The 72,089-nt window shown below is 44.0% G+C and overlaps 1 protein-coding gene across 3 annotated transcripts; it reads left to right on the plus strand.

The window, feature by feature from the left end:
* Nucleotides 1-11,504: 11,504 nt before the first annotated feature.
* Nucleotides 11,505-30,551, plus strand: LOC123190233 (protein FORGETTER 1). Of its 3 annotated transcripts, none has more exons than XR_006496223.1 (32): nucleotides 11,505-12,174; nucleotides 12,425-12,490; nucleotides 12,614-12,787; nucleotides 12,870-13,000; nucleotides 13,114-13,190; nucleotides 14,820-15,001; nucleotides 15,195-15,272; nucleotides 15,964-16,096; nucleotides 17,207-17,267; nucleotides 17,566-17,647; nucleotides 17,939-18,067; nucleotides 18,296-18,439; nucleotides 18,551-18,653; nucleotides 19,051-19,179; nucleotides 21,043-21,116; nucleotides 21,693-21,862; nucleotides 21,951-22,044; nucleotides 22,770-22,867; nucleotides 22,946-23,081; nucleotides 23,171-23,277; nucleotides 24,079-24,174; nucleotides 24,245-24,332; nucleotides 24,421-24,538; nucleotides 25,970-26,081; nucleotides 26,148-26,271; nucleotides 26,351-26,428; nucleotides 26,584-26,702; nucleotides 27,542-27,595; nucleotides 27,744-27,811; nucleotides 28,646-28,774; nucleotides 29,652-29,763; nucleotides 30,162-30,551. XR_006496223.1 is itself a non-coding variant. In XM_044602842.1 (32 exons), the coding sequence occupies exons 1-32, from the start codon at nucleotides 11,602-11,604 to the stop codon at nucleotides 30,191-30,193; spliced, it is 3,906 nt and encodes a 1,301-aa protein (XP_044458777.1). In that variant the 5' UTR covers nucleotides 11,505-11,601; the 3' UTR covers nucleotides 30,194-30,551. The 3 variants fall into 3 exon arrangements, 2 of the variants coding, with proteins under 2 accessions (XP_044458777.1, XP_044458778.1); XM_044602842.1 differs by having other exon boundaries at nucleotides 27,744-27,846; XM_044602843.1 differs by lacking the exons at nucleotides 29,652-29,763; nucleotides 30,162-30,551 and having other exon boundaries at nucleotides 28,646-28,779.
* The last annotated feature ends 41,538 nt before the right edge of the window (nucleotides 30,552-72,089 follow it).

Here is a 72,089-nt window from a genome sequence, read left to right on the forward strand (position 1 = left end):
TGATCATGTTCTTGTAATAGGATTCACGACTTGCATGTCGATGAGTATGACAACCGGCAGGAGCCATAGGAGTTGTCTTTATTTTTTGTATGACCTGCGTGTCATTGAAGAACGCCATGTAAATTACTTTACTTTATTGCTAAACGCGTTAGCCATAGAAGTAGAAGTAGTCGTTGGCGTGACAACTTCATGAAGACACGATGATGGAGATCATGATGATGGAGATCATGGTGTCATGCCGGTGACAAGATGATCATGGAGCCCCGAAGATGAAGATCAAAGGAGCTATATGATATTGGCCATATCATGTCACTACTCTTATTTGATTGCATGTGATGTTTATCATGTTTATACATCTTATTTGCTTAGAACGACGGTAGTAAATAAGATGATCCCTCATTAAAATTTCAAGAAGTGTTCTCCCCTAACTGTGCACCGTTGCTACAGTTCGTCGTTTCGAAGCACCACGTGATGATCGGGTGTGATAGATTCTTACGTTCACATACAACGGGTGTAAGACAGTTTTACACAGCAAAAACACTTAGGGTTAACTTGACGAGCCTAGCATGTACAGACATGGCCTCGGAACACGGAGACCGAAAGGTCGAGCATGAGTCGTATAGAAGATACGATCAACATGAAGATGTTCACCGATGATGACTAGTCCGTCTCACGTGATGATCGGACACGGCCTAGTTTGACTCGGATCATGTAATCACTTAGATGACTAGAGGGATGTCTATCTGAGTGGGAGTTCATAAGATGAACTTAATTATCCTGAACATAGTCAAAAGACCTTTTGCAAATTATGTCGTAGCTCGCGCTATAGTTCTACTGTTTAGATATGTTCCTAGAGAAAATATAGTTGAAAGTTGATAGTAGCGATTATGCGATCAGTAGAAAGCTTATGTCCTTAATGCACTGCTCAGTGTGCTGAACCCCAAACGTCGTTTGTGGATGTTTCGAACATCGAACATACACGTTTTGATAACTACGTGATAGTTCAGTTAAATGGTTTAAGTAGAGGCACCAAAGACGTTTTCGAAACGTCGCGGAACATATGAGATGTTTCGAGGGCTGAAATTGGGATTTCAAGCTCGTGCCCACGTCAAGAGGTATGAGACCTCCGACAATTTTCTTAGCCTACAAACTAAGGGAGAAAAGCTCAATCGTTGAGCTTGTGCTCAGATTGTCTGAGTGCAACAATCACTTGAATCGAGTGGGAGTTGATCTTCCAAATGAGATAGTGATGTTTCTCCAAAGTCATTGCCACCAAGCTGCTAGAGCTTCGTGATGAACTATAACATATCAGGGATAGATAAGATGATCCTTGAGGTATTCACGATGTTTGACACCGCGAAAGTAGAAATCAAGAAGGAGCATCAATTGTTGATGGTTGGTGAAACCACTAGTTTCAAGAAGGGCAAGGGAACAAAGGGATACTTCATGAAACGGCAATTCAGCTGCTGCTCAAGTGAAGAAACCCAAGGTTGAACCCAAACCCGAGACTAAGTGCTTCTGTAATAAGGGGAACAACCACTGGAGCAGCATTACCCTAGATACTTGGTAGATGAGAAGGCTGGCAAGGTCGATAGAAGTATATTGGATATACATTATGTTAATGTGTACTTTACTAGTACTCCTAGTAGCACCAGGGTATTGGATACCGGTTCGGTTGCTAAGTGTTAGTAACTCGAAATAAAAGCTACGGAATAAGCGGAGACTAGCTAAAGGTGAGCTGACGATATATGTTGGAAGTGTTTCCAAGGTTGATATGATCAAGCATCGCACGCTCCCTCTACCACCGAGATTGGTGTTTGCGTTGAGCATAGACATGATTGGATTATGTCTATCGCAATACGGTTATTCATTTAAAGAGAATAATGGTTACTCTATTTATTTGAATAATACCTTCAATGGTCTTGCACCTAAAGGAATGGTTTATTGAATCTCGGTCGTAGTGATACACATTTTCATGCCAAAAGATATAAGATAGTAATGATAGTACCACTTACTTGTGGCACTGCCACGTAAGTCATATCGGTATAAAACGCATGAAGAAGCTCCATGTTGATGGATCTTTGGACTCACTCATTTTTGAAAAGTTTGAGACATGCGAACCATGTCTATTGGTATATATGCATGAAGAAACTCCATGCAAATGGACCGTTTGAACTCACTTGATTTTGAATCACTTGAGATATGCAAATCATACCACATGGGCAAGATGACTGAAAAGCCTCGGTTTCAGTAAGATGGAACAAGATAGCAACTTGTTGGAAGTAACACATTTTGATGTGTGCAGTCCAATGAGTGCTGAGGCATGCAGTGAATATCGTTATGTTCTTACTTCACAGATGATTCGAGTAGATGTTGATATATTTACTTGATGAAACACAAGTCTGAATTATTGAATGGTTCAAGTAATTTCAGAGTGAAGTAGAAGATCATTGTGACAAGAGGATAAAATGTCTATGATATGATCATAGAGATGAATATCTGAGTTACGAGTTTTGGCACACAATTAAGACATTGTGGAAATTGTTTCGCAATTAATACCGCCTGGAACACCATAGTGTGATGGTGTGTCCGAACATCATAGTTGCACCCTATTGGATATGGTGCATGCCATGATGTCTCTTATCGAATTACCGCAATTGTTCATGGGTTAGGCATTAGAGACGACCACATTCACTTTAAATAGGGCACCACGTAATTCCGTTGAGATGACACCGTAATATGGTTAGAAACCTAAGTTGTCGTTTCTTAAAGTTTGGGGCTGCGACGCTTATGTGAAAAGTTTCAGGATTGATAAGCTCGAACCCAAAGCGGATAAAATGCATCTTCATAGGACACCCAAAACAGTTGGGTATACCTCCTGTCTCAGATCCGAAAGCAATATGAATTGTTTCTAGAATCGGGTCCTTTCTCGAGGAAAGGTTTCTCTCGAAAGAATTGAGTGGGAGGATGGTGGAAACTTGATGAGGTTATTGAACTGTCTCTTCAACTAGTGTGTGGCAGGGCACAGGAAGTTGTTCCTGTGGCACCTACACCAATTGAAGTGGAAGCTTATGATATTGATCATGAAACTTCGGATCAAGTCACTACCAAACCTCGTAGGATGACAAGGACACGTACTACTTCGGAGTGGTACGGTGATCCTGTCTTAAAAGTCATGTTGCTAGACAACAATGAACCTACGAGCTATGGAGAAGCGATGGTGGGCCCAAATTCCGACAACTGGTTAGAAGCCATGAAATCCGAGATAGTATCCATATATCAGAACAAAGCATGGACTTTGATGGACTTGCCCGATGATTGGCAATCCATTGAGATAAATGGATCTTTAAGAAGAAGACGGACGTGGATGGTAATGTCACCGTCCATGAAGCTCGACTTGTGGCGAAAAGTTTTTCACAAGTTCAAGGAGTTGACTACGATGAGATTTTCTCATCCGTAGCGATGCTTAAAGTCCGTCGGATTCATGTTAGCATTAGCTGTATTTATGAAATCTGGCAGATGGATATCAAAACGAGTTTCCTTACCAGTTTTCGTGAGGAAAGGTTGTATATAATACAATCAGAAAGTTTTTGTCGATCCTAAGGATGCTAAAAGGTATGCTAGCTCCAGCGATCCTTCTAAGGACTGGAGTGAGCATCTCGGAGTTGGAATGTATGCTTTGATGATGATCAAAGATTTTGGGTTTGTACAAAGTTTATGAGAAACTTGTATTTCCAAAGAAGTGAGTGGGAGCACTATAGAATTTCTGATGAGTATATGTTGTTGACATATTGATGATCAGAAATGATGTAGAATTTCTAGAAAGCATATAGGGTTATTTGAAAGGTGTTTTTCAATAGAAAACCTGGATTAAGCTACTTGAGCATTAAGCATCAAGATCTATAAGGATAGATCAAAACGCTTAATGGTACTTTCAAATGAGCACATACCTTGACATGATCTTGAAGGTGTTCAAGATGAACCAGTCAAAGAAGGAGTTCTTGCCTGAGTTGTAAGGTACGAAGTTAAGACTTAAAGCTCGACCACGGCAGAATAGAGAGAAAGGACGAAGGTCGTCCCCTATGCTTAGACGTAGGCTCTACAGTATGCTATGTTGTGTACCGCACCGAAAGTGTGCCTTGCCATGAGTCAGTCAAGGGGTACAAGAGTGATCCATGAATGGATCATAGGACAGCGGTCAAAGTTATCCTTAGTAACTAGTGGACTAAGGAATTTTCTCGATTATGGAGGTGGTAAAAGAGTTCGTCGTAAAGGTTACGACGATGCAAGCTTAACACCTATCCGGATAGCTCTGAGTAGAGAGACCGGATACATATAATGGAGCAATAATTTAGAATAGCTCCAAGTAGAACAGTTGTTTGGAATAGCTCCAAATAGAGCGTGGTAGCTGCATCTAGGAGATGACATAGAGATTTGTAAAGCACACACGGATCTGAAAGGTTCAGACCCGTTGACTAAAACCTCTCTCACAAGCAACATGATGAAACATAAAACTCATTGAGTGTCAATCACATAGTGATGTGAACTAGACTACTGACTCTAGTAAACTCTTGGGTATTAGTCACATGGCGATGTGACCTGTGAGTGTTAATCACATGGCGATGTGAACTAGATTATTGACTCTAGTGCAAGTGGGAGACTGTTGGAAATATGCCCTAGAGGCAATAATAAAAGTATTATTATTATATTTCCTTGTTCATGATAATTGTCTTTTATTCATGCTATAACTGTATTATCCGGAAATCGTAATACACGTGTGAATACATAGACCACAATATGTCCCTAGTGAGCCTCTAGTTGACTAGCTCGTTGTGATCAACAGATAGTCATGGTTTCCTGACTATGGACATTGGATGTCGTTGATAACGGGATCACATCATTAGGAGAATGATGTGATGGACAAGACCCAATCCTAAGACTAGCACAAAAGATCGAGTAGTTCATTTGCTAGAGCTTTGCGAATGTCAAGTATCTCTTCCTTTGACCATGAGATCGTATAACTCCTGGATACCGTAGGAGTGCTTTGGGTGTATCAAACGTCACAACGTAACTGGGTGACTATAAAGGTGCACTACAGGTATCTCCGAAAGTATCTATTGTTTTATGCGGATCGAGACTGGGATTTGTCACTCCGTGTAAACGGAGAGGTATCTCTGGGCCCACTCGGTAGGACATCATCATATGCGCAATGTGACCAAGGATTTGATCACGGGATGATGTGTTACGGAACGAGTAAAGTGACTTGCCGATAACGAGATTGAACAAGGTATTGGATACCGACGATCGAATCTCGGGCAAGTAAAATACCGCTAGACAAAGGGAATTGTATACGGGATTGATTAAGTCCTTGACATCGTGGTTCATCCGATGAGATCATCGTGGAACATGTGGGAGCCAACATGGGTATCCAGATCCCGCTGTTGGTTATTGACTGGAGAACGTCTCGGTCATGTCTGCATGTCTCCCGAACCCGTAGGGTCTACACACTTAAGGTTCGATGACGCTAGGGTTATAAAGGAAGCTTGTATGTGGTTACCGAATGTTGTTCGGAGTCCCGGATGAGATCCCGGACGTCACGAGGAGTTCCGGAATGGTCCGGAGGTAAAGATTTATATATAGGAAGTCCTGTTTCGGCCATCGGGACAAGTTTCGGGGTCATCGGTATTGTACCGGGACCACCGGAAGGGTCCCGGGGGCCCACCGGGTGGGGCCACCTGCCCCGGGGGGCCACATGGGCTGTAGGGGGTGCGCCTTGGCCTACATGGGCCAAGGGCACCAGCCCCAAGAGGCCCATGCGCAAGGAAACTTGGAGAGGGAAGAGTCCTAAAGGGGGAAGGCACCTCCGAGGTGCCTTGGGGAGGATGGACTCCTCCCCATCCTTAGCCGCACCCCTTCCTTGGAGGAGGGGGCAAGGCTGCGCCCTCCCCCTCTCCCTTGGCCCTATATATAGTGGGGAAAAGGAGGAGCAATCATACCTAAGGCCTTTGGTTGCCTCCCTCTCCCTCCCGTGACACATCTCCTCTCCCGTAGGTGCTCGGCGAAGCCCTGCAGGATTGCCACGCTCCTCCACCACCACCACGCCGTTGTGCTGCTGTTGGATGGAGTCTTCCTCAACCTCTCCCTCTCTCCTTGCTGGATCAAGGCGTGGGAGACGTCACCGGGCTGTACGTGTGTTGAACGCGGAGGTGCCGTCCGTTCGGCACTTGATCATCGGTGATCTGAATCACGACGAGTACGACTCCATCAACCCCGTTCACTTGAACGCTTCCGCTTAGCGATCTACAAGGGTATGTAGATGCACTCTCCCTTTCTACTCGTTGCTGGTCTCTCCATAGATAGATCTTGGTGTTTCGTAGGAAAATTTTTGAATTTCTGCTACGTTCCCCAACAGTACAGACACATGAGATGATTTACTTTTGCTTATTGAATGCATGCTAATTTGAATACTTATTTATTTTACGATTTGGTTTTGCTTATTGAATGCTCATGTCAATATGAGTCCTATAAGATATTTTGAGTATTCTGGTAGTTGTCTTCGATTGATTTTCAATTAATGTTTCAACTATGAACATAGGAAATGTCTGACAACAAAAAAGATTTCGGTATTTGCAAATACTGCGAAGACGAGCACGACCTGTGCGACGGAATCTTCCTGGATGATGATAGGTGCTTCAGCATCAAGCTGGACGTGAACTTCGAAGTGGATATAGTAAGTCACAACGACAAATCTTTTTTCGTAATTAAGCATGACATCTACTTCATTTGCTTCAACTTATAAATTATTATTTTTTACTATTTTACTAGCGTATCGCCTGCCATACAAGAGTTTTTGTCTTGGATAAGATATGTTTCAGTGGTACTATGGAGGCAAAGAAAGTTTACTTGAAGACAGAGCATGGTTGTATTTTCCACGCAAAATTATACAACGCAGACGACTACACCTATTTTGGATGCAAAACTTGGCGAGCACTATGCAAGACTTATGCATTTGAGCCTGATATGGTTATCACCTTTGATATACGTCCGGAAGATGATATTGAAGGTAATATCGACATCTGGGTCGATGTGCAAACACCTCCAGTTATACCATTATGTCAGTTTCTCAACCATATTTATGTCTTTGATATTGTTTATTCAAAAATAGTTGACAACCAATTTCTATTGTCAGCTTATTTCCGTTCAAGCAAACATGTCCAGCGCTTGGTAGACGGGACCTACTACTATCCCGGGGCTGAACTAAACTGCGAGGAGCTAAGTCATTATGTTCCATGGCTTGAGGATCTTGATACTGTCAAGACAAATTTTCTTCCTGCACTTAGAAATGTTAGTACTAAAAACGTGCGACCAATAGTGTTCGTAATGAACTACAGTCACATCTATTTAGGAAAGATGGTAAATTTTTACTATGTGTCCTCAGTGCATCTTTTGCATACATTATTTTTTAAGCTAAACTTCATTGCTAAGTATGTTACTATACGATGTTCTTCAATAGGGACTCCCGATGAATGTTGTGCCTCATGGGATCAAGACTAAAGATACCATGAGTATTGTTAGCTTACGGTCAAGATATCCTACAATGCATTTTAGTGCATTCAGGATTTCTAATAGCGAGCAATGCTTAATAGTGAAAGACTGGACCAAATTTGTGATGGAGGAGCGCAGAGAAGTACTAGGGGGCAGCAATCAGAAGCGCAGCCCACGATTAGGAGACAGATTCATCTGCATGCTCCAACTTGATGAAGGAGGAGAGCTACACATGTTTTATATTATTTTACCTGAGAGAGAGCAGCAGGAGTGATTAGCTAGCTAGAAATGAGTTTGAAGATGATGATATGCTACACTATGACTATGATGATTAAATAGCTAGTGTTGGCGGTAATGACTATAATGATTATTATTAGCTAGTGTTGGCGGTGATTAGATAGCTACCGCATCTAGTATTGGTGGTGATTAGCTAGCTAGAATGAGTTTGATCGAATGATGATGTGCTACACTATGACTATGATGATTAAATAAATACTGTTGGTGGTAATGACTATGATGATGATTAAATAGCTTGTGCTGGCGGATTAGATTCAAGTGGAGGCAACATGTGATGCACATCGAAAGTACTACTAGTCCAAACTAGATCAAGTTTGGATTAGTAGTATACTTTTAACATGCACCACATATTGCCTCCACTTGAACCTAATCCATCTTCATTTGACACACTGTTATGGACATAATGATATAAACCTCATAATTGATATTGTATCAAAATTTGTATAACGACGTATAAATACACTAAAAATAAAAAATGAAAAAAAAGAATACTAGTAGCGATGGATAGTAAACACGCTGCAACTAGCTAGATTAGCAGCAGCGCGGGAGAGAACAAGCGCTGCCGCTACGTGTCTTAGCAGTACCGCGTGTCGCACGCGCTACTGCTAAGTAATAGCTGTAGCGCCTTATTAGTAGCGCGGCAGCCCGCGCTACTAGTGGGAATTAAACCCGCGCTACTACTAGGGTTTTCCCTAGTAGTGTATACTTGTTGGTTATCACACCGCAAACAGCTCGTATCATTTTTGATGGTTTTCTTACAACACCGTTTGCGATTAATGCATGGCACACAGTTTTATAGAAGGGTTTCTGATTGTAGTGTCGCGTTAGCAGCAACATGCATTAGTGTTTCCTTGTCCTACTAGAGACCATGTTCTGCATTAACTCAAACAAATCCTACCGAAATCATATCATGCATTCAATCAAATCAAGAAATATTACCAAAATCTCAACCGAATCAAAACTTTTCTTGCATTCCACCAAAACCTCAACTAAATCAAACATGTCCTTAGCTTCCCCTAACCATGCTCAAATCAAATCTTACACAAAATATGGTGGGTGTAACATAAATATGTCGGACATGATTGTTGTTGAAACACTAGAATGTGTATGCCCCGTTGCAATGCACGGGCAATTGTATATATAGTCAGGAGTTGGTACGTTCGCCTCACCTCTTCCCCCGGCTCCCTATGTTGAAGTTTCCCCTCTCCACGCCCTCTTGTTTCTTGTAGATTTTTTTGTAATCTCAAGCAATGCTACATACAAAATAAAAATAAAGTAAGTTGAAATAATCTAAACCAAATAGTACTTTACTTTCCTTGTCCTACTCATTCCCTCCCTCAATTCACTTGTTCCCAACCTGTGGTTGGATGGTTAGAGGGAAAGTGGTATCCCGAGCCCACCAGGTTAAGTCTTGGTGCTCACATTATTCCTGAATTTATTTCAGTATTTTCGGCGATGCGTTTTTAGTGGGAGGAGACGTTCCCGTCGATGACGAGGCACCTACGGTGACTTCGTAAATCTCAATATGATATGCCGGTCTAGTCTTTCGAAGGTTCTTATAGGGATAGGGTGTGCGTGTGTGCATTCATAATGGTGAGTGTATGCGCGTATGTATGAGCGCTCGTGTCTGTAATGTGCTAAAAACACTTGTTGTTTTCTCACCCGTGCATATCCCGAATTCGTAGGATCTCGCAGTAATATGGAAACTAATCCTTTTTTCGTTTGGCAAATTTAAACATATACTCCTAGCTTCAGATTCCCCATGTTAAAAGGAAACAAAATATCTGACCAAGTGTCTTGCCTAATCCATCAGTGTATACCATTTGATAGTACTAAATCTTCTTACGATTGCTACCAAGTATGGGCCACTAACATATGTAGTGAGATTGGATTGCGTAGGTGGTGCCAGTGGGTAAAGGTATATATGAGACACGATTGATGTTGAACCCAAATAATTCATCCAATAATCAGTTGATGGCCAATTAATCGCTACTCGTAGAGTGGTCGACCAGAATAGCACCTATTCGTCGCGATAACTCGTCAGGCCGATTAACTGGCCCATCACACCGATATAATCGGTTGCCATACCGATTAATCGCTACTGGCCCATTAACTGATGGGCAAAGAAAGCCCCAAATTTAGGCCTGTGACCCTTCCCAGCCCATCCCGCTCCTCAAAAGTTAGGGTTCGACCCTCCTCGAGCCCCCTCCCGCTCCTCCCATCCCCTCCCGACCTGGCTGGCGGCTGGCCAAGTCCTCATCGACGCTAGCCACTGCACTACACCGCTCCAGCAGCTCCGTTGCTGGTAGCCTGCCTGGTCCCCATCCCCTCCCGATAGCTGCTCCCGATTACATGACTCGGTGGCTACTCAGCATCCCCTCATGGCGGCTGCTTCCCATCTCTTCCTCCATGGCATCACCGGCAAGCAAGGTACTGCCATCTTCTTCCTCCCTCTCAGTGGATAATCCATCTAGAGTATGTATGTCCCGTTGCAACGCAGGACCGGTTAGCTAGTAGAGGGAGTAAAGAGGATGAACGTGCATGTGTGGGTTATAGCGGCCAGGTTTTCCCCTGGTTTTCTCGATGTGCCAAACATGAAATGGAGGCGGACGAAGGTTGAGCGAAACATTATGTCTTTTTTAGGTAGTGTATATATATATATATAGATGTATATAGAAGATAAATTGATTTTCCATGTATGGTAGTGAATCGTCTGGGACTGTTGGAGACAATTTTTGATTGAAATTATTGGGGCCAATTTTTGATTGATGATTGATTTTGTTATTAGGCAATGGATCTGTTGGGAGACACGTAAGTGCATCATAACAAAGAAAGAAAAGAGATATGATTGAATCAGCGCTTTCCAAACTGAATGGGGTTGCGGTCAAAAAGAAAATATTACTTTAATTCAGTGAAGCCGGAAGTAGAACGAAAGATGTATGAACTTCCTTTAATAATTAATAATACAGTTTACATACCCCAAATGCCCAATCTACAAAACCATATACAGTACTCCCTCCATTCCTTTATCAAAGGTGTATATTTTTGGACACGATGACCAAGGCAACAAATTGTAGATACGTCAGTACAAAATTATCCTTGTCAAATTTGATGATTACTGGCAAGTAAACCAGTTATGCTTTGAAAGAAAGAGATACATGCAATAAGGGGGGAGACTTTCCTTCTTTTTCTATAAAGAGAGATATAGAAAATCGGGAGAGAGATACTCCCCGCGTTCCTAAATATTTGTCTTTGTAGACATTTCAAATGAATTACCACATACGGATGTATGTAGACATATTTTAGGTATAGATTCACTCATTTTGTTTCGTATATAGTCATTTGTTAAAATAACTAGACAGACAAATATTTAGGAATGAAGGAAGTACTTTTCTTTTTTCTACAGGGATAAAAAAAGATTACGAGGAATTAGAAGAAATGCATCTTATATTGTGAAATTTTATCAAAAACCTAATAGACCTTATATAAAAAGGAACGGAGAGAGTAGTAGCAAATGCAAAGCACTTCCCGAGCAAATACCAAAAACAAAAATTCAAACCTCGAGCCCTCGAATGTTCGTTTTACTATAGGCCTGTAGCCTGTTGGCTAGGCGCAGACGGACCAACCAACCCACTCCGCTGCCGCTTCGGTTTCGCCCCCTCCCCCTCCCCGTTGCCCCTTCCTCTTCCCGAGAGCGAGGACCGAATTCCACCAGGCACAACCCCGTTCCCCCCTGTCCCCTCCAAACCCTCGCCGCCGATGGCCGGCGGCTCCTCCTCCCCCTCGCCGGCCTCCGCGCTCATCCAGGTGCGCTGCGCGGGCTGCCGCGGCGTCCTCGCCGTCGCCCCCGGCATGACGGAGTTCATCTGCCCCAAGTGCCAGATGGCGCAGCGGCTGCCCCCGCAGCTCATGCCCAATCCCTCCTCCTCCCCGCCCTCCCCGCCCAAATCCTCCGCCGCCCCCGCCCTCCCCGCTCCGCCGCAGCCCCGGAAGCGGGCGTCGCAGGCGTCACAGACGTCGCAGGCGCACGGGGTGGACCCCACGAAGATCCAGCTCCCCTGCGTCCGCTGCCAGGCCGTCCTCAACGTGCCCCACGGCCTAGCCAACTTCCGCTGCCCGCAGTGCGGGGTCGACCTCGCCGTGGACCTCTCCAAGCTCCAGAACTTCCTCACCGCCGCCAGCAACGGCGCGCCCCCAGCGTCAGTCCCTGTGCCCCCGACGTTCCTCCCGGTGTTGCCGCCAGGCACGCCGCAGCTGCCACAGCTGGTTGCTGTCACGACAACAGTCCCTATTGGGCTGCCCACCACAGAGCCACCCGAGGAGATCAATGAGGTATATTGATTGGTGGGTGGTATGGCATGACATCATGCGTCGAGCAGTTTAGCATCACACAATTTATTGATTCATGTCGCATTCTCCATTTGTTCAACATGTGCGCCTGCTAAATAGTGTTCGCGAAATGTCCGTGGCATTTCTCATAAACATTCAGCTGCTCTGGTGGTGTATCCAATGTCTCCATGTCTGCCTCATTGGTGTATAATCGGGCCCGCAAACTTAAACTTACTGGGATTTTTTCAAACAGGTTGCAATTGATGTTGAGCGCGATGAAGATGAAGGTGGTACCGTCGGCGAAACTTTCACTGACTATGTAAGAGTTCCATTTACTTTCATGGCTCAGTCTGCACTTTGTGGAAATGCTTTGCAGTACTTGCAGTTATTACTATTTTTATACCCAATTCCTTTATAATTTCCCGTATTTCCACTTTTCCAGAGGCCTCCCAAACTATCTCTTGGTCTGCCTCATCCGGATCCGGTAGTAGAGACTTCTTCGCTGTCAGCTGTACAGCCTCCTGAACCGACTTATGAGTTGAACATCATGGATGAGTTGGATCAAACTAAGACATTATCTTGCTTACAAATCGAGACAATAGTATATGCTTGTCAGGTTTGTTCACATTCTATGATTTGGCTATTATTTTATTTGTACCATCACACCTCTTGTAAATCCTTGTGTTGTTGTATGACAGCGGCACCTTCATCATCTCCCTACTGGTGATAGAGCAGGTTTTTTTGTTGGTGATGGTGCTGGTGTTGGTAAGGGCCGGACAATTGCTGGATTAATCTGGGAAAATTGGCAACAGGGAAGGCATAAGGCAGTGTAAGATTTTTGGCAATAATTCCCATCCAGTCGATGCTCTGCTGAACTGTTAAGAATTTCTGCCATTATGTCTTCACCACACCTTTAGCTGAATTTCTAGTTGCGATTTCCAGGTGGGTATCGGTTGGTTCTGACTTGAAGTATGATGCTCGAAGAGATTTAGATGATGTTGGTGCAAAATGCGTGCAAGGTATGAAACCTATTAAATTGAATGACATTTCACCTTGAGTCAATGCCATCTGCATTGCACCAACTGTGTGTGACCCCTGCGGATCTACATGATAGCATCTTGAACTGTATATGGATTGACATGTGGATTTAACAACACAACATTTATCTAGAAAATGCTAGCAGGGAGTGATTAAGTGCGACTGTTATTTTAGGTAGAATTTAATAAACGGTATATGTTTCAATCTAGCAATAGATGCATCATAACGGACCATATATTTACTATACCGCACTCCAAATAATCCATAAAGTTAATGCAAAAATGATATATAGTAAATATACATACCCCATTGCAAATAGTTGGCAGGAACTGGGAACCTGTTCCTGAGCCTGTCATCGAAACTGAAACTCTTCTGAGTCTTCTTACTCCCTGTAGCAGTAGCCGTAGCACCGTAGCCCAGTCACCTGTTTCATATCTGCTGCCTGGTCATGACTAATTGAAGTTGCCAATTCGGTCCTATGGCGACTTGACTTGACAATTTGCTACATGGAAATTACTGTGTATCTTCTCAAGAAAATGCAAAAGCTACGCGTCTCTATGCTTTGAAAAAACCGAAGAGCTTAATTGCAAGCCTAGGACCAGGGTACCAGGCCATACGTGCATAAGCAATACACACATGGATTGACTACCATTCTCGGAAAATTAAAGTTGGATTGTCGCATCAGGCCGCGTCCACAATCTTGCCTCTGTTGACTGCGTATATGGGCGCTGGCCAAGGCATTTCGTGCCTTCCAGATGCACCAAGTGGCATGCTGGAAGAGCAACACCATTCCTTTCCAGTGGCTGTGTGGGGGTGATTTTGCATATTTTTAAATTGTCTATATGTGATTGGATGTGGTATGTATGTACATCCCTGTTAAGTATGCATGAATTCATTATGTTCTAAATTTGAAATATTAAGCTCTAAATTTAAAATACTGCACACAGTACGAATGGGTATCTGTGGCACATTGAAATACTACAAGCGAAATTTAAGCAATAAATCCTAGCATCTCGATGATAGAAGTGCATGTATTTGGTATATGTTTTCCTGCTCGGAAATATAAACTACATGAAGCATATAAATTACCTAAACATAATATTTTGTTTGCAAACGATTGGCAGGATCGCAGAAGGATCACGATCATAAGGATCTTATGATCAGGATTAGGAAAACTTATGATCCTAAAAATGACATGTCTCAGAAAGGTCCAGTATAGGGATAATGAGAACCTTGGATAAAAGAGAATATATAACCTTTAGTGCTTTACAATGACTTCTGCCTGAATATTGGCGCTATCCTGTTTAGGTAATTAAGTGTTTTTTGAATACCAAGGATCTCGACAGGCACTGTCCATACATGACTTTTTGTAGGAAGTTGTGAGGAGAATCATGTATTGATAACATTTGATCATACTACTCCTGGCATTTGCGATTTGCATCCTTGAGAGAAATTCTCCACAAAAAGTAGTTTTTGACTTTTTTCTTCCAACTGCTAGGCAGATTGTATTGTGTACTCAGTTTGCGCTTCATATTCTTTGCCAAAAAAAAGTTTGCATTTCATATTTATGGCTGATAATTACAATTGATATTGCTATATTTGTTATGCAGTGCATCCTTTAAATAAGCTACCATATTCTAAGCTAGACTCGAAGGCCATTGGGATAAAGAATGGCGTAATTTTTGTAACTTACAGCAGCTTGATAGCATCATCCGAGAGAGGCCGTTCTCGTTTGCAGCAACTAGTCCAATGGTGTGGACATGAGTTTGATGGTCTCATAGTGTTCGATGAGGTAATTTTCTTGTACATAGGAAATGAGAGTTTTTTTTCTTTTTACTACAGATTTGCTCTAGATATTTATATTTGCAGTAAAAAGAAAGAACTAGCAGAGCCGAATTTTATCTTTTTTTTTCTGCTGCGTTTGTTTTGTAGCCATATCTGTATAGCTGAGTGTATTTTGTGCTCAATTTATCTTTTCCTTGCAGTGCCACAAGGCCAAAAATCTGATTCCTGATGCAGGGAGCCAGCCCACCCGCACTGGTAAAGCAGTTCTTGAGATCCAGGTTTGTTTATGGCCGGAATCATAATCTAGCTGGAAATTAAGTCTTCACTGTTCTCTATGTTTCCAACTTTGTGAATGTTAGAAATATCCTTAATACTAACATTTTTTAATCTAATCTGAACATTAGGGTATTCTTTTGTAATATTTTTAGAAAAATAAGGGCCTTCTGATGGGCTGATTGCCATGATATGATGGATTTCATCAAGTTCTTGGGGTTCATTCAATATAAGAGTATGCAATCTAGCTTAATCTGTTACTGCATACCAAGTATTATTGTTTTCACAGTATGAAAAGAAATACAATTGTTAAGTGTGCATGCGTAACACATCAGAGTTCAGTCAATATAAGAGTATGCAATCTACCTTAATATGTCGCTGCATGCCGTGTTTTTGATTTTCACAGTATGAACAATTTTTTTGATGCGTTTGTGTTAAGTTTTCACCCGCAATTTATATCATGCTAAACGTTTAATGTCTTTCAGAAGTAGCTGACAACATTTACCGTGGGTTATCCTCGTCTTATTTTAATAACTTAAATTTTGCGTAATAAACAAATAGTGAAGGCACGTAATACTGATGGCGTTAATTGAATTTTGCTGCCATCTGATATTGGTACGTCATGTTTTAAAGAATATATATTTGATATACGCATGTTGAATTAAATACTATGACATCATCTATATGACATAACAGGAAAAGTTACCTGAGGCCCGTGTTGTTTACTGCTCAGCAACTGGTGCATCAGAACCACGGAATTTGGGCTATATGGTTCGACTCGGACTCTGGGGGGACGGAACATCATTTCAGGATTTTCCGCAATTTTTAGGTTAACTGATTTATCCTTTTACTTGAATCTTTCATGTAACAATTAGTTGAAAGCATATGCTTAAGTTGACAGCACAATAAGTAATTGTTTTCCTAACTAACTAGATCGGGCAGTGCAGCACAAGCTGCATAACACAACATAGCAACTGCAAGCTTTGAGTTTATTGCTGTGCAAAGTAATATAGTTGAGATCACACAGTAGGATCATCTGACTTCACTGTGCAAAGAATGACTTGGTTGGCCAGAAGTTTTAGAAATAGACTGCTAATATAGTTGTTGGGTAGTATCCAGTGTTCAAGAAAGCGTTTTTAAGCGATGCTTAAGCGCGATTAAGCGCTGAGCGATGGCAAAGCGCTTCGCTTTTGCCCTAAGCGGTAGATTAAGCGTTTTTTATTTAAATTTGACCAAAATTTGGCAATTTTTGTACTTCTTCTGCTGGTCTGCTTGCGCAATAATGGCAATATGCTATTTATCTTATTGCTAGGCTATGTTCAAGAACTATTTCCTTCATATTTTGGCAAAATTCTGTCCACATGATATCTGTTAGGTTATGTCTATTTGAACTGAACTGCATTTTAGTTGTTATTTTGCTTGCTATGCTAACCTGATATGTATTTGCTATTGTGTGAACTGTATTTCAGATGCTACTTCAATTACCCATGTGCCATGCTTCCTATTTTCATGCGTATATCATTCAAAATCTGTCAAATTCTAGCCAATTTCAAAAAACGCTTAAGTGCGATTAAGCTGTGCTTAAGCGCTCATTGCTCTAAGCTGTGGCCTTCTGCTTTGCTTACGCTTTCCGTTTTCTTGAACATTGGTAGTATCTTTGGTTTATTGCTGCTTCGAGTAATTCAAGCTCCACCTTTAATTAATCTAAATCATCATTTCTGGAGTGCACTCTGTGGTTTTCAGTTTTCTTTGCAAGACAGTGAGTGAGTATTTGGGTTTTGCGTTGGATTATGTTAGGCAGTTACTTTGTGTTCCCTTTGGATTCTGCGAGTCATTTTAATGAAGCATTGCATGCCTTATGCTTAGAAGGAACTGCTGTAAAACCCAGTAGAATTTATCAAATGTTGTAGTTCTAAATACTTTATGCAAACATATGCAGGTGCTCTTGAAAAAGGTGGTGTGGGTGCTCTTGAACTTGTTGCCATGGACATGAAAGCTAGGTTAGTGGTCTTTCCAGATCTCATGCACCATGACACGAAGAGCCCATATGAATGGGTACCAATTACCATGTGTCAATTGTGCTGTGTATAAATGGGAAATCAACTACTCCCTCCGTTCCAAAATAGATGACCCAACTTTATACTAACTTTGTACTAAAGTTAGTATAAAGTTGGGTCATCTATTTTGGAATGGAGGGAGTAGAATTCATCTGCTATAATCTGTTTGAACTATTAGCTGATGCATGTTCTTTTAATCAGAATGATATATTGAGTACTCCTTTCATTAAATGTCTTGCAGGGGTATGTATGTTTGTCGTACACTAAGTTATAAGGGGGCAGATTTTGATACTGTGGAGGCTCCTCTTGAGGAAAGAATGACGGTAAAAACCATAAAATATTAGCCTATATTTATTTGTCTTATAGCTTTATTTTTGGTGGTATGGTTGCTTTGCACTTTCATGCCTTCTTCCCGTCAATTTTTGCTTATCCATAAAGTAAAACTCTATAATTTGTATTCCAACTTGTTGTTTGTTTGTGTTTGAGAAAATGTTTATTTGTAATGATATTCATGTGTTACAACAAGTAATTGATTTTTAGGCTCTCTGTCCACTTTTTAACATAAAAGACTATTAGCTTACAATAAAGTTGCTTTATTTTTATCTACAATGCAGAATATGTACGGAAAGGCAGCTGAATTCTGGGCGGACTTGCGCCTTGAGCTCCTGTCAGCAGGTGAAATCTCTGGAGAAGAGAAAGGTGTTTCAAATCAAATATGGCGGCTATATTGGTCCAGTCATCAGGTGTTGCATCCTTACATTTTTTGGAAACTAACTTCATTGAATTTTATTACCTTTGCAATTCTGCATCTTTTACAGTTCCATGACTGCATGGTTTTCTAAAGTCATTTTTTGCTCTTCTATTTTTGTAAAGCTTACAGTATAGCATAAGGAATATCCTAGATAATTGCCTCTCATGCTAAAAAGTACTTACACTGTTACTCATATAAAATGGATGGCTACTTTTTGCAGCGTTTCTTCAGGCATATGTGCATGTCTGCAAAGGTCCCTGCTGTTGTGAAGTTGGCTAAGGAGGCTTTGGCTGAGAACAAATGTGTGGTGATTGGTCTTCAGAGTACTGGAGAGGCTCGAACAGAGGAAGCTGTCACAAAATATGTGCGTTCATGTTTCCTGCTGAACATCTCAAATCTCTCTCTCTCTCTCTCTCTCTCTAGCGTTTGTAGCAACTTACAAAGTGACTGCTTGATTATTTCAAATTTGAAACAGGGTGTTGAAATGGAAGACTTTGTTTCTGGTCCCCGGGAGCTTCTTCTGAAGCTGGTTGAAGAAAATTACCCTTTACCTCCAAAACCTGATACTTTTCAGCAAGGTTTGTGCTAGTTGTTTTAGCATGTTAACCCTAGCCAGGTTTTACCGAGTTCCACATCTTTAGTCCTTGTTGCATGCAAAGTACTGTGTGTGATGCATGAAATATTGTTACCTAGAAGGCGAGAAGTTAGTGCTCACTCTAGTGATATTTCCTTTTACTGGTCAACTATACATTTTCAGTTATATCCATTATCACTCGCATAGTCGCATAAACAGAGTAATGGGTTAGAATGTGACCCTTTCATCTAGGGAACTGGAGCATCCTGTTTAGGGGTATTTCATTATTTCATTTTGCGTCCTCCCTGAATCATTTTCATTTGGTCATATCTTGTTTCAGGTCTTTTGGTTATTCTAGTTGTCTGCTTCTTTACTATTTAATTAAATATAAGCTATTGTAGGTGAAGAAAAAGTCACAGAGATCCAGCGTAAGCGGCATTCTGCACAAGATGTATCTTTTAAAGGGCGAGTTAGGAAAGTAGCAAAGATGGAAGATGTGAGCGATGATGATAGTGGTGACTATTCTCCATGTAAGTTTTTTTGGGGATCACTTGATTATAGTCTCAGCTGCCAGCCATGTAGCAAACCTTTTATTGCTTATTAGTTAGTAGTGCAGTTCCAGGTTGTGTCACTTTCTGTTATAGCATAGCTGCATTGAAACATTAATTTAAATGCCAGCACAAATATGATTTTGACCAGCCTTTCAATGTAAACTGTTTGTGTAACATGTATTCTTGTACTGGATACAGCTGTCAATATACTTGCTGGGAACATCGTGGCAACTTTTGGAAATTAGCAATTCAAGTTTTGTTCATGTGAAAGTACTTTCATTTATGACATCGGACACAGCTGTTAATGTACTCATTGGGAACAACATAATTACTGAAATCACAAAAAATACTTGTATAATCTATATTCTCAAAGACAACGAGGAAATGATTTTTTTATAGCATAGAAAAAAACTCACTTATATCTGTAAAAATTGTGGGACTCTGACTTGATTATACTTTCTCTAGACAGAAGAAAGAAACTAACCGACTTAAAATATCTTGGTGGATAGTGGGTTAGACACTCTGGGCAGCAGCCTATTATTCTCATTGCTCAAAGCTATTACACAAAGTTAGGTTGTGTCTATGATGTCGCCTCGCCCTCAATGCTATCACACAAGGGTCTGCAAAGGCTATGTAAAAGTTATAGGTGCAGCTGTTGCTAACTATTTGAAGATCAGAAATCAAGGTCTACAGGGTAGTGTATGATGGTGCTTAGTGTGTGTAATATGCTCAGGAATGTTTACAGAAATTAAATTTAGTAACTTGAAATAAACATTTGAAAAAGGAAGTAATGAACGGAAAAACTAAAACGTGTGAGGCAGTATGAGTATAACAGTGGAATATATATCCCTATATAGTGTGGGAATAACTTCAAACATGAGCCAGTGGTGGAGAGTTGGCAAATCCTTACGCTACTAACCTTTGGATTGCTCCTCTGTTGCACTAGACTGTGCCACATGGAGTTCAGCCTCCCATAGCCTAGACATTTTTCATTCCTCCTAAAGCCTTCTATTTCCCTCCTTAGTCCTAAGTCCTAACCCCCTAAATGAATCTCCCGGGCCTATCTGAAGTCAAGAACTATCTAAAAGATGCTAAACGGAAGAAGAAAAAAGTGAGAATAACAGCAGGTGCAAGCAATATAAATGATGCATGATACTGACAGCATTACATTTGGTCATTTACTAATCTGTTTCCTCTACGCATCGCCTTTTGGAGGCTAGATAGATGCAAATGTTTTGACATGCGAAGCATGTGCCTTTTACTAGTAATGGATGAAAAGATGAATAATGAGGTCTAAAAGTGCTCGCATAGAACTTGCCCTCTGCCTTTGTGCTGTTTCTCTTTAATCTTGATCACTGATCAGGTAGACCATAAACCAATTATTGCTTTACAGGCACACACTGAACAATCAAGATGAGTAGATGGGAATGAGCCCCCCCCCCCCCCCCCCCCCCCCCCAAAAAAAACAACTGGATGGGGAAGCCCCTGATACGAAAAGGAAATAACTATAAAATGGTCCTTGTAGTATTTAGCAATAAGATGCATAATAAATGTGCAAGAAGGTTCCCTTTGAAAATTCAAATATGCAACAATTGATTACTCAAGAAAGCAGAAACATCTCTTTAATGCTCATTACATGCTATCGATTACGTGTCCGCTATGGCTGTGTAGGTTGCAACTATACTTGCTGAGACAGCTGCTTTTAGCAGCCACAACAATGCTTTATTATAGTGTGATATTTTGAGACAGAGCTATTGCTACTTGAGTACTTCTGATTAGATATGCTGAACTTTTTAATTTTATATTCTTTTGATAATTGTTATTCTACTTATAATGTTTCAGCTGAGTCATCAGACCATGAATCATCAGAATCGGATGAGGAGTTCCACATGTGTCAAATCTGCAACTCAGAGGAGGTGACTTTTATTGTTTATTATTTGGTTCTTTTGTGTTAAATAGGATCATACAGATCTATATTGTTGAATACAAATTCAGATCTGTCAGATTCTTTGACATCATCGCTCTTAAGTTACACGGAGTGCCATTCTTTTTGCAAGTTAACCTCATGACCGTGGCTGCTTTCGTACTTCTTTCTTCCATATTTGTCAGTACCATTTGCTGTTTAATATTGTGTTTAGTGATAACTGATAACCATGCCAAAACCACTGTAGAATGTTGGCAGGAGAATATGATGTCTGTGGAAGTGAAAATCCATTTGAGTTTTTTCTTGTAAAGTTCTTCTGTACTCCCTCCGTTTTTATTTACTCTGCTTATCAGCTTTGTCTTAAGTAGACTTTGATCAGTTTGTACAAAAAAAGTTAACATCCACAATACCAAATCAATACCATTAGATAACATTGAATATATTTTTGGATCATATATATTTGTTATTGTGAAAGTTCATATTATTTTATATAAACTTCATCAAACCTTATAAAGTTTACTTTGGTGTAAATAAAAACGGAGTGATATAATAATATCTTTATTTTCAGGAGAAGAGTCTATTGCTCAATTGCTCTGGTTGTTCTCTACGTGTTCATCCTAGCTGTCTGACACCACCTTGGACTGGTATGTTGACTGATGATTGGTCATGCTACTCATGTAAGAAGATAGAAGGCCAGGAAATGGAGCATGATGCTAATGTAGCTGATTTTTCAAAGAGGTATTTCGTGTATTTGATGAACCACAATCCTCATCAGCTTATGATCATCTGCACGATTTATAAATGCTTTGTTGTGTCTTATTGTCAGGTATGACTCCGCAGTAGAGAGAAAGTTGAAGATTTTGGATGTCATACGTTCCTTGGATCTCCCTAATAATCCTCTGGATGATATCATTGATCAGGTAATTTTAGCTTACTTCTCGTAGTAATGTTGATTATCATAATCCTGGTTGTTCTCTCTAATTTCTGAGCTTGTATTGGACTTTTCTGTATATTGAAGTTCAGAATCAACTAATGTTTGCAAAGATTGTCATTCCCAACCCAATTAGTGGTGGCCAATGTGGCCCTAATAAAGTAACGATTTAATTCATACCACAATATATAATGCCTTTGGATCCTAACATAGTATTTCCGGACTCACTCTTTGGGGTGAAGTGAGGCCCAATATCCTGAGTCCTAACGAGTTCCCATGCAGGGGACTGGCCTTTTTTTTAGAGATTTCAGACCTTGGAGCATTACAAATATTCTCATACACCTACCTAGGTTTCTTCTAGTATGAACTGTTAGGATTGTGTGATGATTCTCTATTTCGTTTCTTGCTTTCTGGATATTTTGGTATATAACTATTATAAATGGTGAGTGCTAGGGTAATGGATGGTATTACAATATTGCATTTCAGAGCAGAAGAAAGGGATGTTCGAGATGTAAAACCGTTTGTGTACTGCTTGAGTAAGCATTGCTGGAAGAGCTTCCTTGTTGGCATCTGTTTTTGCCTGAAGATGAAATCTTATATCTAGAACTCGAAATTTATGTGTAAAGGGATATGTTGTGTAGATTTTAATTAAACCCATTCTCTGCTTTAGGCTGTAACATATTAAGAACATTCCATTTTATTTGAATTTTGTAGCTAGGGGGGCCTGACAAGGTCGCAGAAATAACTGGACGACGTGGTATGCTAATAAGAGCTTCAGATGGAAAAGGCATTATTTATCAGGCGCGGAACGCGTGAGATAGCTTACTTATGTTATTTGTTTTACATTTTTCTTGTCAGCTATCCCATACGTGTATATTTGTTTCTTGTAGGAAAGAAGTCTCAATGGAGATGATCAATATGCATGAAAAGCAGCAGTTCATGGATGACAAAAAACTAATTGCAATTATATCTGAAGCAGGATCAGCTGGTGTTTCCCTACATGCTGACAGAAGGGCAAAAAACCAGGTTTTTGTATCTCCATTTTTCCCATCGGTTGCAACTACACCAATCATCTATTTGTAATGATGCTAAAAATGCTTAAACAAAATTTGCAGAGAAGGAGAGTACATGTAACACTAGAACTCCCCTGGAGTGCAGACCGTGCAATACAGCAGTTTGGGAGAACACATCGCTCTAATCAAACATCTGCACCGCAATATAGGTCTGCTGTTTATTCATATGTCCAGGCTTTCTTGTAGATCTAATTTGTAAATTTGCACCTTTGTTTCTGAAGTTATAATCCTCTATTCCAGTACGAAGTTTTAAACTATGAATAGAATCAAGATTGTATGGTATTGTCTGCTTCTGCATGAAAAGTTAGATCTAGATTGGATTTTTTTTCCACTTAGCGATAGAAGCAACTAACAAGGATAGGTAGAACAATTATTAACTTCTCGATGTATTATATGTAACTGCAGATGTTTATCACCTGGAATCTGGAACGATTGATGATTTGCTAATGCATATGTTTAGAAACAGTATTAATGTATATATTTTCCAAATCTGCATAACAATGAGTATGCACTTGTTTTCTATGCAATATGTTGCCTTCTAAAAGGCTTATGCAGGCTACAGATAATTTCTTGTAATAGTTCAAGTTAGGAGGTTATAGGTTCTGCATGACATGCTATATTTCCTGTCTACCATCTATTATGTCTTGTAATGGTTTCAATGTGATTCCAGAATCCTTATAGAGAAATCTAGTCAACAACAATTTCACTGGACTTGTTGGTCTCACAGGGTTAGTAATTGCTATGCACGCAACATAAATCACACAGTACTCAAATGCTGAGATAATCAAGCAGAAGTTATTGTTCAGTGTGTGAGGGTTTCCCTCTACTAATTATATTGGTCGTCCTGGCACAGTTCATGTTGAATTTATATCTTTTTTACACTATTTTTGTGATCTAGACAGTAGAATGAGTTACATATCCTAATAACAGATCTGGAAACCCAAATGTAGGCTTCTTTTTACAAATCTTGGTGGTGAAAAGCGATTTGCATCAATTGTGGCAAAAAGACTCGAGTCTCTTGGAGCTTTAACACAAGGCGATCGCAGGTTTTTGCTGGTCTCAACCAACTTTGTAATAAGCATCGTCATTTCTGACCCTAGATTTCAACATCTGCAGGGCTGGACCTTCTCTAAGTGCTTTCAACTACGATAGCACTTATGGGAAAAGGGCGCTAACCATGGTGTATAGGGGAATAATGGAGCAGGTTTGTATACTTACAGTTATTTTTCAGCAATTTCCCCTCTTTTTCATGCCTTATACACCATTCTAAGAGTCGGTTTCAAGGTGACCAGGATTCCTTTCCAGTTGTTCCTCCGAGGTGTTCTGACAACCAGGCCAGCATCGAAGAATTCATTACTGAGGCAAAGGTTGCTCTAGTATCAGTTGGAATTATAAGGGATGCCACAGTATGTAAGTTTATCTAAAGACCCGGTTCCTTTCTGTTTTTATGCTTTCATATGTATGTTTATCTAAAGACCCGGTTCCTTTCTGTTTTTATGCTTTCATTGCTAAATGAATATTGTGTATGTATGCATTTTTAAAGCTTAATGTGCTTACATTTCCGCCTATTTTTGTCACCTGTTTGCTACTCCCTCCATCCCATATTAATTGACGCCCAAATGGATGTATCTAGCACTGGATACATCCATTTCAGCATCAATTAATATGGGACGGAGGGAGTATCTTTCATCTGTTTTTTTCCTGGCATAAGTTGTTAATACTCCCTCTGGTCCTTTTTTGTTTGCATCGAAGAAAATCCCGTTTTTCCCGCAATGCTCTGCGCCATAGCATATTTGTGCTGCTCTTTCCAATAGTACCCCTCTGATCCCTTCCGTTTCGAATGCACGCGAAGCCGCAATAATTCCCATCTCTCTCTCTCTCCCATATCCCTCGTCCATTCCTGCTCATAGAACATGCAACAGGGTGAGAGATTGGTGCGGATGCAGAGAAGATTTTTCATAGAGAGCCGTGTGCAGAGAGATGGAGGGGAGAGAGAGTGAGGACTGTTAAGGAGTATTAGTATTGGTCTAGGAGTCCTTATTAGTCTATGTTTAGTTTCCTTGCACCTGAAGTCATGTGTAATATATATATATATATGCCTCTTGGGCCTTCAATAAAGATAAGTTGCTTTCCTAACATGTTAAGCTTCATGCACTAGCCAACGCAACCAAAAGTCTGAACTGATGGAAAGGGCTAGACAATCCACATATACTGTAACACCCCCTCTCACGTGTGACGGGGAAGACAAGTCAACACGTGCAACCGGAAGAGAGCGACGGCGCGTGAAACTCACGTATGACTCAAGAGGCCTATACGTGGACACAAAGGGGGGCAGCAGCAATTTTTTAGATAAATTGCGAAAGCCAGGACTTGAACACAAAGGGGGGCAGCTTCATGCACTAGCCAACGCAACCAAAAGTCCGTACTGATGGAAACGGCTAGACAATCCACATATACTGTAACAAGGACTACATGGGTGCGAGAATTGGAGGCTGCAGGCTGAGCTAATCGTTCGCATGCGCAGAGTAACTACCCAGCGTTTCCTCCGTAGCAATCCAGGGGCAAAATAGTCCTTTTTTGCTGAACGCTCCTCTCCTTGGTATGCGGGCTGGAAGTTAAACGCAAACAAAAAAAAGACCGGAGGGAGAACAAGGTTTGGTCTTTTGTCCTTGGTAATCTTGCATAATTATTTGAGTCTGATGTTAAATGTCAGTCTTTAGATTGATCATAAACTCTTCAGATGATCATAAACTGAAGTTGCAAGTCAGGATGATTTACTATTTGTATGTCCTATTCTATCTCTTGTCAATAGAAAAAGGTCTCACTAAATGATTTCTTCAGGCAATGGTAAAGTTGCAGGGAAGCTTTCTGGTCGTATTGTTGATGCAGATATGCATGACGTTGCTCGCTTCCTTAACCGCCTTCTGGGATTGGCTCCTGACATCCAGAATAGGTGAGTTTTCATGCATGACTTCTGAATAATTGGTTGGCCATGCATGCTAACACTTTATACGAGCAGGTTGTTTGATCTTTTTATAAGCATACTTGATGTTGTCCTTCACAATGCACGAAGAGAAGGGCAGCTGGATTCTGGAATTGTTGATATTAAGGGTAAGAATATTGAATTGAAAGAGCCGCCAAAGGTAATGCTTCTTTTTTATCCTTTTCTTGGGAGCTTTTACTTCTGTTAACCATAAAGTCACAATGCGAGTTTTGCTGCAGACCGTTCATGTTGATAGCTTGTCTGGTGCTTCAACAATACTGTTTACTTTCACCATTGATAGGGGAGTTACCTGGGAGGTAAGAAGAAACATTTGGCTCAATCATTTGTTCTTTCATTGATAACATTGTGGGCATGATTGCTAGTTATATTTAAGTGCAAGAAACACCTGTTCTATACTGTGATATTTATCATTTGTGCATGAATTCTTTCATGAACATGTTAACGTGTGAAGTCGGCAAAGGCAATGCTTGATGGAAGAGAGAATGATGGTGCTGGTTCTTCTAATGATGGGTTTTATGAGTCCAAAAGGGAATGGATGGGGAGAAGACACTTCACTCTAGCTCTTGAAGGGTATGTTGTGTTGAATGATGAAGATATATATTTTTCTTCTTCGAGAAAACGCAAAGACTTTGAATTGTTTGGCTATTTTAATGAGCTATATATTTGCATTGTTTAAGAAGTATAAACCCCCCTTCCATTGATGGCGGGAGGGAATGAGAAAAGTTGGAATCTTCGCAAGAGGTATAAATTTGAAAATAACATCTTTGGTGAGAATTACTTGTAGGACCTAGGGGCCACACATATTTTGAGAAATTATAAGAGAACTACGCTGGTGTAGCCTTGTATCTATTACCTTAAGTGTCACAATGTGTGTCCACTACATAGGGACATGTTACTTCCTTACCTGTTTTGCCTTGCTGGATTGAAATGCCATGACGGGAGACAAATGATTACCAGTGCTTGCATGATCTCATTTGACAAGCTGCCTTGGTGGTATCACATGGCTCCTTCTCTTGATGCTTCAACCAGCATGTCATCCGGCGATCCTGTCCTGTCGATTGGCTAGCTCGCTGGCAGCCCAGTCCACGCCACAACTGCGTCAGGTTATCGTTGTCTGGTGGGGCTAAATTTGCCAGTTCTATAGCACCCTCAAAAGTACCATTTTTTTGCAAGTTCTTAGTGTGATCCGTTGATACTTCCACAAGGAAGCTAAGCTTTGAGAACATACTCTTTGAGAAAAGAAATGTGATTAGAAGGTCAATTTCATTATTGGCAACAATGTGAGATTGGAATGCGGTTTGGTGTATGAGTGATTCATGTAAATATATATGCGGTGTTTACTTGTTCTCCTTTCATGTGAAATCTGTTTGATCTGATTGATGACTCGAGTTTATATTGTTCACGCACAGCTCAACTGAAGGAATATACAAGATAATTCGACCTGCTATTGGTGAAGCATTAAGGTATTTTCTGTTCATCATAACTTTTTTTCTCGCGCATTTTTTATGTGTTTTTTTTGAGAAGCATACTGCTTCACGATCACTATCTATAGCCACCATGTAGCAACCTAGAAAGACAAAATTCATATTTATTATTGCTGCTCCATTGCAGGGAGATGCCTTTGAGTGAACTGAAGGGCAAGTACAGGAAGGTGTCATCAATAGACAAAGTTAGCAAAGGTTGGCAGGATGAATATGATGTTTCATCGAAACAGGTAAGATGATTTTTTTTGTGATTTATAAACAGTTTAACATGATGACATTTTCCTAAAAACTCTGGTGTGGACGAGGATTAAACCTATGACCTCAGTCATGCAGCTTTGCACTTGATTCACCTGCCATTCATCCGGTGTAATATTATGTAACCATTCCACTCAGGTAGGGAAATAATGACTTAGAGACGTCGGAGAGAAGTGCAAGTTGGCATGGGTCTTGATATATATTACTCCCTCTGTTCCATGATTCTTGTCGTGTTTTTAGTTCAAATTACTAAAACCACGACAAGAATTATGGAATAGAGGAAGTATTTGACTTACAAATCAGTATACAATTGTGCTTTGAATAATTATGGATCAGAGGGAGTATTCACAAATATAAGATGTTCTAACTTTTTCCTGAATAGGATGTACAGACACATTTGAGTGTGTTCACTCATTTCAGTCCGTATGTAGTCCGTATTGGAATATCCAAAACATCTTATATTTGTGAACGGAGGGCATGCTTTTTTTTTCTTGTCATTTATTTGAGCAAAACCCTCCAAAGGATATTCAAGCTCCATGACTGACTCAGCACTTGAATCTCTGGGGGTGCTGTGTATAGTGAATAATATTGTGTGACTTTGTGTCTATGGATTCATTGTGTTGTATTTATTTTCTTAGTTCTGGGTTAAGTTTGTTTTCCACATTCCACTTATGGCTTGTTCAATTGAAGGATGAGCATATATTGCAGACGCTTGTGTACATTTACCCTCTTCTATGCATATTACTTACCAAGCACCTTTTTACCTCATTTCAGTGTATGCATGGATCCAAATGCAAAGTTGGGAGCTACTGTACAGTAGGAAGAAGGCTGCAGGAGTTTAACATTTTGGGTGGTCTGATACTTCCAGTGTGGGGCACAATTGAGAAGGCCCTAGCTAAACAGGTTTACTCTGTCACTTATTCACATGCATTTTGTCTTGCTACTTATTCCTCAGCGCTGAGTGGTAGGGCTCCTCTATAATTCAGTGCGCTTGTATGATCGTGGGTCTTGGGATCTTGCCTCCGATGCTTTTCTGATTGACCTAGACAATATTTGTAGAACTGCACCCTTTAGGTTAAGGTATATAACTCAGTGAAGCCATACAGAAGAAAGAAAATGATGGCGTTGAAGGAACAAAGCTAAGTAGAAACTTGGCTTACAAGCAGCCAACAATATAAGTGCATTTATGATGACAAGAACTATAGCAGTGGGCTACTTGAAGCATTTTAGACGAAGTTGCGGTTAACCTGGCTAAGGTGGCAAGTTTCATGTTAACTAGTAGTATATCCACTCAGTACCAGGAACATTATTTAGAGCAGAGATGACACATAAAGATACCTTTCTTAGTATTGACAGGTATCTGGGTGATAAACATCATTAGAGAACATATAGTGAACCATTGGATATCTGTCTGAAAAGACAAACGTTTATGGATGGACGTCAATCATCGGCCCTCAAGAATTCAGCTAAATCTTGTCAAAGTGTAGTGGTAGAAGCCCAGTTTGCCACACCAAGTAACTGGGTGATAAACAACATTAGGGAACCATATAGGGAATCATTCGATATCTTCATCCTTGACATCTTTTATGGATGAACGTCAATCGTCGGCCCTCCAGAATTCAACTAGATCTTGTCTAAGGGTAATAGTAGAAGCTCAGTAAGTCACAACAAAATGAAGTTGCAGATTGATTTTCTGTCTGCATTTTATGCTTGAACTGGATAGCTGTGCCATTGAAGTGGTTGCTTAATGCACTTGTGCTTTGTTTCTGAAATTGAACAGGTTTATCAAAATCACAAAAGAATACGTGTTGTCCGTTTAGTGACAACGAATGACAATCAGCGGATTGTTGGACTATTCATTCCGAATGCAGCAGTGGAGTCAGTACTAACAGGTTTGTTTTTCATTTCACGGAATTTTTGTCGTGTAGTTCAATGGGGATAATCATTTGTTATAAGTGTAATTAAAAGCAAAGTCACTAAACTGTAGAAATTGTTCTAAAGCCCACAGAAATTTCACTGGGTAGTTCTGAATCTCTGCTATAAAGTTTTAAAAAAGGAACATGACATGGTGGTGGACAGTCAATGGGACAGACTCAAACTTTTAGCAATTTTTTCTTAAAATACTAGGAATTCGATTGTTTTTCTGTGGTACGACAGCTCCACTTTATTTTTATTAGATGCTGAAAGTTTGATATGTACTCTTAGTCAATTCCATTCTTCCTTTTGCGACGTAGAGTAGCTCTCTCAAGTCAAAATCAGTTATATATGATTCTTATACTGTCTTTTGCAGGCTTGCAATGGGTCCAAGATATTAATGATTGACATGGAAATACTTTTATTTCTGACATTCATATTGGTGGTGTTGATCACATGGCTGATGTTAAGAAGCAGCAGGTTTCAGAGGCTTGGCACATTTAATTTTGTTTCTAGGGAGCTGCCTAGCCAATCTGTTTAATTTATGGGAGTTCTTAGCTTAGTAATTAGGCGAGTAAATACTAGCAATATCTGTGTGTAACATATGCAGTGTACCATCAGTGTGGTCTCTTGTTTGCACTTGGTTTATATCTTGTATATTGCTATGTAAAGCAACCAAAAGCTCAGGTAATCTCAAAAGAGCTGCCTAGCCAATCTGTTTATATCTTGTATATGCACTTGGTTTATATCTTGAAACTTCATGGAAGCCTTCCGGTCTGTTCATGAAAGCCTTCCTGCCAAGGGAGTGAGAAACGGAGAAAGGAATGATCTAGGCTAGGTAAAAAAGAACAGAAGCTGACATGTAGATGTACAATTCAGGGCTTCTTTGATTAAAAGATTTATAGAGCGTGTTCGGACTTTCCACTCAACTCTGCTCCGAGAGCCAGCCGTGTGGCGCCGAATGCTCGAACTAGTTGCAAATCTGGAGCGGAGCGGCAATTTGCGGGATCTCAAATTGGGAAATTATGGAGTTGGTAAGATTTAGAGAAGTGCCACCGCCAAGTGAAAACGATTCGAGTGGGCACGGCTGGGTTGCTCGTTTATAAGGAGCAGCTTTTTGGGAGAAGGAGCCGAAGCTGAGGATTCGGAGGAGCTGAACCACTTCCGAACAGCCTCTTAATATACATTTTGGGGAATTAGAATCCTTATATCTTTTTCCTGATACAGCTCATTTGATTCGTAGGATTGGATTGCATTCTTTTGTACATTACATTATTTGGCCAAAGAGAATTACTACACACTATGATAATACTAGTCTGCCGCTGGTGGCCCCAGCGTCCACTGTTTGACGCCCCCGGGCTTCCCTTCCTGGCCTCATGGCCTCCTCTTCCCCCTTTGCGTGTTTATCTGACGCGTTGTGTTGGTTGGTGTAGCGATCCGACCTTAAACGGTCAAATATCTGCGTATAAGTGTCATCCCTGAATCGGTAATGCTGACACACACAGTACTTGAATGATTTATAACAGAGTTGCAATCACGCACTTATTACATCGAATATCTCAAAAAAAGTACTTATTACAATAATATGGCTGAAGGCTATCTAATGAAGATAACAGCGAAAGGCTTCGAAGGTAAAGTGAGTCCATCAACTCCAACGACATAGCTGAGTGCAAAACAACGACCTAGCACACCTTACTTTTCGTCTGAAAAGTATGCAACATAATACGTTGCAGCCCGAAACGGCTTAGCACATGGAATATACTGACAAAATAACACTGTAGAGCAATGAACATGTAGCAGCTATAACTATATGCATATTTGGCTGATGGAGGCTTTATGTTTATTTTTACAGAAAGCTAATTTTTTTCCTACAACAAAGGAATAAATTTTATTTACTACAAAGTTTGTTGAAAACATTGAGAAGTTCCTCCAACTCAATCCCAAATTAATAAGCATCAACCCAACGAATTAATTAATAGAATGATGAGATCAAATCAATAATTCAAGTACCAGATACTCAAGATGTCCATAACCGGGGACACGGCTAACCATGATTAGTTTATACACTCTGCAGAGGTTTGCGCACTTTTCCCCACAAGACTCGATCTCCTCCGTTAAATTTCTCGCACTACATGGTGTTTGAGAAACGGATGACCAAGACACAGTCTTTCAAAAGCATTAACTCTTTACTCTGGGTAGACAGTACCACTGTGACGTCCCCGGTTTAATCGTACACTAATCATACACGCAAACATGTACGATCAAGATTAGGGACTCACGGGAAGATATCACAACACAACTCTACAAATAAAATAAGTCATACATGCATCATATTACAAGCCAGTGGCCTCGAGGGCTCGATTACAAGAGCTCGATCATAGACGAGTCAGCGGAAGCAACAATATCTGAGTACAGACATAATGTAAACAAGTTTGCCTTAAGAAGGCTAGCACAAACTAGGATACAGATCGAAAGAGGCGCAGGCCTCCTGCCTGGGATCCTCCTAAACTACTCCTGGTCGTCGTCAGCGGGCTGCACGTAGTAGTAGGCACCTCCCAAGTAGTAGTAGTCGTCGCCAACGGTGGCGTTTGGCTCCTGGGCTCCAACGTCTGGTCGCAGCAATCGGGTATAGGAAGGGGGAAAAGGGGGAGTAAAGCAACCGTGAGTACTCATCCAAAGTACTCGCAAGCAAGGAGCTACACTACATATGTATGCATTGGTATCAAATGGAAAAGGGGTATCTTATGTGGACTAAACTGCAGAATGCCGGAATAAGAGGGGGATAGCTAGTCCTGTCGAAGACTACGCTTCTGGCAGCCTCCGTCTTGCAGCATGTAGAAGAGAGTAGGCTGAAGTCCTCCAAGTAGCATCACATAGCATAATCCTACCCGGCGATCCTCTCCTCGTCGCCCTGTTAGAGAGCGATCACCGGTTGTATCTGGCACTTGGAAGGGTGTGTTTTATTAAGTATCCGGTTCTAGTTGTCATAAGGTCAAGGTACAACTCCAAGTCGTCCTGTTACCGAAGATCACGGCTATTCGAATAGATTAACTTCCCTGCAGGGGTGCACCACATAACCCAACACACTCGATCCCATTTGGCCGGACACACATTCCTGGGTCATGCCCGGCCTCGGAAGATCAACACGTCGCAGCCCTACCTAGGCACAACAGAGAGGTCAGCACGCCGGTCTAAATTCTATGGCGCAGGGGTCTGGGCCCATCGCCATTGCACACATGCATGTTGCGAGGGCGGCCGGAAGCAGACCTAGCCTAGCAGGCGTTCCAGTCCAATCCGGCGCGCGCCGCTCAGTCGATGACGTCACGAAGGCTTCGGCTGATACCACGACGTCGAGTGCCCATAACTGTCCCCGCGTAGATGGTTAGTGCGTATAGGCCAGTGGCCAGACTCAGATCAAATACCAAGATCTCATTAAACGTGTTAAGTATCCGCGAACGCCGACCAGGGCCAGGCCCACCTCTCTCCTAGGTGGTCTCAACCTGCCCTGTCGCTCCGCCACAAAGTAACAGTCGAGGGCCGCCGGGAACCCAGGCCCACCTCTACCGGGATGGAGCCACCTGCCCCTTCAGCCCCCAACTCCGAACAGTACCACAGGTAATGTAACAGTGCAAAGTATATGGTATATGCCCGTGATCACCTCCCGAAGTGATCACGGCCCAGTAGTATAGCATGGCAGATGGACAAGAGTGTAGGGCCACTGATGATAATCTAGCATCCTATACTAAGCATTAGGATTGCAAATAAAGGTAACAACAGTAGTAGCAAGGACAGGCTATGCATCAGGATAGGATTAACGGAAAGCAGTAACATGCTACACTACTCTAATGCAAGCAGTATAGAGAAGAGTAGGCGATATCTGGTGATCAGGGGGGCTTGCCTGGTTGCTCTGGCAAGAGAGAGGGGTCGTCAACGATGTAGTCGATCACAGGGGTATCGGCAACGGTCTCGGAGCCTACCGGAAAGAAGTAACGGAGGGGGAACACAGTAAATAACAGAGCAATCAATTGTAACACAAAGCAAGACGCGGCAATACGTTGTGGTAGAGGTGACCTAACGCAGTACTAGGCGATACTGGCGAAGGGGGAAAACATCCGGGAAAGTACCCCCGGTGTTTCGTGTTTTAGGACAGATGAAGCGGAGGGGAAAAGTTACGTGTTTGCTATGTTAGGGATGTGTGGCGGACGAAAGGGTTACGTATCCAGATTCGTCTCGTCGTTCTGAGCAACTTTCATGTAGAAAACATTTTCATCCGAGTCACGGATTATTTTATATGATTTTTCAAAGTTTTAATAATATTCTGCTATTTTTATTAATTCGAAATTAAATAATAAACCACTATGGGTACCCAGCTCTATGTACACAGAAGTGTACACAGAGGATGACAAGTGGGCCAGAGGGCTCAGTTGACCAGTCAACATTTGACTGGTCAACAGGGGGTGGGGCCCTTTGTCATAGTCTCATTAGCTAATTAACCATTAATTAGGGTAGTTAACCAAGTTGATTATGTTAATTAATTAACTTCCTAATTAATTAAATATATTTTTATTATTTATTTTATTTATAAAACTTTTCTCTTTTTTTTATAAGGGGAGGGGCCCCAGCCGCCAGTGGCACAGAAGGCCACTGGAGCGGGCGTATGAGATGCGGGCGGTTACGGGCGCTGCCCCGGGTCGGAGGCCGAACCCACCCGGTTGTGGGACGAGGCCACCGGCGATGGGGAAGCCCGCCGGGCGGGGCAGTGGGGGGGGGGGGCGGCGGCGCGTGTGGGGAGGCCACGCGGCCGAGCGGCGCGAGCGGAAGCGGGGCACTGGCTGCGGGAGGCGCGGGGTGAGGCGTGGCCATGGCGCGGCGGGATGCGGGCGCAGGCCGGAGCAGAGCAAAGAGAGGGAGGAGGCGAGGCATGGCGTGATGGCGGTGGCCGGCTGCAGTGGCGCTCGCAGGCGAGCGGCGCGGCATCCGCACGGGCTGCTCAGAGCGGCGGAGCGAGCAGCAGGGCAAGCAGCAGTAGAAGCAACAATCGAGAGCAGCAGCAACAAGCGTCAGGGTAGCGGGGCGCCGTCCGGGCGGACGCGCGGGCGACGGCCGACGCGGGCGTGTGCGGGCGTAAGGGCACAGCTGCGGGAGAGCCAGAGCACGCGTGGGAGTGCCAACGACCTTCGAAACGGCAGCGATGCGCTGGAATCATCGTGCAGGCGACCATTTGGTCCGCCGCCTGGTCCTATCGAACGGCCGCAGTGCCGCGCGTCTATAGGTACCAGTGGGGAAAGCTGGGGTGGCCGGCATCGGTGGCAACGGCGACGGTCAGCAGGGTGGACGGGACCGGAGCTCGTTGGGCACGACGGCCGGGGCATCTAACAGGCGCAGGCAAGGAAGCAACGGGAGAGAGGAGGAGCGGGGGCTCACAACGTCCTGTAGGGGTGCAAAGGCGGGCTCGGGGGAGGCTCGCTGACGCCGAAGATGACAGCGAAAATGACGGTGACTCAAGATCGAAGACGTCCTTGCCCCGCTCGAAGGAGAGGCGCCCGGCTCGAGCCCGATTGCGCGGGCGGTGTAGGGGAGCAGGACGAAGCTGATGGGCACTGCGGAGCGATGAGGGATGGCTGTTGAGCGCGGGATCGAAGTGGGCACGGCGGTGACCGCGTCGGCCTCCTCTCGAGATCGATGGAGAGGGAGAGGTGGAGAGAGCGAGGGGAGTGGTGAGCGAGTGGGGGAATGGGATCGAGGGGTCGGGGCGTGGCGCCCTTATCCCCTCCCGACGCTGCCGGTGAGAGGGTGTGGCGGCGACCACGGGTACGTTTGGGTGCGCTCGAGGAACAGGGAAGGGAGCACCTAGTGCGTGAGAGCTGGGCCGGCCCAGGTGGGCTTGGCCCAGGGGAAAGGCAGGGGCCTTATGTTTTTTAGTAGTTTTTCCTTTTTTTATTTATTTCTCTTTTCTGTTTTATTTAGTTTCCTTTTATTTTAGTTTTATAAAAATTATCACTAGTACCTAAGTTAATACCTTTAAATATACTACTACCGCATTAATTCTCAACCCGAATTAAAATAGTTTAATATTTTATAAAATTCAAAAGTCATTTATTTTAATGTTTAAACCTCTGTTTTAATTATTTTGAACACTTAAACCTTTTATTAAATTTAGGTTTCTTCACCATTATTACTTATGCATTATTTGACACAACCCGAACAATTTAGTTTTGATGTTCGAAAACTTTTGTGGTTTGCCATATTTTGAATTTGAATTTTGAATCCGTTTTAAACTAGTGTGAGGTTATCAACAGTAACCGTGGTGACGTGGCATCATTAGCAGGGAATTACTATAGCTTAATTATCCGAGCGTCACAACCACATACATCCCTATATCTGCTAGCCTACCACTGAAAGAGGTCACACAACATAGTCAACTATGCCAGAGCCCATAATGGCTTGTGGCTGCACACGGAAGTTTCCAGCATAAATAATCTTACGATCCCTTTGAGTCTGGGTGGCAAACCGTAGGATGATCACACGGGTACTCCGGAATATCCCAGGACAACACTGGATTGCTCCAGGTGCCCAGACAACCACTAGGTGCTCCAGGGTGCCTCAACCAATCCACCCAGATGTGTATTAAAGTAGCCACCTTAAGTTTAACCATCAATTAAAACTCTCACATCTGGCATGGATCACTCAAACCAAACCACATCTATAAGCATAGCATTGCAAATATAAGCATAACGTAGAAGTAACTCCCAGAGTTTGAAAATAAGGGCAATAGGTACCACCTCATCACTACTTCCCGGTACCCACAAGTATTAAAGTCCTAACCATGCAGTGTTTGAGGATTGAGACTAATGGATAAAAACTAGGTATGAAAAGTATGATCAAAGTGTTACTTGTCTTGCTGATGATCTGAAAATCCTAGAGACTCGTAGTAGCACGCTTCGCACTTCGGAAACTCTACTGCAAACAAACAATAGCATACATAAGCACTCAAGCATAAATGCAAAGGTAAAACTCAGATGAGAAAGTCCAAACTGAAAGTTCAACTGAAGAGCTTCAATTTGCAAACAGAATCAATCAAATCGGAGCTACGAAACTCAAACTACGATCAAAAGAAGTACAAATTCAAATATGCTTGCAACCAAATTTTAAATTGTCAAAATCATGTTCAAGTTGGTTAAATGGAAAGAGGGGTTCAAGACAAAGATTTTGGCGTTGGTTTCACTGGATTTGGACGAACGGTTAAAAAGTTGTGAGTGTTTGAAGATGAGGGGCTAATCTACGATAAAAATAATCGCGGATAGGTCCCTGGCTGAAAATAAAATAAAAAGAAAAAGATTACCGAACGAACGTTCGTTATCAGAGACAAACGAACGAACGTGTTCGCGAACAGAGGCGTTCGGGCGAACGTTCGCTAATTAGCAAAACCGAAGAAAACCGAGAAAAGACCCTAACCCTAAAATAAAACCAATCTAAAACAAAACCAAAAAAACTGGGGTGGTTTTTACTGGTGAACCGGGGAAAGTCGCCGGTGGCAACGACGGCGGGATCCGGCGAGACGGGGCGGCGTGCGGCGGCGGCGATGCGGGCGGCGGTGGCTGCGGCTGCGACGGCGTGCGGTAGGCGCGGCGGCGGGGTGCTGCGGTTGCTGCGGCTTGGGGCGGCGGCGGCTTGGGGTGAAGAGGGGGCCGGGGCGAAGGTATTTAAAGAGGGGGGGGGTCGGCCGGCTTAGGGAGGGGACAAGGCGGCGGGGAGGCGGAGTCCGCCTCGGACTAGGCCGACGGCGGCGGGACTCCTCCGCTCGGGAGGAAGGCGGCGACGCGGACTGGGCCGGCTGGGCCTTCGGCCCGGTCGGTCCGAAACGTTTTTTTAATAAATTTCACCGAAAACAAAAATTCTAATAAAAGATAAAAAAATAAAAATGCCAAAAACAATTTTCACCGTCTAAATAAAATATTTAGAACAAAGTGAACATTTTCTGGCCTAAAATGCAATTTTGAAAAATGCATATTTTTCTAATTCAAATAAAATAGCAATAAAATCCCAAATAAAATATTTATTATTTTAAATATATTTTTTCCTCCAATATTCCCCTCTGATTTTGGAGAAGTCATTTTATCTCCTCTCATTTATTTTTAATATTGGAAATATTTCAAAGAGAAAAAATAGTAATATCAAAATGATCCCTTTTTTCAAATTTGAGAAAATTCAAATATGAAAATATGAAAAATCCCCAACTCTCTCCTTGGGTCCTTGAGTTGCTTTGTATTTCTAGGATCACAACCCAAAATGCAAATAAAATATGGTATGCATATGATGACCTATGTATAACATCCAAATTGAAAAATTGGGATGTTACAACTGGAGTCGCGCCCATCCTCTGCGTGCTCTGAAATACATAGCTGCTTCGGAAGCAGAAAATGAAGGAGTCTGGATGAAGGAGTTCATATCCGATCTAGTGTAATACCTAGTGCATCGGGTCCAATGAAAATCTTTAGTGACAATATTGGTGCAATTTCCTTGGCAAAGGAATCCAGATTTCACAAGAGAACCAAGCACATCAAGAGACGCTTCAATTCCATCCGCGATCAAGTCAAGTAGGGAGACATAGAGATTTACAAGATACATACGGATCTGAATGTTGCAGACCCGTTGACTAAGCCTCTCTCACGAGCAAAACATGATCAGCGCCAAGACTTCATGGGTGTTAGAATCATTACTATGTAATCTAGATTATTGACTCTAGTGCAAGTGGGAGACTGAAGGAAATATGCCCTAGAGGCAATAATAAAGTTAATATTTATATTTCCTTATATCATGATAAATGTTTATTATTCATGCTAGAATTGTATCAACCGGAAACTTAGTACATGTGTGAATATATAGACAAATAGAGTGTCCCTAGTATGCCTCTACTTGACTAGCTCGCTAATCAAAGATGGTTAAGTTTCCTAGCCATAGACATGTGTTGTCATTTGATGAACGGGATCACATCATTAGAGAATGATGTGATGGACAAGACCCATCCGTTAGCTTAGCACTATGATCGTTTAGTTTATTGCTATTGTTTTCTTCATGACTTATACATGTTCCTATGACTATGAGATTATGCAACTCCCGAATACCGGAGGAACACCTTGTGTGCTATCAAACGTCACAACGTAACTGGGTGATTATAAAGATGCTATACAGGTGTCTTCGATGGTGTTTGTTGAGTTAACATAGATCAAGATTAGGATTTGTCACTCCGTGTTTCGGAGAGGTATCTCTGGGCCCTCTCGGTAATGCTCATCACTATAAGCCTTGTAAGCAAAGTGACTAATGAGTTATTTGCGGGATGATGCATTACGGAACGAGTAAAGAGACTTGCCGGTAACAAGATTGAACTAGGTATGATGATACCGACGATCGAATCTCGGGCAAGTAACATACCGATGACAAAGGGAACAATGTATATTGTTATGCGGTTTTACCGATAAAGATCTTCGTAGATGTGACGCCCGGATAATTAAGATACATTGAACCTATGTTAATGATGCCACATCACCTCGGTTACTGATGATAATCTCGCGTTAGTTCAAAACGATTCAAATTCAAATATGAATTAAAGTCAAACGATGAAAGTTTTCAAACATTAAAACTAAAATGTTCGGGTTGTGCCAAATAATACATAGGTAATTATGGTGAAGAAACCACACTTCTGTAAGTTATTCAAATGCACTAAAATAAATAAAACAGCAGCTAAACCTATTGTAAATGCTCTTTTGAAATTTATAAAAATGTGAACTAAATGTTTTAAATACCAAAATATATTGTGGCAGTGGGCTAATTTGCAACCTCCATTTAGGTACTGGCCTTATAATTTTACAAAACTAAAAGCTATTCAAACAATAATTGAAAATAGAAAAGTAAAAATAAGATACAAAACAGAACAAAATTAAAATTAAAATAAAAGAGAGAGAGACCCCCCCTTGGGGGGCCAACCGGCCCAGTTGGCCACTCCTGTCGGCCCGCTCAAACCGGCCCACCCCGACCTACACATACCCCCCCCCCCTGACCGAACCCTATAGCTCGTTGCCCCACTTCCCCTCTCGTTCCCCCGCTCCCCCACGTTCTGGATCGGGCAAACCTCCCCGACCGCATCACCGCTGGCGCCGCCGCCCGTTGCCCCGCCTCTACCTCGCCGGCGCCACCTCCCCACCGGACCGCCCCGTCATCATCTCCTCCCCGCCGGTCCTCACCGACCCTCGCCGCCCGTCGTCCCGGCACCGCACGTGAGCACGCGCCCCTTCCCTATCCTCGTCCCTCCCGGTCACCACGCACCTGCACGCACTCACCGCGTCGGACGCGCGCCCCGCCGTCCGCCTCTGCTAGCTACTACCCTCTGCTCCCCCGCTAGCCTCGCCTCCGCGCGATGCCCTGCACCGCTCCAGCCTGGCCGGTGTGTCTGACTGCACCTCGCACGCCTACATCGGCCTGGCCCACCCTACTACAGCCTCCTACGCCACGGACCTCGCCGTCGTCGCTGCCGGACATCTCCGGCCATGCCACCGCCACCGCTGGACGTGCCGCGATGCGGACATTCTAGAGATCCCCCCATGCATCCTGGGGTTGCCTGTACCGGGTCCTCGACGCAGCTCTGCCACCACCACCACTCGGTAGTCGCCGAAGTTGTCGCTTCGTCCACCCCTACACCTACTGACCCCTCTCCTCGACTCGCGCAGTCGCCCTCTTCCTGTAACCGCTCTCGGCTGACCAAATGGTCGCCGGAGCCGTGAGTCCGGCGAGCCCCCATCGCCTCTGTACGCTACCACCGGTGTGAGCTGGTTAAAACCAATGGGTGGGCCCGACCCTGTTAATTAGGCACTAACCTAACCCCCTACCTAATATCCCACTGATTAGCGGGCCCCTTTTGATAAACTGACTAATTAAAACTGCTGTTAGTAAACATCCTATGACACCTGGGTCCCACTGAAGGAAATATGCCCTAGAGGCAATAATAAAGTTATTATTTATTTCCTTATATCATGATAAATGTTTATTATTCATGCTAGAATTGTATTAACCGGAAACATAATACATGTGTGAATACATAGACAAACAGAGTGTCACTAGTATGCCTCTACTTGACTAGCTCGTTGATCAAAAATGGTTATGTTTCATAACCATAGACATGAGTTTCATTTGATTAACGGGATCACATCATTAGGAGAATGATGTGATTGACTTGACCCGTTCCGTTAGCATAGCACTTGATCATTTAGTTTATTGCTATTGCTTTCTTCATGACTTATACATGTTCCTATGACTATGAGATTATGCAACTCCCGTTTACCGGAGGAACACTTTATGTGCTACCAAACGTCACAACGTAACTAGGTGATTATAAAGGTGCTCTATAGGTGTCTCCAAAGGTACTTGTTGGGTTGGCATATTTCGAGATTAGGATTTGTCACTCCAATTGTCGGAGAGGTATCTCTGGGCCCACTCGGTAATGCACATCACTATAACCCTTGCAAGCATTGCAACTAATGAGTTAGTTGTGGGATAATGTATTACGGAACGAGTAAAGAGACTTGCCGGTAATGAGATTGAACTAGGTATTGAGATACCGACGATCGAATCTCGGGCAAGTAACATACCAATGACAAAGGGAACAACGTATGTTGTTATGCGGTTTGACCAATAAAGATCTTCGTAGAATATTTAGGAGCCAATAGGAGCATCCAGGTTCCGCTATTGGTTATTGACCGGAGACGTGTCTCAGTCATGTCTACATAGTTCTCGAACCCATAGGGTCCGCACGCTTAAAGTTCGATGACCGTTATATTATGAGTTTATGTGTTTTGATGTACCGAAGGAGTTCGGAGTCCCGGATGAGATCGGGGACATGGCGAGGAGTCTCGAAATGGTCGAGACGTAAAGATCGATATATTGGACGACTATATTCGGACATCGGAAAGGTTCCGAGTGATTCGGGTATTTTCGGAAGTACCGGGGAGTTACGGGAATTCGTATTGTGCCTTAATGGGCCATACAGGAAAGGAGAGAAAGGCCTCAAAGGGTGGCTGCACCCCTCCCCATGGGCTGGTCCGAATTGGACTAGGGAGGGGGGCCGTCCCCTTCCTTCCTTCTCCTTTTCCCTTTCCTTTCCTTCCCTCCTACTCCTACTACTTGGAAGGGCTCCTAGTTCTACTAGGAAAGGGGGAATCCTACTCCCGGTGGGAGTAGGACTCCCCTAGGGCACGCCATAGAGAGGGCCGGCCCTCCCCCTCCTCCACTCCTTTATATACGGGGGCAGGGGGCACCCCAAAGACACAACAATTGATCTCTTGATCTCTTAGCCGTGTGCGGTGCCCCCCTCCACCATAATCCACCTCGGTCATATCGTAGCGGTGCTTAGGCGAAGCCCTGCGTTGGTAGAACATCATCATCGTCACCACGCCGTCGTGCTGACGAAACTCTCCCTCAATACTCGGCTAGATCGGAGTTCGAGGGACGTCATCGAGTTGAACGTGTGCATAACTCGGAGGTGTCGTGCGTTCGGTACTTGATCGGTCGGATCGTGAAGACGTACGACTACATCAACCGTGTTGTGCTAATGCTTCCACTTTCGGTCTACGAGGGTACGTAGACAACACTCTCCCCTCTCGTTGCTATGCATCACCATGATCTTGAGTGTGCATAGAAATTTTTTGAAATTACTACGTTCTCCAACAGTGGCATCCGAGCCTCGGTTTTATGCGTAGATGTCATATGCACGAGTAGAACACAAGTGAGTTGTGGGCGATATAAGTCATACTGCTTACCAACATGTCACATTTTGGTTCGGCGATATTGTTGGATGAAGCGTCCCGGACCGACATTACGCGTACGCTTACGCGAGACTGGTTTTATCGCCGTGCTATGCACACAGGTGACTAGCGGGTGTCAGTTTCTCCAACTTTAGTTGAACCGAGTGTGGCTACGCCCGGTCCTTGAGAAGGTTAAAACAACACTAACTTGACAAACTATCATTGTGGTTTTCGATGCGTAGGTAAGAACGGTTCTTGCTAAGCCTGTAGCAGCCACATAAAATTTGCAACAACAAAGTAGAGGACGTCTAACTTATTTTTGCAGGGCATGTTGTGATGTGATATGGTCAAGACGTGATGAGATATAAGTTGTTGTATAAGATGATCATGTTTTGTTGAAGTTATCGGCAACTGGTAGAAGCCTTGTGGTGGTCTCTTTATTGCATAAGATGCAAGTGCCAAATAATTGCTTTACTTTATCGCTATGCGATAGCAATAGTTGCATGAGCAGTAGTTGGCGAGACGACCATGTGATGACACATTGATATAGATCAAGATGATGGAGATCATGGTGTCATGCCGGTGATGATGGAGATCATGACGATGCTTTGGAGATGGAGATCAAAGGCACAAGATGATGATGGCCATATCATGTCACATATTTTGATTGCATGTGATGTTTATCTTTTATACATCTTATTTTGCTTAGTTCGACGGTAGCTTTATAAGATGATCTCTCACTAATTATCAAGGTACAAGTATTCTCCCTGAGTATGCACAGTTGCGAAAGTTCTTCGTGCTGAGACACCACGTGATGATTGGGTGTGATAGGCTCTACGTTCAAATACAACGGGTGCAAAACAGTTGCACACGCGGAATACTCAGGTTAAACTTGACGAGCCTAGCATATAACAGATATGGCCTTGGAACACGGAGACCGAAAGGTCGAGCGTGAATCATATAGTAGATATGATCAACATAGTGATGTTCACCATTGAAACTACTCCATCTCACGTGATGATCGGACATGGTTTAGTTGATCTGGACCACGTGATCACTTAGAAGATTAGAGGGATGTCTGTCTAAGTGGGAGTTCTTAAGTAATATGATTAATTGAACTTTAATTTATCATGAACTTAGTCCTGGTAGTATTAGCATATCTATGTTGTAGATCAATAGCTCGTGTTTAGCTCCCCTATTTTATTTTTGATATGTTCCTAGAGAAAATTAAGTTGAAAGATGTTGGTAGCAATGATGCGGATTGGATCCTTGATCTGAGGATTATCCTCATTGTTGCATAGAAGAATTATGTCCTTAATGCACCGCTAGATGACAGGCCTATTGCTGGAGCAGATGCAGACGTTATGAACGTTTGGCTAGCTCAATATGATGACTACTTGATAGTTTAGTGCACCATGCTTAAACGGCTTAGAATCGGGACTTCAAAGACGTTTTGAACGTCATGGACCATATGAGATGTTCCAGGAGTTGAAGTTACTATTTCAAGCAAATACCCGAGTTGAGAGATATGAAGTCTCCAACAAGTTCTATAGCTAAAAGATGGAGGAGAATAGCTCAAGCAGTGAGCATGTGCTCAGATTGTCTGGGTACTACAATCGCTTGAATCAAGTGGGAGTTAATCTTCCAGATAAGATAGTGATTGACAGAATTCTCTAGTCACCATCACCAAGTTAGTAGAAATTCGTGATGAACTATGATATGCAAGGAATAACAGAAATGATTCCCATGCTCTTCGTAATGCTGAAATCAACGAAGGTAGAAATCAAGAAAAATATCAAGTGTTGATGGTAGACAAGACCACTAGTTTCAAGAAAAGGGCAAAGGGAAGAAGGGGAACTTCAAGAAGAACGACAAGCAAGTTGTTACTCAAGTGAAGAAGCCCAAGTCTGGTCCTAAGCCTGAGACTAAGTGCTTCTACTGCAAAGGAACTGGTCACTAGAAGCGGAACTGCCCCAAGTATTTGGCGGATAAGAAGGATGCAAAGTGAACAAAGGTATATTTGATATACGGATTATTGATGTGTATTTTACTAGTGTTCGTAGCAACCCCCCGGTATTTGATATTGGTTCAGTTGCTAAGAGTAGTAACTCGAAACGGGAGTTGCAGAATGAACAGAGACTAGTTAAGGGTGAAGTGATAATGTGTGTTGGAAGTGGTTCCAAGATTGATATGATCATCATCGCACACTCCCTATACTTTCGCGATTAGTGTTGAACCTAAATAAGTGTTATTTGGTGTTTGCATTGAGCATGAATATGATTTGATCATGGTTATTGCAATACGGTTATTCATTTAAGTAAGAGAATAAATTGTTATTCTGTTTACATATATGGTTACACACCCAATGAAAATGGTTCGTTGGATCTCGATCGTAGTGATACACATATTCATAATATAGAAACCAAAAGATGCAAAGTTAATAATGATAGTGCAACTTATTTGTGGCACTGCCGTTTAGGTCATATTGGTGTAAAGCGCATGAAGAAACTCCATGCTGATGGACTTTTGGAATCACTTGATTATGAATCAGTTGATGCTTGCGAACCATGCCTCATGGGCAAGATGACTAAGACTCCGTTCTCTGGAACAATGCAGCAAGCAGCAGATTTGTTGGAAATCATGCATACTAATGTATGTGGTCTGATGAATATTGAAGCTCGTGGCAGGTATCATTATTTTCTGATCTTCACAGATGATTTGAGCAGATATGAGTATATCTACTTGATGAAACACAAGTCTGAAACATTTGAAAAGTTCAAAGAATTTCAGAGTGAAGTGGAGAATCATCGTAACAAAATAAAAGTTTCTACGATATGATCGCAGAAGTAAAATATTTGAGTTACGAGTTTGGCCTTCAGTTAAAACAATGTGAAATAGTTTCACAACTCACGCCACCTAGAACACCACAGTGTAATGGTGTGTCCGAACGTCATAACCGTGCTTTATTAGATATGGTGCGATCTATGACGTCTCTTACTGATTTACCGCTATCATTTTGGGGTTATGCATTAGAGATAGCTACATTCACATTAAATAGGGCACCACTGTAATGCCCTCGATGCGGCTATAGCTCCCACATGTTGAGGCACGACTTAGAGGCATAACCGCACTGAAAGCAATGTCGCAAGTTAGGCAATCTTCACAACATCCCATGTAATATAGATAATAAAAGGGGAGATACATAGTTGGATTACACTCGCCACGTCAATCAAAGTACATAAATAGCATTACAACATTCAAACACTCATGGCCCAACTACGGCGCCAAAATAAAAGATAAACCCAACATGCGACACGGTCCCGATCACCCCAACTGGGCACCACTACTGATCATCAGGGAAAGACACGTAGTAACGGCGTGAGTCCTCGTCGAACTCCCACTTGAGCTCAAGCGCGTCATCTGGAACGGAATCATCAGGCCCTGCATCTGGTTTGGAAGTAATCTGTGAGCCACAAGGACTCAGCAATCTCGCACCCTCGGGATCAAGACTATTTAAGCTTATAGGTAAGGCAAGGCAAATATGTGGAGCTGCAGCAAGCGACTAGCATATATGGTGGCTAACCTGTTCGCAAAAGAGAGCGAGAAGAGGAGGCAAAGCGCGAACGAGTAACTAGAGGGCAACCTGCGGCAAGCATTACTCCAACACCGTGTTCACTTTTCGGACTCCGCCGAGAAGAGACCATCACGGCAACTCACACAGTTGATTCATTTTAATTAAGTTAAGGTTCAAGTTATCTACAACCGGACATTAACAAATTCCCATCTGCCCATAACCGCGGGCACGGCTTTCGAAAGTTCAAATCCCTGCAGGGGAGTCCCAACTTAGCCCATGACAAGCTTTCACGGTCAACGAAGGTGTTGGAAATATGCCCTAGAGGCAATAATAAAAGTATTATTATATTTCATTGTTCATGATAATTGTCTTTTATTCATGCTATAACTGTATTATCCGGAAATCGTAATACACGTGTGAATACTTAGACCACACTATGTCCCTGGTAAGCCTCTAGTTGACCAGCTCGTTGTGATCAACGGATAGTCATGATTTCCTGACTATGGACATTGGATGTCGTTGATAACGGGATCACATCATTAGGAGAATGATGTGATGGACAAGACCCAATCCTAAGCATAGCATAAAAGATCGTGTAGTTCGTTTTGCTAGAGCTTTGCAAGTGTCAAGTATCTCTTCCTTCGACCATGAGATCGTGTAACTCCCGGATACCGTAAGAGTGCCTTGGGTGCATCAAACGTCACAACGTAACTGGGTGACTATAAAGGTGCATTACAGGTATCTCCGAAAGTATCTGTTGGGTTGACACGGATCGAGACTGGGATTTGTCACTCCGTATGACGGAGAGGTATCTCTGGGCCCACTCGGTAATGCATCATCATAATGAGCTCAATGTGACCAAGGTGTTGGACACGGGATCATGCATTACGGTACGAGTAAAGTGACTTGCCGGTAACGAGACTGAACAAGGTATTGGGATACCGACGATCGAGTCTCGGGCAAGTAACGTACCGATTGACAAAGGGAATTGCATACAGGGTTTGATCGAATCCTCGACATAGTGGTTCATCCGATGACAACATCGAGGAGCATGTGGGAGCCATCATGGGTATCCAGATCCCGCTGATGGTTATTGACTGAGAGCGTCTCGGTCATGTCTGCTTGTCTCCCGAACCCGTAGGGTCTACACACTTAAGGTTCGGTTACGCTAGGGTTGTAGGGATATGTATATGCAGTAACCCGAATGTTGTTCGGAGTCCCGGATGAGATCCCGGACGTCACGAGGAGTTCCGGAATGGTCCGGAGGTAAAGATTTATATATGGGAAGTCCTGTTTCGGGCATCGGGACAAGTTTCGGGGTTATCGGTATTGTACCGGGACCACCGGAAGGGTCCCGGGGGTCCACCGGGTGGGTCCACCTGTCCCGGGGGGCCACATGGGCTGTAAGGGGGTGCGCCTTGGCCTAATGGGCCAAGGGCACCAGCCCCACATAGGTCCATGCGCCTAGGGTTCAAGGGGGCAAGAGTCCTAGGAGGGTAAGGCACCTCCTAGGTGCCTTGGGGGGAGGGAAAACCCCCCTTGGCCGCCGCACCCCCTAGGAGATTGGATCTCCTAGGGCCGGCCACCCCCCCTTGGCACCCCTATATATAGTGGGGGAGAGGAGGGACTTCATACCTGAACGCCCTGGCCTTTGGTTGCCTCCTTCTCCCTCCCCAACACCTCATCCACCTCCATAGTGCTTAGCGAAGCTCTGCCGGAGTACTGCAGCTCCATCAACACCACGCCGTCGTGCTGCTGCTGGTGCCATCTCCCTCAACCTCTCCTCCCTCCCTTGCTGGATCAAGAAGAGGAGACGTGGCTGTTCCGTACGTGTGTTGAACGCGGAGGTGCCGTCCGTTCGGCGCTGGTCATCGGTGATTTGGATCACGTCGAGTACGACTACATCATCACCTTGCAAGCTTCCGCACGCGATCTACAAGTGGTATGTAGATGCAAACTCTCTCCCTAGACTCGTTGCTTAGATGAACTCATAGATGGATCTTGGTGAAACCGTAGGAAAATTTTTAATTTTCTGCAACGTTCCCCAACAGTGGCATCATGAGCTAGGTCTATGCGTAGTTCTCTTTGCACGAGTAGAACACAACTTTGTTGTGGGCGTGGATTTTGTCATCTTACTTGCCTCTACTAGTCTTTTCTTGCTCAACGGTATTGTGGGATGAAGCGGCCCGGACCAACCTTACACGTACACTTACGTGAGACCGGTTCCACCGACTGACATGCACAAGTTGCATAAGGTGGCTGGCGGGTGTCTGTCTCTCCCACCTTAGTTGGAGCGGAATCGATGAACAGGGCCCTTATGAAGGGTAAATAGAAGTTGACAAAATCACGTTGTGGTGATTCATAGGTAAGAAAACGTTCTTGCTAGAACCCAATTGCAGCCACGTAAAAGATGCAACAACAATTAGAGGACGTCTAACTTGTTTTTGCAGCGATTGATCATGTGATGTGATATGGCCAGAAGTTGTGATGAATGATGAATTGTGATGTATGAGATCATGTTCTTTGTAATAGGATTCACGACTTGCATGTCGATGAGTATGACAACCGGCAGGAGCCATAGGAGTTGTCATTATTTTTTGTATGACCTGCGTGTCATTGAATAACGTCATGTAAACTACTTTACTTTATTGCTAAATGTTAGTCATAGAAGTAGAAGTAGTCGTTGGCGTGACAACTTCATGAAGACACGATGATGGAGATCATGATGATGGAGATCATGGTGTCAAGCCGGTGACAAGATGATCATGGAGCCCCGAAGATGAAGATCAATGGAGCTATATGATATTGGCCATATCATGTCACAACTATATAATTGCATGTGATGTTTATTATGTTTATGCATCTTGTTTACTTAGGACGACGGTAGTAAATAAGATGATCCCTTATAAAATTTCAAGAAGTGTTCTCCCCTAACTGTGCACCGTTGCTACAGTTCGTCGTTTCTAAGCACCACGTGATGATCGGGTGTGATGGATTCTTACGTTCACATACAACGGGTGTAAGACAGTTTTACACAGCGAAAACACTTAGGGTTAACTTGACGAGCCTAGCATGTGCAGACATGGCCTCGGAACACGGAGACCGAAAGGTCGAACACGAGTCGTATGGAAGATACGATCAACATGAAAATGTTCACCGACGATGACTAGTCCGTCTCACGTGATGATCGGACACGGGCTAGTCGACTCGGATCGTGTAACACTTAGATGACTAAAGGGATGTCAAATCTAAGTGGGAGTTCATAATTTGATTAGAACTTTATTATCATGAACTTAGTCTAAAACCTTTGCAAATATGTCTTGTAGATCAATGGCCAACGCTAATGTCAACATGAACTTCAACGCGTTCCTAGAGAAAACCAAGCTGAAAGATGATGGCAGCAACTATACGGACTGGGTCCGGAACCTGAGGATCATCCTCATAGCTGCCAGGAAACAATATGTCCTAGAAGGACCGCTAGGTGACGCTCCCGTCCCAGAGAACCAAGACATTATGAATGCTTGGCAGTCTCGCGCTGATGATTACTCCCTCGTTCAGTGCGGCATGCTTTACAGCTTAGAACCGGGGCTCCAAAAGCGTTTTGAGCACCACGGAGCATATGAGATGTTCGAAGAGCTGAAACTAGTTTTTCAAGCTCATGCCCGGGTCGAGAGATATGATGTCTCCGACAAGTTCTACAGTTGTAAGATGGAGGAAAACAGTTCTGTCAGTGAGCACATCCTGAAGATGTCTGGGTTGCACAACCGTATGACCCAGCTGAACATTAACCTCCCAGATGAGGCGGTCATTGACAGAATCCTCCAGTCGCTCCCACCAAGCTACAAGAGCTTTGTGATGAACTACAACATGCAGGGAATGGAAAAGACCATTCCTGAAGTGTTCTCGATGCTGAAGTCAGCAGAGGCTGAAATCAAGAAAGAACATCAAGTGTTGATGGTCAATAAGACCACTAAGTTCAAGAAGGGCAAGGGTAAGAAGAACTTCAAGAAGGACGGCAAAGAAGTTGCCGCACCTGGTAAGCCAGTTACCGGGAAGAAGTCAAAGAATGGACCCAAGCCTGAGACTGAGTGCTTTTATTGTAAGGGGAAGGGTCACTGGAAGCGGAACTGCCCCAAATACTTAGCGGATAAGAAGGCCGGCAACACCAAAGGTATATTTGATATACATGTGATTGATGTGTACCTTACCAGTAATCGTAGTAACTCCTGGGTATTTGATACCGGTGCCGTTGCTCATATTTGTAACTCACAGCAGGAGCTGCAGAATAAACGGAGACTGGCAAAGGACGAGGTGATGATGCGCGTCGGGAATGGTTCCAGAGTCGATGTGATCGCTGTCGGCACGCTGCCTCTACATTTTCCTACGGGATTAGTTTTGAACCTCAATAATTGTTATTTAGTGCCAAGTTTGAGCATGAACATTGTATCTGGATCTCGTTTAATACGAGATGGCTACTCATTTAAGTCTGAGAATAATGGTTGTTCGATTTATATGAGAGATATGTTTTATGGTCATGCTCCGATGGTCAATGGTTTATTCTTAATGAATCTCGAGCGTAATATTACACATGTTCATAATGTAGATGCCAAAAGATTTAAAGTTGATAACGATAGTCCCACATACTTGTGGCACTGCCGCCTTGGTCACATTGGTGTCAAGCGCATGAAGAAGCTCCATGCCGATGGACTTTTAGAGTCTCTTGATTATGAATCGTTTGACACGTGTGAACCATGCCTTTTGGGAAAAATGACCAAGACTCCGTTCTCCGGAACAATGGAGCGAGCAACCAACTTGTTGGAGATCATACATACCGATGTGTGTGGTCCAATGGGCGTTGAGGCTCGCGGAGGATATCGTTATGTTCTCACTCTCACAGATGACTTGAGTAGATATGGGTATGTCTACTTAATGAAACACAAGTCTGAGACCTTTGAAAAGTTCAAGGAATTTCAGAATGAGGTGGAGAATCAACGTGACCGAAAGATAAAATTCTTACGATCAGATCGTGGAGGAGAATACTTAAGTCACGAATTTGGTACACACTTAAAGAAATGTGGAATCGTTTCACAGCTCACGCCGCCTGGAACACCTCAGCGAAACGGTGTGTCCGAACGTCGTAATCGCACTCTATTGGATATGGTACGGTCTATGATGTCTCTTACCGATTTACCGCTATCATTTTGGGGATACGCTCTAGAGACAGCTACATTCACTTTAAATAGGGCACCGTCTAAATCCGTTGAGACGACACCGTATGAATTATGGTTTGGAAAGAAACCTAAGCTGTCATTTCTAAAAGTTTGGGGATGCGAAGCTTATGTCAAGAAACTTCAACCTGAAAAGCTCGAACCCAAGTCGGAAAAATGCGTATTCATAGGATACCCTAAGGAAACTATAGGGTATACCTTCTACTTAAGATCCGAAGGCAAGATCTTTGTTGCCAAGAACGGATGCTTTCTGGAAAAAGAGTTTCTCTCGAAAGAAGTAAGTGGGAGGAAAGTAGAACTCGATGAAGTACTACCTCTTGAGCGGGATAGTGACGCAGCACAGGAAACCATTCCTGTGATGCCCACACCAACTGAAGAGGAAAACCATGATAATGATCAAGGTACTTCGGATCAAGTTACTACTGAACTTCGTAGGTCCACAAGGACACGTTCCGCACCAGAGTGGTACGGCAACCCTGTCCTGGAAATCATGTTGTTAGACAACAATGAACCTTCGAACTATGAAGAAGCAATGGCGGGCCCGGATTCCAACAAATGGCTTGAAGCCATGAAATCCGAGATAGAATCCATGTATGAAAACAAAGTATGGACTTTGACAGACTTGCCCGAGGATCGGCGAGCGATAGAAAACAAATGGATCTTTAAGAAGAAGACGGACGCGGATGGTAATGTTACCATCTATAAAGCTCGACTTGTCGCTAAGGGTTATCGACAGGTTCAAGGGATTGACTACGACGAGACTTTCTCTCCCGTAGCGAAGCTAAAGTCCGTCCGAATCATGTTAGCAATTGCCGCATACTATGATTACGAGATATGGCAGATGGACGTCAAAACAGCATTCCTTAACGGGCATCTTAAGGAAGAACTGTATATGATGCAGCCGGAAGGTTTTGTCGATCCTCGGAACGCTAACAAAGTATGCAAGCTCCAACGATCCATTTATGGACTGGTGCAAGCATCTCAGAGTTGGAACATTCGCTTTGATGAGATGATCAAAGCGTTTGGGTTTACGCAGACTTATGGAGAAGCCTGCGTTTACAAGAAAGTGAGTGGGAGCTCTGTAGCATTTCTCATATTATATGTAGATGACATACTCCTGATGGGAAATAATATAGAATTTCTGGACAGCATTAAGGCCTACTTGAATAAGTGTTTTTCAATGAAGGACCTTGGAGAAGCTGCTTATATATTAGGCATCAAGATCTATAGAGATAGATCGAGACGCCTCATAGGTCTTTCACAAAACACATACCTTGATAAGATTTTGAAGAGATTCAGAATGGATCAGTCCAAGAAGGGGCTCTTGCCTATGTTACAAGGTATGAGACTGAGCTCAGCTCAGTCACCGACCACGGCAAAAGATAAAGAAGAGATGAGTGTCATCCCCTATGCTTCAGCCATAGGATCTATTATGTATGACATGCTGTGTACCAGACCCGATGTAAACCTTGCCGTAAGTTTGGTAGCAAGATACCAAAGTAATCCCGGCAAGGAACACTGGACAGCGGTCAAGAATATCCTAAAGTACCTGAAAAGGACAAAGGACATGTTTCTCGTTTATGGAGGAGACGAAGAGCTCGTCGTAAAGGGTTACGTCGACGCTAGCTTCGACTCAGATCTGGATGACTCTAAGTCACAAACCGGATACATGTATATGTTGAATGGTGGAGCAGTAAGCTGGTGCAGCTGCAAGCAGAGCGTCGTGGCGGGATCTACGTGTGAAGCGGAGTACATGGCAGCCTCGGAGGCAGCACATGAAGCGATTTGGGTGAAGGAGTTCATCACCGACCTAGGAGTCATACCCAATGCGTCGGGGCCGATCAAACTCTTCTGTGACAACACTGGAGCTATTGCCCTCGCAAAGGAGCCCAGGTTTCACAAGAAGACCAGGCACATCAAGCGTCGTTTCAACTCCATCCGTGAAAATGTTCAAGATGGAGACATAGAGATTTGCAAAGTGCACACGGATCTGAATGTCGCAGATCCACTGACTAAACCTCTCTCGCGTGCAAAACATGATCAACACCAGAACTCTATGGGTGTTCGATTCATCACAATGTAACTAGATTAGTGATTCTAGTGCAAGTGGGAGACTGTTGGAAATATGCCCTAGAGGCAATAATAAAAGTATTATTATATTTCATTGTTCATGATAATTGTCTTTTATTCATGCTATAACTGTATTATCCGGAAATCGTAATACACGTGTGAATACTTAGACCACACTATGTCCCTGGTAAGCCTCTAGTTGACCAGCTCGTTGTGATCAACGGATAGTCATGATTTCCTGACTATGGACATTGGATGTCGTTGATAACGGGATCACATCATTAGGAGAATGATGTGATGGACAAGACCCAATCCTAAGCATAGCATAAAAGATCGTGTAGTTTGTTTTGCTAGAGCTTTGCAAGTGTCAAGTATCTCTTCCTTCGACCATGAGATCGTGTAACTCTCGGATACCGTAAGAGTGCCTTGGGTGCATCAAACGTCACAACGTAACTGGGTGACTATAAAGGTGCATTACAGGTATCTCCGAAAGTATCTGTTGGGTTGACACGGATCGAGACTGGGATTTGTCACTCCGTATGACGGAGAGGTATCTCTGGGCCCACTCGGTAATGCATCATCATAATGAGCTCAATGTGACCAAGGTGTTGGACACGGGATCATGCATTACGGTACGAGTAAAGTGACTTGCCGGTAACGAGACTGAACAAGGTATTGGGATACCGACGATCGAGTCTCGGGCAAGTAACGTACCGATTGACAAAGGGAATTGCATACAGGGTTTGATCGAATCCTCGACATAGTGGTTCATCCGATGACAACATCGAGGAGCATGTGGGAGCCATCATGGGTATCCAGATCCCGCTGATGGTTATTGACTGAGAGCGTCTCGGTCATGTCTGCTTGTCTCCCGAACCCGTAGGGTCTACACACTTAAGGTTCGGTTACGCTAGGGTTGTAGGGATATGTATATGCAGTAACCCGAATGTTGTTCGGAGTCCCGGATGAGATCCCGGACGTCACGAGGAGTTCCGGAATGGTCCGGAGGTAAAGATTTATATATGGGAAGTCCTGTTTCGGGCATCGGGACAAGTTTCGGGGTTATCGGTATTGTACCGGGACCACCGGAAGGGTCCCGGGGGTCCACCGGGTGGGTCCACCTGTCCCGGGGGGCCACATGGGCTGTAAGGGGGTGCGCCTTGGCCTAATGGGCCAAGGGCACCAGCCCCACATAGGTCCATGCGCCTAGGGTTCAAGGGGGCAAGAGTCCTAGGAGGGTAAGGCACCTCCTAGGTGCCTTGGGGGGAGGGAAAACCCCCCTTGGCCGCCGCACCCCCTAGGAGATTGGATCTCCTAGGGCCGGCCACCCCCCCTTGGCACCCCTATATATAGTGGGGGAGAGGAGGGACTTCATACCTGAACACCCTGGCCTTTGGTTGCCTCCTTCTCCCTCCCCAACACCTCATCCACCTCCATAGTGCTTAGCGAAGCTCTGCCGGAGTACTGCAGCTCCATCAACACCACGCCGTCGTGCTGCTGCTGGTGCCATCTCCCTCAACCTCTCCTCCCTCCCTTGCTGGATCAAGAAGAGGAGACGTGGCTGTTCCGTACGTGTGTTGAACGCGGAGGTGCCGTCCGTTCGGCGCTGGTCATCGGTGATTTGGATCACGTCGAGTACGACTACATCATCACCTTGCAAGCTTCCGCACGCGATCTACAAGTGGTATGAGATGCAAACTCTCTCCCTAGACTCGTTGCTTAGATGAACTCATAGATGGATCTTGGTGAAACCGTAGGAAAAATTTTAATTTTCTGCAACGTTCCCCAACAGAAGGAATAGACCTTCTCCCGAGACATTCCAATCAGACTCGGTATCTCGGTTCTACAAGACACTTCGACAAGTTAAAACAAATCCAGCAACACCGCCCGAATGTGCCGACAAATCCTGATAGGAGCTGCACATATCTCGTTCTCAGGGCACACTCAGATTGTCCAAACTTCCGGTAGGCCAGCCCAGAGTTGCCCCTGGTGGCCACCGGCGGCTGACGAGGTGGACCAACACTCAGAGGAGCACTGGCCCGGGGGAGATTTAAAATAAGATGACCCTCGGGCTCCGGAAACCCAAGGGAAAAAGGGGCTAGGTGGCAAATGGTAAAACCAAGGTTGGGCATTGCTGGAAAAGCTTTAATCAAGGCAAACTATCAAGGGGTTCCCATTATCAACCAACCGCGTGAGGAACGCAAAAATCCGGGAACATAACACCGATATGACGGAAACTAGGGCGGCAAGACTGGAACAAAACACTAGGCGAGGGGCCGAGCCTTCCACCCTTTACCAAGTATATAGATGCATTAAGATAACAAGATAATATAATGATAACCCAACAAGTAAATAATGTTCCAACAAGGAACGGTCTCCAATCTTCACCTGCAACTAGTAGCAACGGTATAAGAGGGGCTGAGCAAAGCGGTAACATAGCCAATCAACGGTTTGCTAGGACATGGTGGGTTAGAAGTTTGACATGGCAATTTAGGAGGCATGATAAGCAAGTGGTAGGCATCGTAGCATAGGCATAGCAAAAGAGCGAGCATCTAGCAAAGCAAAGATAGTAGTGATTTCGAGGGTATGATCATCTTGCCTGCAAAGTTGTCAGAGTTGACTGGATCCTCGAAAGCAAACTCAACAGGCTCCTCATTAGCGAACTCGTCTCCTGGCCCTACCCAAACAAGACAAACAAGCAACAAGGGCACAATCAACCACGTGCAAACTCAAACAACATGATGCAAAGATGGTATGCTATGCGGGATGCGATATGGGATGCATATGCAAGATTTGACAAAGAATGCATGAACCTGGCCTCAACTTGGAAATCCAAGTGTTCCACTGGAAAGATAAGGTGAAACCACTTGAAAATGATATAAAGAGCGCCAGAATCGGAGTTACGGTTTGGGAATGGCAAGCAATTCAAATATGACCACGGTCTGCGATATACAGCACGTAGCCATCTAAATGCAACAAGATGAACATGTTAAAGCACCCAAACATGGCATCAAAATACATGGCGGGGATCCATTCATGATGCTTAACAAAAGAGGAACACTGAGCTACGGCCAAATCATCCATTAACAGGCTCAAACAAGCATGGCAAAAATGCATTTGGTGAACAGATTTCAGACTTAGTGAAATTAACACTTGTTTGGAATTTCAGATCAGGTAGCACACTTTGGAGCATGAAAACTATATGCTACAGGTGCTGAACATGACAAAGTAAAGCATGGCATGGAGCTACTCAAAGAGATTAACAAAAGTCCCTTAGTGACCTTGAGCCAAAAGGGATCAGAAAATACATTTTCAAGCATGTGAACATGGCAAAAACATAATCAGTTCTCAGACTTAGTAAAAACTGGAGCATGCTGAAACAGATATCAAGTAGGCATGTTTACGAGCTCGATGCACTCACTACATAGCAAGTCATGACAATCTAAGCATGCACCCGTCAAGAATACACATTATACAAGCTAGACATGGCAAGAACAATAGCATAGCATGCACGGATCAACTACAACATCCTCGGCAAAATCACTAACCAGTAGACAATCTGCCCAGATTCACGAAATGACAAAAGTAGAGGTCGATTGACTCAAGCTAGGGTGCTCCATAATTGCAAACAAAGACATGGATGGATAGAGCACTACAAGATTAACAAAACATCCTTACTTATCATTCTCAAAAGAGGCACGGATCACTAGGGAACAACATGAACATATGGCATATTGAGATAAATAGGTCAAGGACTTGGTGGAAATGCTAAGTCCCTGAAATCAGCATTAACGAATGCTCCACTTTGCAAGCTTGTGCTAGTCACCACACACATCACAAAAATACATGGGTTGCACCTCTGGAGAGATGGCAAAACATATAACAAAACTCATGAAGAGCTCAGGGGCATATCATGCACACAATAATCATGTCAAAAATGACAAATAGCTAATTGGAGCAGCAGATCTGACAATTAACTCAAATAGCATTCTTCTAACAGCATTTCGGGCATCAAGATGAACTCAAATGAAAATGATGCAATGAGATGAAATGATGTGCTCTCTGAGACGAACATTTCGATATGCTATATGCCCAAAACGGAGCTACGGATGCGGAGTTACGATGCGATGAACATAGCAAAAATATTAGCGTTTCGGGCAAAAAAGTCAACCGAGGCAAGATCCGGATCGAGATCTAGCCGGGCGCGGTTTACGAGGTTGGCCGGCAACTTTTCACCGGCGACGGGGCGCGGTGGCCGGAGCGCCTAGCGGCCGGAGGAGCTCGCCGGAGCCGGATCCAGGCGAGGTCGAGGCGGCGGCGGGTCGGCGAGGCCTCGGGGAGGCGGCGGCCGGCGTCGTCGGGGAGCTGCAGGGCGGCGGTGTCGGCCGGAGCGGCGAGGCCGGCAATGGCGCGTGGCGGCGCCGGGCACCGGGCGCGGGGACGGAGGAGTGCGCGGGGCGGCGCGGTCGATGGGCCGGGAGGGCCTCCCGCGGGCCTGGCGGGCCTCGAGCGGCGGCGGCGATAATGGCGATCGCGGGTTGGCGGCGGCAGGATGTCCGGTGCGGCTCGGACGTTGTCCGGCCGTGCGGATGGAGCGGGGCTAGGGTTTGGAAGAGGGGATCCGGGATTTTCGAGGAGGGGTCTTTATATAGAGGTAGAGGGAGCTAGGAGAGTCCAAATGAGGTGCGGTTTTCGGCCACGCGATCGTGATCGAACGCTGTAGATGATGGAGAGAGTTTTGGTGGGTTTTGGGCCAACTTGGAGGGGTGTTTGGCTGCAACACACACGAGGCCTTTTCGTTCCCTCGGTTAACCGTTGGAGTATCAAACGAAGTCCAAATGGTACGAAACTTGACAGGCGGTCTACCGGTAGTAAACCAAGGCCGCTTGGCAAGTCTCGATCCAATCCGGAAATGTTTAATCCCCACACACGAAAGAAAGGTAGAAACAACCACCGGAGGAGAACGGAGCGCCGGAATGCAAAACGGACAACGGGGAAAATGCTTGAATGTATGAGATGAACACGTATGCAAATGCAATGCACATGATGAAATGATATGAGATGCATGACAATGACAACAACACACGGAGACAAAAACCCAAACTCAAGAAAATAAAATAACTTAAGGCCGGAAACGGCAAGAGTTGGAGTACATATTGGGTAAATCATATCCAGGGTGTTACAACACTCCACCACTACGAAAGGATCTCGTCTCGAGATCTAGGACTGAAAGAACGCCGGGTACTCAGAATGGAGGTGATCCTCGCGTTCCCAGGTAGCTTCACGGTCGGAATGGTGTGACCACTTGACTTTGAGGAATTTGATTGACTTGTTGCGAGTCTTGCATTCAGTCTCTTCAAGAATAGCAATGGGGTGCTCACGATAAGAGAGATCTTCTTGGAGCTCAATGTCTTCGAAGTTGATGGTGCGTCCAGGAGTCTTGAAGTACTTTCGAAGCTGAGAGACATGGAACATGTCATGAACATTTGCAAAGTTTGAAGGAAGCTCGAGTTGATAGGCGAGATCGCCTCTCTTGCTGACAATCTTGAAAGGTCCCACGTATCTAGGGGCAAGCTTCCCTTTGATACCGAAGCGACGAGTACCTTTCATTGGAGAGACGCGGAGGTAAACATGATCTCCGATCTCGAAAGCCAAATCACGGTGCTTACTATCATAGTAGCTCTTCTGGCGGGATTGGGCTGCTTTGAGGTTATCTCGAATGACTTTGCACATTTCCTCTGCCTCTGTGATTAAGTCATTTCCCAAAAGCTGACGTTCACCGGTTTCAGACCAGTTGAGAGGGGTACGGCACTTCCTGCCATACAGAATTTCAAATGGGGCCTTGCCCGAACTTGCTTGAAAACTGTTGTTGTAGGAGAATTCAGCATATGGAAGACAATCCTCCCACTTCATGCCGAAGGAGATCACACAAGCCCTGAGCATATCTTCAAGAATCTGGTTGACACGCTCGACTTGACCGCTAGTTTGAGGATGGAAAGCTGTGCTGAAGCGGATGTTGGTGCCCATGGCCTTCTGAAAAGAATCCCAAAACTTGGAGGTAAAGATGCTGCCACGGTCTGAAGAGATCACTTGTGGAATACCGTGCAGAGAGACAATTCGAGAGGTATAGAGCTCCGCCAATTGAGCTGCAGTGATTGACTCTTTGATAGGCAGAAAGTGAGCCACTTTAGTGAGTTTGTCGATGACAACGAATATAGCATCATTGCCACGTTTGGACTTTGGAAACCCAGTCACGAAGTCCATCTCAATGTGGTCAAACTTCCATTCTGGAATGGCAAGAGGTTGGAGGAGACCAGCTGGCCTTTGGTGTTCTGCCTTCACTCTTCTGCAGACATCACATTCATTCACGAACTGAGCAATCTCGCGCTTCATTCGAGTCCACCAATAAGCCTGCTTGAGGTCCTGATACATCTTCGTGCTCCCAGGGTGGATGGAGAGGAGAGAATTGTGAGCCTCGTTCATGATCACTTTACGAAGGTCACCTTTGGGCACAACAATACGATCCTCGAAGAAGAGAGTATCCTTGTCATCAAGGCGGTAGCACTTGTACTTGGGTTGACTCTTGGCAATCCCAATCTTCACCTTCTTCACCATAGCATCAAGAAGTTGAGCTTGGCGAATCTGGTCTTCCAAGGTAGGAGAGACTTGAAGGTTGGCGAGGAAACCTTGAGGAACAACTTGCAGATTAAGTTTGCGGAAAGCTTCACAAAGCTCGGGTTGATAAGGCTTGAGAATCAGACTGTTGCAATAAGCCTTCCTGCTCAATGCGTCAGCAATCACATTGGCCTTGCCTGGAGTATACTCGATACTCGGATTATACTCTTGAATCATTTCGACCCATCGAGTTTGCCTGAGGTTGAGATTAGGCTGAGTGAAGATGTACTTGAGACTCTTGTGGTCAGTGAAGATGTCCACTTTTCTTCCCAATAAGAGATGTCTCCAAGTCAAAAGAGCATGCACAACTGCCGCCAACTCGAGATCATGAGTGGGGTAGTTCTTCTCATTGGGCTTCAACTGGCGAGAGGTATAAGCCACAACTTTCTTCTCTTGCATCAACACTGCGCCAAGACCTTGGAGAGAGGCATCGCAAAAGACCTCGTACGGCTTGGATTCATCAGGAGGAGTCAGAACTGGAGCAGTGACCAATTTCTCTTTCAAAGTGTTGAAAGCAATGTCACACTCCGGAGACCAAACGTACTTGACGTGCTTCTGGAGAAGATTTGAGAGAGGCTTCGCAATCTTAGAAAAGTTTTCAACGAATCTTCGACAGTAGCTTGCGAGACCGAGGAAGCTACGGAGTTGCTTCACGTTCTGAGGTGGTTCCCAATTCACAATTGCAGACACCTTCTCAGGATTCACCGCAATGCCCTTGGCAGAGATGATATGACCAAGATAAAGAACCTCATCGAGCCAAAATTCGCACTTGGAGAACTTGGCGTAGAACTGGTGTTCCCTGAGCTTATCGAGTACCAAACGCAAGTGCTTGGCATGATCTTCCTTGTTCTTCGAAAAGACCAGAATGTCGTCGAGATAGACCAAAACGAAGTCATTGGTGTAGGCGTTGAAGATGAAGTTCATCATGCGAGAGAAAGTCGGAGGAGCGTTGACGAGGCCAAAAGACATGACAGTGTATTCATATGAACCAAAGCTTGTCCTGAAAGCCGTCTTGGGAATATCTTGCTCACGGATTCGAATCTGATGATAACCCATACGGAGATCAAGCTTGGAGAATACTTGGGCACCTTTGAGTTGTTCGAACAGCTCGTTGATGTTGGGAAGTGGGTATTTGTTCTTGATAGTCTTCTTGTTCAATGGACGGTAATCAACACAGAGTCGGTCCGTTCCATCCTTCTTCTTCACAAAAAGAACACCACAACCCCACGGAGAAGAACTAGGTCGGATGAGGCCCATTCTCTCTTGAACATCGAGTTGCTTCTTCAGCTCCTTCAACTCTTCAGGTCCGAGCTTGTAAGGACGCTTGCACACAGGTTCCGTGCCGGGCTCAAGATCAATGACAAATTCAACTGGCCGGTGCGGAGGCATTCCTGGAAGCTCTTCTGGAAAGACGTCTTGATACTCGCAAACGACTGGAATTTGCGAGATAGCATCCAGTTCACCCTTGTCATTGAGAGAAAACAGACGGATAGTATTATCCCGGGCGGCAAAGACAATTACATCCTCAGACGAATGAGTCAATTGAATCTGCCTAGCTGCACAATCAAGCTGAGCCTTGTGCTTAGAAAGCCAATCCATCCCGAGAATAAGATCAATATCCGAGTTACCAAGAACCATTGGAGAAGCCAGAAACTTGAAGTCAACCAACATGATAGAAATATCTGGGATCTCGTGGTTAGCGAGCAAACATCTACCCGGAGAGACAACTACTAACGGTGTATGCATAACTTGGGAAATCAACTCATGCTTAGATGCAAAAGGTTTCGAGATGAAACAATGTGATGCACCAATGTCAAAAAGAACTTTTGCAGGAACATCGTTAACAGGAAGGTTACCCATGATGACATCTGACGAGTCCTCTGCCTGAGCTGCGTTCATCAAGTTGACCTTGGTGTGCTTGGGGTTATGCTTGACCACAGCTGTACTTGCCGATCTCACAGGAGGAGGAGGAGGGAGACGCCTCTGATTGAAGCATTTGTTGGCATAGTGACCCTTCTGTTGGCACTTGTTGCACGTGACCTCTGAAAGCGGACAGTGATACGGAGTACTCGATCTTGGAGCTTGAGACAAAGTCTTGTTCTGAAAGCCAGGGTTGGGTGGGTGGGAAGATCCACTGCCACCTTTGCTCTTCTGCTGATACGGCTGACAGAACGGAGGAGGAGGAAGCCAATATTTCTGCTGCTTGGCCACTTGAATAGAGGAAGAAGGAGTAGTGTCTCTGACTCGCTTCTTGGAAGCATCACACCTCAGTTGAGCGGCCTCTTGCTTCAATGCCATGTTGTAGAACTCATCGTATCTCAAGGGCTCAAAGAGAACAAGAGCTAGCTGGATTTCTTCTCTGAGACCACCCCTGAACTGGTATATCATGCTCTTCTCGTCAGGGACGTCCTGCTTAGCAAAGCGGGCGAGCTTCTGAAACAACTTGTTGTAGTCATAGACAGACAAAGAGCCTTGCTTTAGGTTGCGGAATTCCTCACGCTTGCTTTCAACCATGCTCTGAGGAATATGATGAGCTTTGAAGTCTTGACGGAATTCATCCCAGGTAATCACACGGCCTCCTCTGGAATCCTTGTACTGCTGGAACCATTCTGCAGCTTGATCTTTGAGTTGGAAGGATGCAAACTTGACAAAGTCCTCAGGCCTGACGTTACTGCACTCGAAATGCTTGCACAGATCCATGAGCCAATCGTCAACATCAGTTGCCTCAATACAATTGCTGAAAGTCTTTGGCCCGTTAGCAAGGAACTGGTTGAGTGTAGCAAAGTGATTCTGATTGTTGCCTTGGTTGCCTTGGTTCGCTTGATTGCGCTCTTGAAGAATTTGCATGATCAATTGTGTGTTTGCATTGGTTGCGGCCATCACAGCTTGCCATGCCTCCGGAGGAGGTGGAGGTGGTGGCGGATCTTGATTCTGATTCTGATTGGTGCTCTTAGCGGGAGCCATCCTGAAGAGGGTGACAACCGTTAGCACATTGATAGACAAAATGAAGCTGAATCAAATGGGATGAAATTGCAACATATAGTCTTCACATCCGAACATAAGAACGAATGCATTACACTTGAAATGGTCACATATCCATAAATTGAGAAGCCACTTAGAATTTAGGTAGAGGAATAAATCAACAAGGTACGGATCAAGAACGAATACTCGGTAAGAAATCCCAATCTCAAACCAAATATCCGTGGAAGAAGAGCTAGAGCTACAAGAATTCCCACCTATGAAACTCCCGAACCTTTCCGGTTATGCAATCAGGTGTTGGGGATACAGGGGAAGCATAATATCTCACCCAAATCTAGCAATTCCTACATCCAGCTGTATCCATCCTTCAACACATAACCGAGAAAACTTCGGAAACCATCTACCTCAACCTTCGAAAAGCATCCGTTATACAAGTTATGGCGATACTCCCGAACTCCCGCCCCAGTACTGGGTGGCGTCGAGGTTATCTCACCAACGAACTGCATAAAAGAGATTTTCGATGTCGGCGTACTAAACTCAGGTATTCCAGAACTGCAACGATAAAATTGTGACGACAACACCTCGGAGCTCAACTCCCCGGGACACTGCCACAACCCCTAAAGACAGGAGGCACCAAGAATAATGTTCTCGTCACAAAACCATCGGAACGATTCCAAGATACCCGCGTGATCCTAAATTTTTTTGTGAAATTTGAGAAGAAGAGTCAAAACTCTACGTCAGGATGCCTTACCAGAGCGATGAGGAGACTGGGGAGTAAAAAGAATTCTTAAACTCTCCGATATATAATTCCTAAATGACTCAAAACATTTTTCTAGACTCAACTCGGCCGCTAAAAACGATCAAGCAATGGGGGCTCCTAAGGTCGGAGAAGGCTCTGATTACCAACTTGTAACGCCCTCGATGCGGCTATAGCTCCCACGTGTCGAGGCACGACTTAGAGGCATAACCGCATTGAAAGCAATGTCGCAAGTTAGGCAATCTTCACAACATCCCATGTAATATAGATAATAAAAGGGGAGATACATAGTTGGCTTACACTCGCCACGTCAATCAAAGTACATAAATAGCATTACAACATTCAAACACTCATGGCCCGACTACAGCGCCAAAATAAAAGATAAACCCAACATGCGACACGGTCCCGATCACCCCAACTGGGCACCACTACTGATCATCAGGGAAAGACACGTAGTAACGGCGTGAGTCCTCGTCGAACTCCCACTTGAGCTCAAGCGCGTCATCTGGAACGGAATCATCAGGCCCTGCATCTGGTTTGGAAGTAATCTGTGAGCCACAGGGACTCAGCAATCTCGCACCCTCGCGATCAAGACTATTTAAGCTTATAGGTAAGGCAAGGTAAATATGTGGAGCTGCAGCAAGTGACTAGCATATATGGTGGCTAACATGTTCGCAAAACAGAGCGAGAAGAGGAGGCAAAGCGCGAACGAGTAACTAGAGGGCAACCTGCGGCAAGCATTACTCCAACACCGTGTTCACTTCCCGGACTCCGCCGAGAAGAGACCATCACGGCAACTCACACAGTTGATTCATTTTAATTAAGTTAAGGTTCAAGTTATCTACAACCGGACATTAACAAATTCCCATCTGCCCATAACCGTGGGCACGGCTTTCGAAAGTTCAAATCCCTGCAGGGGAGTCCCAACTTAGCCCATGACAAGCTCTCATGGTCAACGAAGGAATAGACCTTCTCCCGAGACATTCCGATCAGACTCGGTATCTCGGTTCTACAAGACACTTCGACAAGTTAAAACAAATCCAGCAACACCGCCCGAATGTGCCGACAAATCCCGATAGGAGCTGCACATATCTCGTTCTCAGGGCACACTCAGATCTTCCAAACTTCTGGTAGGCCAGCCCAGAGTTGCCCCTGGTGGCCACCGGCGACTGACGAGGTGGACCAACACTCAGAGGAGCACTGGCCCGGGGGGGGGGGTTAAAATAAGATGACCCTCGAGCTCCGGGAACCCAAGGGGAAAAGGGGCTAGGTGGCAAATGGTAAAACCAAGGTTGGGCATTGCTGGAAAAGCTTTAATCAAGGCGAACTATCAAGGGGTTCCCATTATCACCCAACCGCGTGAGGAACGCAAAAATCCGGGAACATAACACCGATATGATAGAAACTAGGGCGGCAAGAGTGGAACAAAACACTAGGCGAGGGGCCGAGCCTTCCACCCTTTACCAAGTATATAGATGCATTAAGATAACAAGATAATATAATGATAACCCAACAAGTAAATAATGTTCCAACAAGGAACGGTCTCCAATCTTCACCTGCAACTAGCAACGGTATAAGAGGGGCTGAGCAAAGCGGTAACATAGCCAATCAATGGTTTGCTAGGACATGGTGGGTTAGAGGTTTGACATGGCAATTTAGGAGGCATGATAAGCAAGTGGTAGGCATCGTAGCATAGGCATAGCAAAAGAGCGAGCATCTAGCAAAGCAAAGATAGTAGTGATTTCGAGGGTATGATCATCTTGCCTGCAAAGTTGTCAGAGTTGACTGGATCCTCGAAAGCAAACTCAACGGGCTCCTTGTTAGCGAACTCGTCTCCCGGCTCTACCCAAACAAGACAAACAAGAAACAAGGGCACAATCAACCACGTGCAAACTCAAACAACATGATGCAAAAATGGTATGCTATGCGGGATGCGATATGGGATGCATATGCAAGATTTGACAAGGAATGCATGAATCTGGCCTCAAATTTGAAATCCAAGTGTGCTACTGGAAAGGTGAGGTGAAACCGCTTGAAAACGATATAAAGAGCGCCGGAATCGGAGTTACGGTTTGGAAATGGCAAGCAATTCAAATATGACCATGGTCTGCGATATACAGCATGTAGCCATCTAAATGCAACAAGATGAACATGCTACAACACCCAAACATGGCATCAAGATACATGGCAGGGATCCATTCATGATGCTTAACAAAAGAGGAACACTGAGCTACAGCCAAATCATCCATTAACAGGCTCAAACAAGCATGGCAAAAATGCATTTGGTAAACAGATTTCAGACTTAGTGAAATTAACACTTGTCTGGAATTTCAGATCAGGTAGCACACTTTGGAGCATGAAAACTATATGCTACAGGTGCTGAACATGACAAAGTAAAGCATGGCATGGAGCTACTCAAAGAGATTAACAAAAGTCCTTTAGTGACCTTGAGCCAAAAGGGATCAGAAAATACATTTTCAAGAATGTGAACATGGCAAAAACATAATCAGTTCTCAGACTTAGTGAAAACTGGAGCATGCTGAAACAGATATCAAGTAGGCATGTTTACGAGCTTGATGCACTCACTACAGAGCAAGTCATGACAATCTAAGCATGCACCCATCAAGAATACACATTATACAAGCTAGACATGGCAAGAACAATAGCATAGCATGCACGGATCAACTACAACATCCTCGGCAAAATCGCTAACCAGTAGACAATCTGCCCAGATTCATGAAATGATAAAAGTAGAGGTCGATTGACTCAAGCTAGGGTGCTCCATAATTGCAAACAAAGACATGGATGGATAGAGCACTACAAGATTAACAAAACATCCTTACTGATCATCCTCAAAAGAGGCACAGATCACTAGGTTGGACCTCTAGAGAGATAGAAAAACATATAACAAAACCCATGAAGAGCTCAGGAGCATATCATGCACACAATAATCATGGCAAAAATGACAAATAGCTAATTGGAGCAGCAGATCTGACAATTAACTCAAATAGCATTCTTCTAATAGCATTTCGGGCATCAAGATGAACTCAAATGAAAATGATGCACTGAGATGAAATGATGTGCTCTCTGAGACGAACATTTCGATATGCTATATGCCCAAAACGGAGCTACGGATGCGGAGTTACGATGCAATGAACATTGCAAAAATATTAGGGTTTCGGGCAAAAAAGTCAACCGAGGCAAGATCCGGATCCAGATCTGGCCGAGCGCGGTTTACGAGGTTGGCCGGCAACTATTCACCGGTGATGGGGCGCAGTGGCCGGAGCGCCTAGCGACCGGAGGAGCTCGCCGGAGCCGGATCCGGGCGAGGGGAGGCGAGGTCGAGGCGGCGGCGGGTCGGTGAGGCCTCGGGGAGGCGGCGGCCGGCGTCGTCGGGGAGCTGCAGGGCGGCGGTGCCGGCCGGAGCGGCGAGGCCGGCAATGGCGCGTGGCGGCACCGGGCACCGGTCGCGGGGACGGAGGAGGGCGCGGGGCGGCGCGGTCGATGGGCCTTAGAGGGCCTCCCGCGGGCCTGGCGGGCCTCAAGCGGCGGCGGCGATGTGGGGCTCGCCCGACCACGTGGCGATCGCGGGTTGGCAGCGGCGGGATGTCCGGTGCGGCCCGGACGTTGTCCGGCCATGCGGATGGAGCGGGGCTAGGGTTTGGAAGAGGGGATCCGGGATTTTCGAGGAGGGGTCTTTATATAGAGGTAGAGGGAGCTAGGAGAGTCCAAATGAGGTGCGGTTTTCGGCCACGCGATCGTGATCGAACACTCTAGATGATGGAGACGGTTTTGGTGGGTTTTGGGCCAACTTGGAGGGGTGTTGGGCTGCAACACACACGAGGCCTTTTCAGTCCCTCGGTTAACCGTTGGAGTATCAAACGAAGTCCAAATGGTACGAAACTTGACAGGCGGTCTACCGGTAGTAAACCAAGGCCGCTTGGCAAGTGTCGGTCCAATCCGGAAATTTTTAATCCCCACACACGAAAGAAAGGTAGAAACGACCACCGGAGGAGAACGGAGCGCCGGAATGCAAAACGGACAACGGGGAAAATGCTCGAATGTATGAGATGAACACGTATGCAAATGCAATGCACATGATGAAATGATATGAGATGCATGACAATGACAACAACACACGGAGACAAAAACCCGAACCCGAGAAAATAAAATAACTTAAGGCCGGAAACGGCAAGAGTTGGAGTACATATTGGGTAAATCATATCCGGGGTGTTACAACCACTAAATCCGTTGAGACGACACCGTATGAACTATGGTTTGGCAAGAAACCTAAGCTGTCGTTTCTTAAAGTTTGAGGTTGCAATGCTTATGTGAAAAATTTCAACCTGATAAGCTCAAACCTAAATCGGAGAAGTGCGTCTTCATAGGATACCCAAAAGAAAATGTTGGGTCCACCTTCTATCACAGATCCGAAGGCAAGATATTCGTTGCTGAGAATGGATCCTTTCTAGAGAAGGAGTTTCTCTCGAAAGAAGTGAGTGGGAGGAAAGTAGAACTTGATGAGGTAACTGTACCTGCTCCCTTATTGGAAAGTAGTTCATCACAGAAATCTATTCCTGTGATTACTACACCAATTAGTGAGGAAGCTAATGATGATGGTCATGTAACTTCAGATCAAGTTACTACCGAACCTCGTAGGTAAACCAGAGTGAGATCCGCACCAGAGTGGTACGGTAATCCTGTTCCGGGGGTCATGTTACTTGACCATGACGAGCCTACGAACTATGAGGATGCGATGATGAGCCCAGATTCCGCGAAATGGCTTGAGGCCATGAAATCTGAGATGAGATCCATGTATGAGAACAAAGTATGGACTTTGATTGATTTGCCCATTGATCAGTGAGCCATTGATATTAAATGGATCTTCAAGAGGAAGACGGACGCTGATAGTAGTGTCACTATCTACAAAAGCTATAATTGTCGCAAAAAGGTTTTTGACAAGTTTAAGGTGTTGACTACGATGAGAGTTTCTCACTCGTATCTATGCTTAAGTCTGTCCGAATCATGTTAGCAATTGCCACATTTTATGAAATCTGGCAAGTGGATAAACAAAACTACATTCCTTAATAGATTTATTAAAGAAGAGTTGTATATGATGCAACAAGAAAGTTTTGTCAATCCTAAAGGTGCTAACAAAATATGCAAGCTCCAGCGATCCATCTTTGGACTGGTGCAAGCATCTCGGAGTTGGAATATACGCTTTGATAAGTTGATCAAAGCATATAGTTTTATATAGACTTGCAGTGAAGCCTGTATTTACAAGAAAGTGAGTGGGAGCACTACAGCATTTCTGATAAGTATATGTGAATAACATATTGTTGATCGGAGATAATGTAGAATTATTCTGCAAAGCATAAAGGAGTGTTTGAAAGGAGTTTTTCAAAGAAAGACCTCAGTGAGGCTGCTTACATATTGAGCATCAAGATCTATAGAGATAGATCAAGACGCTTGATGAGTTTTTCAATGAGTACATACCTTGACAAGATTTTGAAGTAGTTCAAAATGGAACAGTCAAAGAAAGAGTTCTTGCCTGTGTTACAAGGTGTGAAGTTGAGTAAGACTCAAAACCCGACCACGGCAGAAGATAGAGAGAGAATGAAAGTCATTCCCTATGCCTTGGCCATAGGTTCTATAAAATATGCCATGCTGTGTACCAGATCTATTGTATACCCTACACTGTTTTTGGCAAGGGAGTACAATAGTGATCTAGGAGTAGATCACTGTACAGAGGTCAAATTATCCTTAGTGGAATAAGGATATGTTTCTCGATTATGGAGGTGACAAAAAGGTTCATCGTAAAGGGTTATGTCGATGCAAATTTTGACACTGGTCTAGATGACTCTAAATCTCAATCTCGATACATATTGAAAGTGGGAGCAATTAGCTAGAATAGCTTCGTGCAGAGCATTGTTAACATAGAAATTTGCAAAATACTTACGGATCTGAATGTGGCAGACCCGTTGACTAAACTTCTCTCACAAGCAAAACATGATCACACCTTAGTACTCTTTTGGTGTTAATCACATAGCGATGTGAACTAGATTATTGACTCTAGTAAACCCTTTGGGTGTTGGTCACATGACGATGTGAACTATGGGTGTTAATCACATGGTGATGTGAACTATTGGTGTTAAATCACATGGCGATGTGAACTAGATTATTGACTCTAGTGCAAGTGGGAGACTGAAGGAAATATGCCCTAGAGGCAATAATACAGTTATTATTTATTTCCTTATATCATGATAAATGTTTATTATTCATGCTAGAATTGTATTAACCGGAAACATAATACATGTGTGAATACATAGACAAACAGAGTGTCACTAGTATGCCTCTACTTGACTAGCTCGTTGATCAAAGATGGTTATGTTTCATAACCATAGACATGAGTTGTCATTTGATTAACGGGATCACATCATTAGGAGAATGATGTGATTGACTTGACCCATTCTGTTAGCATAGCACTTGATCGTTTAGTTTATTGCTATTGCTTTCTTCATGACTTATACATGTTCCTATGCCTATGAGATTATGCAACTCCCGTTTACCGGAGGAACACTTTGTGTGCTACCAAACGTCACAACGTAACTGGGTGATTACAAAGGTTCTCTACAGGTGTCTCCAAAGGTACTTGTTGGGTTGGCATATTTCGAGATTAGGATTTGTCACTCCGATTGTCGGAGAGGTATCTCTGGGCCCACTCGGTAATGCACATCACTATAGTCCTTTCAAGCATTGCAACTAATGAGTTAGTTGTGGGATGATGTATTACGGAACGAGTAAAGAGACTTGCCAGTAACGAGATCGAACTAGGTATTCAGATACCGATGATCGAATGTCGGGCAAGTAACATACCGATGACAAAGGGAACAACGTATGTTGTTATGCGATTTGACCAATAAAGATCTTCGTAGAATATGTAGGAGCCAATATGAGCATCCAGGTTCCGCTATTGGTTATTGACCGGAGACGTGTCTCGGTCATGTCTACATAGTTCTCGAACCCGTAGGGTCCGCACACTTAAAGTTCGATGACGGTTATATTATGGGTTTATCTGTTTTGATGTACTGAAGGAGTTCGGAGTCCCGGATGAGATCAGGGACATGACGAGGAGTCTCGAAATGGTCAATACGTAAAGATCGATATATTGGACGACTATATTCGGACATCGGAAAGGTTCCGAGTGATTCGGGTATTTTCGGGAGTACCGGGGAGTTACGGGAATTCGTATTGGGCCTTAATGGGCCATACAGGAAAGGAGAGAAAGGCCTCAAAGGGTGGCCGCACCCCTCCCCATGGGCTGGTCCGAATTGGACTAGGGAGGGGGGCCGTCCCCTTCCTTCCTTCTCCTTTTCCCTTCCCTTTCCTTCCCTCCTACTCCTACTACTTGGAAGGGCTCCTAGTTCTACTAGGAAAGGGGGAATCCTACTCCCGGTGGGAGTAGGACTCCCCTAGGGCGCGCCATAGAGAGGGCCGGCCCTCCCTCTCCTCCACTCCTTTATATACGGGGGCAGGGGGCACCCCAAAGACACAACAATTGATCTCTTGATCTCTTAGCCGTGTGCGGTGCCCCCTCCACCATAATCCACCTCGGTCATATCGTAGCGGTGCTTAGGCGAAGCCCTGCGTCGGTAGAACATCATCATTGTCACCACGCCATCGTGCTGACGAAACTCTCCCTCATCACTCGTCTAGATCGGAGTTTGAGGGATTTCATCGAGTTGAATGTGTGCAGAACTCGGAGGTGTCGTGCGTTTGGTACTTGATCGGTCGGATCGTGAAGACGTACGACTACATCAACCGCGTTGTGCTAACGCTTCCGCTTTCGGTCTACGAGGGTACGTAGACAACACTCTCCCCTCTCGTTGCTATGCATCACCATGATCTTGAGTGTGCGTAGGAAAATTTTGAAATTACTACGTTCTCCAACACCCACCCCTTGTTTGACTGGTCAACATTGACCTTTGACTTGATGATTGTGCATGCTGACTCAGCCTCTGGACCCCACCTGTCATACTCAGTAGCTAGCTGTTGCTAGGTATAAAAGAATATTCCACTATTTTAATTTTGAATTAATAATAATTTCATAAAATGAATAAAACTTTAAAAATCAATAGAAAATAAACCGTATCTCAGATCAAAATACTTTATATATGAAAGTTGCTTAGAATGACGAGACGAATCCGAATACACAGCCCGTTGTCCG

This window comes from Triticum aestivum, chromosome 2A (assembly GCF_018294505.1).
Source record: "Triticum aestivum cultivar Chinese Spring chromosome 2A, IWGSC CS RefSeq v2.1, whole genome shotgun sequence".
Classification (NCBI taxonomy): domain Eukaryota; kingdom Viridiplantae; phylum Streptophyta; class Magnoliopsida; order Poales; family Poaceae; genus Triticum; species Triticum aestivum.

What these genes read in the sequence shown, in the direction of transcription:
- LOC123190233 (XM_044602842.1), top strand. Translation starts at nt 11,602, where the DNA reads ATGGCCGGCGGCTCCTCCTCCCCCTCGCCGGCCTCCGCGCTCATCCAG. An exon ending in GGATTTTCCGCAATTTTTAG is followed by an intron (nt 16,097 to 17,206) that starts GTTAACTGATTT and finishes AAACATATGCAG; the next exon opens with GTGCTCTTGAAAAAGGTGGT. An exon ending in GCTCCTGACATCCAGAATAG is followed by an intron (nt 26,082 to 26,147) that starts GTGAGTTTTCAT and finishes TTATACGAGCAG; the next exon opens with GTTGTTTGATCTTTTTATAA.